Genomic DNA, 72,089 nt, shown 5'->3' with positions numbered 1-72,089 from the left:
ATTTGGTAAACCTGAGCGGCGGGGATGTGGTTATCTTATTCATTTTTGTATCTGTGTTTGAGATACCTTATAGTAGAAAAATAAAGTAAGAAAAAAAAAAAACCAAAGAAACGAAAAAGAACAAAATCCCCAAACCATTGCGCTGGCGTTGAAGATCTCATAGGTAGCTCTAAGACAGAAAGAAGTGGAAGGGGAGGTCATGGAAACTCCTCCCAGAGATGGCCTCCTCCCAGCCAACCAATCAGATGAGCAGCACCCCGGCTGGCCACGCCCTCCTGTGTGATGTCACAGCTGCCCAGGCTGTCTCCCTGCCCCGGTGGAGGACACCTGGAGGGCACCCAGAGAAGTGGCATTGGCCCTACACCGGTAGGGGGCCATTGCTCAGGGTCCCGCCTGATTGTATCCCAGACTCCTCTGGCTGCCCTGGGGACAGTCAGATTCCTTTACCCCTCCCCTGGGCCCCACGGCTTTCTTCAGGTAAGTTATAGGGGAAACCACACACATGCCAATTTGAAGTATTTAGAATCACCTTGTTCACGCCTTGGAGGGAGGGAGAGACCTTTTTTGTGTGTGCTTTCTAGTGGGCCTGTGCAGGTCTATGCTGGTGAGATGCAGAGACCCACAGGGACGAGAACAAATGACCATCCACGAGGCTTGGGTGGGAGGTGGAGGTGGCCCTAGGGATGTGAGGGTGAGGAGGATGTGGGGGAGTGGGGCCCAGATGGGAGCCGTGTCTCAGGTTCATTTGAATCAGCTCTGTGGGTGACAGAGTGTGACCGCGTTCCCTGAAATAAACCCCCTTGAGCTGATATGTGGAGCTGCTATGGTCTCAACATTTGTGTCCCCCAAAATCCATGTGTTGAAACCTAATCTCCAGTGCAATCGTATTAAGAGGTGGAGCCCTGGGGAGGTGATTAGGTCATGAGGGCCCTGGGGTTAGAGATGGGATTCTTTCCCTTATAAAGGAAGCCTGGGGGGCATGTTCACCCTCTGCCAGGAGGACACACGGATGGTGCCGTCCATGAGAGGTGAACCCTCAGCAGATGCCGAATCAGCTGACACTTTTATCTTGTACTTCCTGGACTCCAGAACTGTGAATACATAACTTCAAATCTTTATAAGTTACTCTTTTGAAGGTATTTTGTCACAGTGGCTGGGACTAAGATTGAAGCTCTCTCTGTGTCAGGTGCCGACCTAAACAGTCTGAGCGCTAGATCGTTCCCTCTTCCTGTCACCCCATAAGGCAACCTCTCTACCAGCTCCTCCTTTGTACGGATGAAGGTAGAAAGGTCCAGAGGTTGAGTCTGTTGCCTTGGAGACTCCAAAGGTCTATATTGTTTCCCAGTGACCTGGGGATGAATTTCTTGGTTTACTTTGGAGGAAAGCGTGTGCTCAGAGTGTATTGTTCCAGGTCACTTGGGTCACACTGGGGACTGCCAAGCCCTGGGACTCCCCACTCCTACTTCCCTGCCTCCAAGGGTGGGTGCAGGTGCTAACCTTGTCCAAACTCACACTCACCTCCTGTGAACATCCCTGCAGTGGGAGACCCAGCAGAATCCTCTGAACACCTCCAAACACTTGGTCTCCCAGCTCTTGTAGCAGCCCTCGGTTTACATTTAAATGACCTCTAGGTTGAAAGACAGGACTTCCTTCCTTGTCTTTCTTTGAAGACAGAAGTCCAAGCCTTCCTCCTCCACTGTGGACCCCACAGACTGCTCCCTGCAGGCATCAGGTGATTGTTCGGTGAACACACACAAGAGAACACAGAAGTCTGGGGAAGACCAGAAGTCCGCACATGGGGCAATGTCTTAAGGAACGAACAAGACCTGACTGTCATTGAAACGCCATTTATTTGCTTGACCCAGAGGTCTTTTTGAACACTCGTCTAAACCAGGCAGTGCATTAAGCACTGAACCTCAACGGCTTCACTCTCCCTGACCATTTGATCAGTGACCCCTATGTGAGAAAGACAGCTTGGGGAAGAAAAACAGACAAGCGAAACTAACAAATTCCTGAGTTTTATTGTCCAAACTTATTTCTGAAAAGACACTGCTGCCCCACGTGCCAAGGTGTTTTTCACCTGTAGAAACAGGACACACACATGTGGGGCTGTCACTCAGATCCAAGGCAGTGAGTGCTGAGGTACGACAGAGCCATTCTCATGCAGATGTTGCCGTAGGAGGGGTTTGCAGGAGTCCTGCCTTTCAGCCCCTCGGGCCCCCATGACAGCGCAGCCCAGAGCGTTCAGGACCGTTCCTTGGAGTCTGGGGCAATGGGCTCTGAGAGTCCCTCTCGCAAGAAGACCAGCCTTCTCTACTTCTTCAGGCAGAGCCAGTCACGGGGAGAGAAAACAGCATTTCTGATGACCAAGTCATGCCACCCTTGGGAGCTGGGGAAAGGTCATGACTGAGTGAGGTGAGAGACATGATCACCTCAGCCACAAAACCTAACGGGTGCCCCATTTCACTCTCACTGGGATGGTTCTGATTAAAAACAACAACCAACAAAAAACCAAACATAACAAGTGTTGGTGAGGACATGAGAAATGGAAACCCCTGTACATCGCTATGGGAATGTAAATTGATGGAGTTGCTTTGGAAAATGGTACGACCTTTCTCCTTCTCCTTCTCCCTCTCTTTCTTCTTCTTCTTCTTTTGAGACTGGGTCTCACTCTGTTGCTCAGGCTGGAGTGCAATGAAGCGATCACAGTTCACTGCTGTCTCAATCTCCTGGGCTTAAGGAGGAGGGGGGCTCCTTCCTCCTCAGCCTCCAAAGTAGCTGGAACCACTGGTACATGCCACCCTGCCCAGCTAATACTTAAAATTTTTTGTAGAGATGGGGTCTCGCTATGTCACCCTGGCTGGTCTCAAACTCCTGAGCTCAAGGGATCTGCCTGCCTTGGCCTCCCAAAGTGATGGGATTATAGGTGTGAACCACTGCACCCAGCTATTATAATCCTTCTTGGAAAAAATTAAACAATATTATATGACACAACAATTTCACGTCTGTATATGTACTCAAAAGAACTGAAAGCAGGGACTCCTGCAGGTATTTCTACACTAATGTTCACGGCAGCATTATTCACAACCGCCAAAAGATAGAAATAACCCAAATGTCCATCGATGGATAAATTGATGAACAAAATATGATATATCCATATAATGGAATATTATTCAGACTTGAAAAGAAGGAAACTTTCATCCATGAACCTTGAAAACATTATGCTAAGTAAGCCAGACCCAAAAAGACAAGTACCATGTGATTCTGCTTATATGAGGTCTCCAGAGCAGCCAGATTCATAGACAGAAAGAACGATGGTTCCCCTGAGAACGTGGGAAATAGGAGTTATTGTTTAATGGGTACAGAGTTTCAATTTGGGAAGATAAAGATGTTCTGGAGATGGATGGTGGTGGCGGCTACACAATAATGTGAGTACGTTAATGCTGCTGACCGTACACCTAAAATGGCTGAAATGGTGAATTTTATGTTATGTTTATTTTACAAAATAAAAAAAATTTTAAGGGGGTTCCAAAAATCTCAGTAATCAAGACAGATGATATTTTTATTTCATTTTTATTTCGATTTTGTAGAGACAGAGCTTCATTCTGTTGCCCAGGCTGGGGTGCGGTGGTGCAATCATGGCTCACTGCAGCCTTGAACTCCTGGGAACAAGCAATCCTCCCACTTCAGCCTCCTGAGTAGCTAGGACTACAGGCGCGGGCCACCGCCTGCCGTTGGCTAATTTCTAAATACTTTTTGTAGAGATGGGGTCTTGCTATGTTGCCCCTGTGTTGGTCTTGAATTCCTGGCTGCAAGTGATTCTCCTGCCTTGGCCTCCCAAAGTGTTGGGATTAAAGGCATGAGCCACCTTGTCTAGTAAATACTATTTTAATGCCATATATATATGTAAATGCCACATATATATAATTATATATATGTCTAGCCAATATAAATACTATTTTAATGCCATATATATAATTATATATATGGCATTAAAAGTCATTTGCATATATATATGTATATGTATATTCCATAATGGCAAAATAGCAAAATTTTAAATAAAGAAGATCTGTATTTCTGAACTTTCCTTTGGCCCCAGGCTGTAACATGGCTTAGCCTACCACTGACTGGCAGTTACCTCTCTTTGGGTATGTGTGTGCTGGTCACGACACAGGTCTGATTTCTCAATCATATGGCTGTATGGCCAGCCTGCAAGGCAGGAATTATTACAGATAAGTAAACTGAGGCCCCTGGAGATCAAGTCGTTTGCCCAAGGTCAAACCACTGCCCTTGGCCTCTGCAAAGCTGCCTTCCAGCTGTACACACAGCCGGGGAAGAGACAGCCCCAGGCTCAAGACTAGAGATTTGACTGGTCTCTTCCCGTGAAAAATGCCTGAGCGGATCAGAGGCTGAGGTGGAGATTTCAATCATGTAACTGCTATCTTGTGAGTCTGTAATAGCCGGCGAATGCATGGGTTTTTCTCCTGTGGTTTTTGCTTAACCTCTTCTTTAATTTCATTGTTCCTTTAACGACGTGATTCTTTTGGCTTTCTAATCTGTCCTAATAAACGCTGTAATTACAAGTTTCCCTGACCATGCTGTGCAGCAGGCGAGCTCCCTCCCCAGCTCCTGGGAAACTGAACTGGAGAGGGATCTTGGCAGGGAGCCGCTGCCTCCAGGAGGCCTCAGTCACCACCTGCCTCTCAGTCAAGTTCAGCTCTTTCAAGCCGGGACCTTGTCTGTCTTGTTCACAGTAGTATCCCCAAAATCTGCCTGGTGCCTGGCACGTAGAAGGCACTTAATAAATCTCTGTTGAATGAATAAATGAAAAAAATAAAAGTCTAACTAGCATGGAATTCTTGAAATAGTACATGCAACCTATGTAGCATCTTTTCTTGAACCTTGTACTTCATGTGGTGGTTGGAGTTCACTGAGAATATTTGTAGAATGAAATAAAAAAAGCAGATAGGGCCGGGCGCTGTGGCTTATGCCTGTAATCCCAGCACTTTGGGAGGCCGAGGCAGGTGGATCATGAGGTCAAGAGTTCAAGATCATCCTGGCCAACATGGTGAAACCCCGTCTCTACTAAAAATACAAAAATTAGCCAGGCATGGTGGCATGCACCTTTAATCCCAGCTACTCAGGAGGCTGAGCCAGAGAATTGCTTGAACCTGGGAGGTAGAGACTGTAGTGAGCTATCGTTCCACTGCACTCCAGCCTGGGCAACAGAGAGAGACTCCATCTCAAAAAAAAAAAAAAGCATACAGGTGTTGTGATGCATTGTTTAATGTGCTTATACGTACACACACATTGTGTGTGTGTGTGTGTGTGTGTGTACCTCTTCAGTAGAGGAGAATACAGCAGAATACACATTATTTTACCCCAAAGAGGATAAAAAATATACATTTGTCATCAAATCCTTGGAAATAAGGTGTATTTGCATTTGATGTGTCCACTAAGATTCACTGGGCCCTCAGACATCCTGTTCATGGGACAAATGAGCTTGTCCAGAGCTCGTGAGTTGGTTCATGGTTTGAAGCCTTTGACTTTGTCTTCAGGCTATTCCTTGCAAAAGCTGTTTCTGTGTTTAGGAAGAGTGCGTTCTCCATGGCTGCTTCCCCAGCATGACCTCCAGTCTGTGGTCCTTTGTACTCCTCTGAAAAATAAAGTGCTCCAGGGCTAAAGATCACTCATGGTAGATAGGGGCATTGGAGAGGATGACTGGGAAGAGCCCATCTGTGTGGGCTGTGAAGCTGTTCTGCTGCCTGGTCCTGCCCTCCCTCCTGAGTCCCTGGCTCCAAAGCGCAAACTCTCCTGCTCCCCTAGACCAAGCCGTGTGCACCCTTGTGTCTTTGCCTGTGCCTTGTCCTGGCCAGAAATGCCCCTGTCCCCTCATCTTTCCTTGACTCCTGCCCTATAATTATCTAAAGAGCCTCACTATTTTGTATCTCATCCCAGCATAGGCATCACCTGGAAGCAAAGTGGGCTCAGGCCCTGCCTGATGAATCAGAATCTGCTTAGTAACAAGCTCTCCAGGTGATTCATCTGCCCCTTCAAGTTTGAAAAGCATCGGAGATAGCTCCTACTCATCTTTTACTGTTCAGCTCAGGGACCGCCTCCTCCAGAGAGCCTGCCCCGATCTTCCCACCCATGACAGCCGGCTGCTGGGACAATTAAAGAGCCAGGCACAGCCCCAGTATGTACACCCACCACATTCATGAGCACTTATAGTGCATGAGTCTTTCTCATTTAATGGTGTGCATTCTGGTGGAATAAATTTAAAATTCCTCTTGGAATCTCCAAATGAGGGGCATCATATAGCCTCACTGCAGGCTGTAAATGCATCGTACCTGAGAATCCCCACGCTTCGCAGTCCTTGTCGTGGGAGTAGTGCAGGAACCATATGAAAGTTCCAGAGAGACATGCGGCACACCACACTCTATTCTAGGGAAAAGCAGGCTTTCCCTGGAGTAATTAATACATCTACAGCCTTTCTGACTTTTTGTCAGGGGTCTCCTGCAGATATTTTACTAAGGCTTTCTTAAAGAAGTGACAAACCTCATAGGGTTGTTCAAAAACACCCAAGGGTGTCTTTCATTCCTCCACTCTGACCCTCACCACCGTCCAAACACAGCCCAGTCTGTCCTGGACTCATCTTGTGATGACCACCCCAACATCAGACCCTTGTGAGGCCCCTCGCTGAAATCCTGCCTCTCTCCCCAACTCTTATTCCATTCTCTCCACAACCAAAAAGGTCAAGGTGGCATACACATTCCTCCATGTCCCCTTCCCTGCAACCCCCTCTCTCCAGGGGTAAGACCCTTCCTGGGTGATCACACTGCCCTGGAGGTCACATCTGTGCACAGGGCCCTGCACACTCCCCACAACCCACCTTGGCTTTGTTTCCCCTGGACCCAGAAGCAGAGTTCTCACGGTCTTATCCTACCTGTACTTCTACCTACAACATTCTGCCCCTGACCCTCCCAGCGTCCTCCTTCTTACCTTTAGATCTCAGGTTAAATGTCAACTCTTGGGTGCTCTCCCATCGCCCCTGTTCTCTCATCACTGGATTGGAAATGTCTGCAAAGAACATATTCCCCTCATTTGCTTGTATTTTATTACCTGATCTTGCCTATCACTAGAATGTAAGTTCCAGGGGTATGCAGGCCTCATCGGGTTGGTATTTTTCATCTCTGTATCCCAAGCCCCTAGAATAGTGCAGAAGACATGATAGAAGCTCCATGGATATTTATTAAATAAATAGATGTGAATGAATGCAATAAAACAGGCACTTTCATCCGAATAAACCCAGGGGTGCTGATCATTCTCTAAATTTGTTTTCTGCCTGCTCTGTGCCCTGGAGGGCAACTCCTCTGGCCTGCACTGCCCAGGCCCTCTTGCAGGCAGCTGATTGTGCACCTGCAGTCAGTGAGACGATGGGAGCAGAAAGTGGGGGCAGTTTTCCCTGGTCCCTTGACAGGGCCTCACTGGGCTCAGATGATATCGTTTCATCTCCCCAACCCTTGAAACCTGGGGTTGGGAAACCTTGGCTTCTGGGAGGCTTCCCATCACTTGTCCGAGCCCTCATCCCTGCTCACAGCTCAGGAAACTTCCTTTGCCAAAGTCTTTTCACCTGCACCATTTAGGATGAACTGTTCCTTGTGGGGGCAATGCTCCTCCTGTGTGCATACAATTTGGATGTCATTTCTGTACATACAGAATGTATGTGCATAACTTACAAGATTATTTACTTGATTTTGAAGGGTGTGTGGGGTGGTGGTTCTTTTTCTGCTTTCCTCCTTAGCTCTGCTTCCAAGTTCCCCTCATCACTGTGGTCTCTAGGGAAATCTTCCAACTGCATGGTGTCCGGCAGATTTTCAGCCATAGATTTTAATTGGCTCATGAGATTTTTTGTGACCTGTCTTATTTGTGCATTCAAAAGTTCTGGCCTTTCTTTCTCCTCCTTCCTTTCCTGTACTCTCTGCTTCCATCTCGCAGTCTCTTGGTGGAGCACTTCCGGACTTTCTGCAAAATGAGTGTTTTCATTCAAACCATCTCTTATTTTCTTCTGAAGTTTTTCTCCATCCTCCTTTGATCCTTTTAAGATGTGTCCTGAATCAGTCACCTGGGAACATTTAGGAGACTCACTTTTCCATGCTTTTTCCAGAAAGCGTCCTGTGTCCTGCAGACACCTGCTCAAATTTTTATTAAGGGTTAATAAGCAGAGGGATTGTAACATTCGAGGTCTGGCCTCCATCAGGGGTGACTTGAGGGCTTCCTCAGCCTGTCTCTTTATTCCCGTGGGTGTCCTACCTTTGCCACGGACCTGCTGGTGAGAACAACACTTTTGCGAAGCTCTTTTCCTCTTCATGAAGTGTCATCTCTTAGTGATTAAGACCACTGCAGCAGCATAAACCGGGACCTCTGAGGGATGCCCAGGGACCCCCAGGGCTTATCTCATGATCTCAGCCATCACCAGCACAGCAGGCCCCAGCAGCTCCAGAGTGGCTCAAGAGACATTCTGGAGACCAGCAGCCCCTCTGTGACTCTACCTCTGCTTTCCAGTGGCCTCTGGGCCACAACTGACCACTCGGAACCCTGTGGAGTATTCTGTATCTAATGCTCGCAAGTGCCTGGCAACCAGGATAGACAATCAGTTGGGCTGGGGAAAGGGAGTCAGACAGGTTCTAGAAACAGTGTCCCTGATGTTGGTGTGCTCACTGCACAGATAGAGGTGATAGTCCCCACCCAAGTCATGAGGGAACTGGAAATGGCTGATGGCACCCTGGAGCTCAGCCACACCAGGCCCAGCTGGCCCCACAGCAAACCCAGGGGGTCCAAGTGAGGCCATGCCCTGTCCCTTTCTGTCCACAAGGACCTGTCAGGGCACAGTGCTGGGGCCCGTCCCTGGGTGAGGCTCAGTCTCCTGATTTCAGGTTTCTTCTGCACAGGGAAGCTGGGTCCTGCCCACCAAGGTCCCAGGGACCCTCCTCTGAGGCGCCCTCTCTCCTTTGTATTTGGTTAGTGTCAGCAGATGGGGAGACGACTGAAGGGACGCCTCAAAGGTATAAACTGAGAGACCTGGATTTTCAATGTAACAACCCAGAAGAGATAAGTAGAACCAATGGAGTCTAAAATTTCATGGATTGTCGGTGAAGCCGGTTTGTCCCTGTTCAGCAAGTGTCCTGAGAGAGGGTGACTCTGCTTTGGGTATGACAGGTTGACCCAAGCTCCCGCCCTCATGTGGCTCTGCTGTTTTTAACACACGCTTCCCACGGTGGCCCTGGGGCAGTCTCCAATCCACTGAGCCATCTTCAGAAGTGCATGGCTACTACCTAGGGGTGGGCCCTTCTTCTGGCTCATATTTGCTACCTTTTGTGTATTAAGCCCCTTCTCCTAGAATCCCTCTGGCAGACCCAGACTCAGAGTCTCCTTGTTCATCCTCTGGGACTTTGCCATGAGTGACTCACTCACGGTCCCTTTACCCTGAATGAAATTAGAGAACTCTCAGCTAACGTCAGCCCTGGGGTCTTAAGGGGTTGCATAGCTCAGGCAGCAGGGACCCCATGGATGTAGAGGACCAAGGCCCTCACTGGCCAGGTGAGGGCTGGGGTGGAGGTCAGCCAATGCCTGGACTGATAGTTGTGAGAGTTTCCTTCCTTCCTTCCTTTTCTCTCTTTCTTGCTGTCTTTTTTTGAGACAGAGTCTTGCCAGAATGGAGTAGTATTATCATAGCTCACTGCAGCCTCAAACCTCTGGGCTCCAGCAGTCCTCCTACCTCAGTCTCCCCAGTAGCTGAACCACAGGCATGCACCACCATGCCCAGCTATTTTTTTTTTGTAGAGATGGGATCTCACCATGTTGCCAAGGCTGGTCTGAAACTCCTGGCCTCAAGCAATCCTCCTGCCTTGGCCTCCCAAAGTGCTGGGGTTACAGGCATGTGCCACGGCATGGCCTCTTTAAAAAAAAAAAACAACAAACTGGACTTTATTTTTTAGAGCCCTGATAGGTTTAAAGAAAAATTGTACGGAGATATTACATATACGCTTGACTCCTCCCGCAGTGTCCCCTACCATTATTAGCATTTCGCATTGTTGTGGTACATTTCCTAAAATGGGTGAAAATACTGGTTTGTTATTATACTTGAAAGTCCATAGTTTACATGAGGGTTCACTCCATGTGCTGTTCAGTTCTAAGAGTTTTGACAAATGCATAATGTTATGTATGCACCATCACAGTAAAGTACAGAGGAGTTCCCCTGCCCTGAAATTCCTCCTGGAATTTTATTCACTCTTCGCTCCCTTCGTGCCCCTTCGCCCTGATACTTTTTCTTCCTTCCATATTGTCTGATGTAAATACAGCTACTCCAGCCTTCATTTTGTAAGCATTGAATTTATAAACATGGTGGATCTTTCTCTATCTCTTTACTTTTATTCTAATTGTGTCTTCATAAAGTGGGTTTCATGTAGACAACATATAATTAGGTTTTGTTTTTTTGATCCACTCAGATAGCTCCTGTCTTATAATTCACATATTTAGAACATTAACATATAGACTAATAATCGATATATTTGATATAATATCAACCACATTTATTACTGTTTCTATTTGTTTCCCTTGTTCTGTTTCCTTTTTCTCTTACACTTTTTTCTCCTTTCTCTGATTTTTCTTGAGAATTTTATATGAGTCCATTTTATTTCCTCTTTTATTATATCAGTTATACTTCCTTACAAAAATTTTTTTACTAGTTGCCTATGATTTTGCAATATACATTTAAAATTGATCTGAGTCCACTTTCAAATAACACAATACTACTTTATGGGTAGTGAGAATATTTTATCACAGAGTATTCACGATTTTTTTCCTCATCTCTTACCACATTTTTGTCATTCATTTCACTAATCCATAAACTATAATTACCCAATACATGTTTACTATTATTATCTTGAAGAAAATGATAAACTGTTAGATTAGCTTAAGATATGAAAAAGAAAATACTCATTTTAGCCTTCGTTTCCTTCTTGAACGCTCTCTTGATTCCTTTTTGCAGACCTGAGTTTTCCCACCTATGTCATTTTCCCTTCTTGTCCAGTGAAGTCCTGCTGGCGGCAAACTCCCTCAGGTTCTGTTTCTCTGAAAAATTGTTTGCCATTCACTCTTAAAGAAGAATTTCAACGGATACAGAATCTATCTAGAGCTAGTGGTGTTTTCTTTCTTTTAGGTCTTTATAGATTTCACTCCACACTCTCTTTTTATTTGCATGGTTTTTGAGAAGTCTGATGCAATCTTACATCAGATTGCATCATATGTAAGGTAGGTGGTTTTATTTTATTTTATTTTTTGATCCTCCATATGTAAGGTAGGTTTTTTTTTCCCAACTCTGAATTCTTTCATCATTTTCTCTGCATTTTTGATTTTTTGCAATTTGAATATAATATACCTAGGTATACATTTTTAAATATCCATCCTGCCTGGTGTTCTCTTTAGTTTTCTGAATCTGTGGTTTGGTGCCTCATTAATTTTGGAAAAGTCTCAGTCATTATTTAAATATTTTTCTGTTCCTTTCTCCTTTTCTTGTTTTTTTTGGTACTCCCATTACATGTATGTTATACCTTTTGTAATTGTCTTGCTGTTTTTAAACACTGTGCTCCATTTTTATTGCCTTTCTTCCCTTTGTCTTTTAGTGTGAGAGGTTTCTATTCACATATCTTCAAGCTCAGTGACATACAACTTGTATTCCAGTTACTATACAGGAGCACGGCTGATGTGTTGGGCAGGAACGGGGGAGGGGAAGCATTCTATATATAGCCCAATGATTAGGTTTCAGGTTTTTAGTGAGCCTGTGTTCCTGGGCTGTGAACTACACATGGGAGTCTCAGTTATTATCCCATCTCATATTAGGTAAGACGGTAAAGCTAGCTGAGATGAAAGTGGGATGTTTTCTTTTCCCTGGGTGTTAGGATGAAGGAAGCTGAAGTATGGTATTTTCCTACACAAAGATGAGGCCATGGTTCTTCACCTGTCCACTAAGATAATGGAAGTAGTGGAGCTTGCTAGACGGCAAACAGGGTGATGCACAGATGTGAATTCCCCTGCCCAAGGTGGAATCAGAGATCCAGCCTGGGATCCCACCTCCACCACTTCCCAGCTTTGTGATCCTGAACAAATTAGTTACTGTCACTGCAGTTTCATTTCTTCATCTTAAAAGAAGGTAGTAGCAGTCATCCCATAGCACACTTGTGAGAGTTAAACCAAATGATGCAAGGGCAATGCCTGCAACACTGCTTGGCAGATAACAGAGTCTCAACAGATGGTAGAGGTCATTCTAAAGAGAATGTCATTGGACCTAACCGGGGTGACGAAGGCAGAGGCCAGAGGTGTGGTAGGGCTTGGGAAAAGCAGGTCAGGCAGCTGGTGGGATTTGCAGAGCTGAGGAGAGCCTTCTGGGTGCATTTAGTTGCTGACAGAGTCTGGCCCAAGCCCAGACCACAGGCACAGTCCCAGGAGACATGCTCATGAGCTGTCATCTCAGTCCAGCCGCTGACTCAACCCACAGGCAGGCACCCAGGGAGCAGGTGCTGCAGCTGTTGCGTCATTAGACCTCTAGGGCTGTAAGAGCTGATCATCTTCTGGCTGATGGAGCAGTTTGCCCACAGGTGGGGATGGGAGGGGTGAAGGCTCAGCCTCTTTTTCTTGTGTGACTAGGATGAGAGGGGCAGTATCCTCACCTTGGTCTAGACCTTGTTGTTTAAAAGGTAAGCTGAGGAGCAACAGGCTCAACATCACCTGGGCACATGTTACAGATGCAAACCTCTGGTCCAGTCCCAAACCTGCTGAGCAAGCTCTCCAGGTGATTGCTTTCTATGTAAAAGTCTAAGAAGCACTAGCTAGCATCTTTCTAATTCACATGCACATGGAAGCTTGAGATGTGTTGGCCTAGGAGTCTTTGTGGATTCCAAAGAGAAGTCAGAACACCAATAACCAGCATGAATTCTGATTGTAATATCAGCAGCTGAAGGATCAAGGTATTTGGAACCCAGGAATCACAATGCAAGTTTTTCAGGCCACAAATGGATTGTAAAAACAATGGAGGTCTCGCTGATAAGGTGACATTTTAGCTGAGCACGGAAGTGAGTGAAGACATGAACCATAAGTGTATCTGGAGGTCGAGCAGCAAGTGCAAAGGCCCTGGGGCTGGAGCACACTCAGTGTGTGTGAGAAATGGCAAGGAGTTCAGTGTGTCTGATGCAGATTAAGCGAGGAGGCCAGGAATAGAAGGTAGTATGGAAAGATTGTGCTGACCCTGCAGTTCATGCTAAGGCCTTAGGATATTATCAGGAGTGAAATGGGAAGCCATTGGAGGGTTTAGAGTGAAGGGGTCACATGATCTGACTTTTGTACTAAGAGGAATCTCTCCAACTGAGTCTAATGTGCTGAGAATAGACTGAAGAGGGGCACAGCAGGGCAGTCTGATCAGAGGTACCTGCAGGAATCCCAGACGGCTGGTAGTGAAGGAGGTGAAGAGCTGAACTTTGAGCCTGGTCCTGTTTAAAGCAGAGCTGGCAGGACTTTCTGGGGATGAGTGCATGATGAGGGAGAAAGAGAAGAAGCTCCTGGGTTGGCTCTGTGCACCTCTGTGAGTCAGCCTTCCTGGAAGTGCTTTGCTGTTTCCCTTCAGTGTCTATGGCAGGCATGGGCAGAAGAATCTTTGTTTTTTTTGGGGGGGGTTTTTTTGTTTATTTGGTGATGCAATTTCACTTTGTCGCCCAGGAGGGAGTGCAATAGCATGATCTTGGCTCACTGCAACCTCCACCTCCCAGGTTCGTGATTCTTATGCCTTAGCCTCCCAAGCAGCTGGGATTAAAGGTGCCCACCACCACCCCCAGCTAATTTTTGTATTTTTTAGTAGAGATGGGACTTTACCATGCTGGCCAGGCTGGTCTTGAACTCCTGACCTCAGGTGATTCACCCGCCATGGACTCCCAAAGTGCTGGGATTATAGGCATGAACAACCATGCCCAGCCCAGGTGGAAGAGTCTTAAACATGGCTGGTGGCACATGCACTTTCATCTCTTTTTCTGCCCAGCCCCCCTAAAATGTCAGTAAAAGCATGAAAACAGGGAACCTACAGGATGAGGAACCCAGGACTGGAGACCAAAGAGGACGAATGACAGTGTGAGTTATGCCTGGAGAGGAAAGCAGACACAGCTGTGGGTGGGAGCTGACTTAGCAGAGGGAAGGAAGCCCACTATTGAGTGTCTGCAGTCAGAGGTGCAAGCTGAAGACCTCGAGGATCCACCTGAGAGGCTCAGGAATCAGACTCCAGGCCCTCTGGAAGGTCAGGTTGAGGTGGGGCTGATAAAAGGTGGGTTGTTGAATGCTGTCCAAGCATTGTTAAATCTGCTGCTCAGACAGACACTAGCTCCCTGATTGCCTAAGAGACTCAAGGGTGATCCTCTGGGAAATCGAGGCAGCTGGCACTCCAGTGCAGGGTGAGGCTGGGGTATGAATTCTGCACACTGAATTGTGGATTTCCAGCCCCTTCCTCATCCCTGCTCCAGGGCAGCCATAGCCAAGCCTATAACCAGTAAACAGGAAAACAGATGACCTCTGAGGACGACATCATCCAGAGGACAGGCTCCAGATGCCAACAATATGGGCTCCTCTGAACACGCACTTTGCCTCTCACTTCGCAGGCAAATCCTGCCCCAGCACATAAGTTTCTGATCAATATTTTAGTGCCTCAATCTTAACTATGAATAGATAGCCAAGGATCACCAGACAGGAAGTCCTCTAACACACACAAACAGAAACTAAAGACAAGAGAGAAAGGATCTCAGAGAAAACAGGCAATTCAGGGAGCAGAGGGAAACTTTCTGGACAAACCCACAATTAAAATCTTCCAAGACATTTGAGGGGCTGTATACTTGTGATTCAAGATCAGGCTCCTAGCAGGAATATTCATAGCTCCAGGTTGGGGGCAGGAAAGAGGACAAAGCTGAAACAAAACTCTACAGAAGGATTAGAAGATAACAACAAGAAATTTTGCAAAAAATATACCACAAAAGACCAAAGAGTCAACAATAGGAGAGGACAGCTGAAAAGGTGAAAGAATAAGTCCTGAAGGTTGAACTCCTGACAAGCAGGAGTTCCAACAGAGAGAAGAGGAAAAAAATATACAGAATAAGTTATTTTTTAAAATGCAAGAACATTCCCTAGAGCTAAGTGATATGTCTCCTGATAGACACTCAGGCCAAGGCAAATCATCATGGAATATCACTGCACCAGATATAAAGAGACAGCCCGAGAAGCTTCCAGGGGAACACGGAGGCCACTTAGCACATGTCAGCAATCAGGAGGTCCTTGAAATTCTCAACAGCAACAAAGGAAGCTAGAAGACAAGGGAGCAGTGCCTTTGAAATTCTGGAAGGACATCTAATTTCTAATATGGAATTCCTGGTTTATGAAATTGTTGATCAATTAGGAAAATGAAATACAGGCATTTTCAGGCACTCAGGACCTCAAGAAAGGTTTCTTGAGATCCTGAATGCCTTTCTCAGGCAGTTACTGGGCATGTGCTCATCCAAGATAAGAGAGAAAACCAAGAAAGAGGAATCCCAGCAGGGAGACCAACACAGCAGAGCAGGACAGAAGGGACTGTCAGGCTGACAGCCATGCAGGAGACCCAGGGAGCTGTCTGTCCAGGTGGGAGCCGTGAGACCAGGGGTTCCCGGAAGGACTCCTCCAGGAAAAACATGGAACTGAATGTTTTTTTGATATATAGGCTACGTGGAAAATAGATTTGAGAAAGGGTTTTGTAAGTAAATTATGGCTGTTGAAAATTAGCCAGAGGTACATGGGGGAAAATCCAAAGTAATTATAAGCTTGAAAACATACACATATATGAGACAGAAATGCAATCTTATTTCTTAATGTGGCTCAGTGGAAAATATTTACATAATCATAGTATTGACTTCTCTGAAGACAATACTATGTCTTCATCTTCCCAAACAACACTGGGAAGATGAAGAAAGAGAAGCTACCGTTTGGTTGGGGCAACAGGGTGGTAATTTGGGGGGAGTATGAAAGAGCTGTATTTGCTTCCTGTTGCTTCTGTAGCTCATTACCAAACATGCAGTGGATTAAGACAACGTGTGACCTTGCACTGTCACACTTGCATTGTCTTAATCCACATTGGAGTTCGGAAGTTTGAGATGAGTCTTCCTTGCACGAAAATGAAGGCATCGGCAGGGCTGTGGTCCTTGCGGAGGTTCTGAGGAGAATCTTCCTTGCGGTTTTCAGCTTCTAGGGGCCGCCACATTCCTCAGCTTTGGCCCCTGCCTCTGTCTTCACAGTGAATTGCTTCAACCTCTGCTTCCATGGTGAACTCTCTTTTTTTCTGACTCACTCTTCCTTCCCTTTCATATGGACCCTTATGATTCTATTGGACCAGGTTGGATAATCCAGGAAAATCTCCCCATCTCAAGGTCCTTACTTGAATCACACCTACAAAGTCCCTTCTGCCATGGAAAGTGACATGTTCACAGGATCCCGTGTCCTGAAATCAGGACGTGGACTTCTTTAGGGGGGAGAAGACCCCAAAGGTCAATGTGCTCAATGGAAGATCAAGATCTAGCCCTACGTTATTAACAAGTGTAGAGGTAATTCCCAAAAGCATCACGAAGTGCATTGGTGGTCGTCGTCTCATGGCTATGAGCAGGGTGGTGTAGGCAGAGCCAGGGGCTAGTTGTTTCCATGAAAAGCCTTGTAATATTTTAAACCATTTGTATCTAATGCTGTGATAAAGAGTAAAATGTCCAGTCAGGTGCAGTGGCTCAAGCCTGTAATCCTACCACTTTGGGAGGCCAAGGTGGGAGAATCACTTGTGTACGGAAATTCCTGGCCAGCCTCAGCAACATAGTGAGACCCTGTCTCTACGAAAAATAAAAAATGAGCCACGCATGGTGGTGTACCCATAGTCCCACCTACTTGTGGGTGGGGCTGAGGTAGGAGAATTGCTTGAACCCAGGTGGTTGAGACTGCAGTGAACCGTGATTGTGCCACTGCACTCAGCCTGGGAGACAGTTAAGACCCTGTTCTCAAAAAAAAAAAAAAAAAAAAAGATAAAATGCTATCGTTACACCCAACTCATACCTAATCAATCAAAATGTAACATAAGTTCTGGAGATCTAGTGTCCTGCATGGTGACTGCAATGAGCAATACTATATTGTACACTTGAAATTTGCCAAGAGGTCAGATCTTGAGTGTTCTCATCACATATCATCACATGCCAAAAAGCTAACTGTGAGGTGATAGATATGTTAATTAGCATAATTGTGGTCACTATTTCACAGTTATTTCAAATCATCAAGTAGGACACTTTAAATACGTACCTTTTAATTTGTCAATTCTGCCTGAATAAAGCCAAAAACAAACTAGATAGGAGCTCTGGACTCCGTATTTTTAGTAGACTTAGCCTAGGCTCCCCTGCAGGCTGTTGGCTGCAGAGCCAGGCAGGAACCACCCCTTGTAACTTCTGGAGTTCATTGCTGACTTGTCTCCTAAGCAGGGTGGGAGTGCATAGGTTGCAGGGATGGTGCCAGGACTTCTGGCTACCCCTTGCCCACATCTGTTTCTTACATTTTCAAGGCACACAGAAGGATGTGTGAATGCACAGGAAATCTCAAAGGGGAGGATTTCAGAGGTTCCACCCTGTGTTCTTCACAGACACAAGGTTTCTAGGCGGCCAGAGCATTGGCTTCCCAACTGCCTGCTTTCTGACTGGGGTTGGTCCATATAAAAATCTTTTCACTAGTCTGCAAACAAAAGTAGAAAAATAAGGAATGTTTAGCAAGTTTTCATACTTGTAATATATTTAATTAAGAAACTGTCTTTTATTTCAAGATAATTTTCTTTACCCTTTTTCTCTGTTAAAAATATCCTTTTATAAAATGATAGCAAAAACTAGTGTAGCTATCTTTTCAATTTCCTTATCTGGCAAAGTGGAAGGTTGAAAGCCCAGTAGGCTTGATCCTTAAATGTTCATTGTTGTTGAAATTGTACAGAGCTTTGAAATTTACAGTCTGGAAACCTCTGAACAGAGTTGGTTTCTCTGCCCTGCCAAGGTCCTGCCTCGCATCACATGCGGCTATGTGTCCAGGACAGGTCACTGGTCAATTTCCCTTCTATGGTTTGGACGATGACTTTTTCTCATGGTCTTTGTGCAATATCTATGTGGTGAATAATGTAGTGAGTGACTGGGTGACTTCCAGGAGCTTGAGATGTGTGCTAGATGAGAAATCATCTTTGAATGACATTTGAGAATCCCATTTTCATTTATCTTGGCATATAAGTAAGCCTGGACCGGGAATCGATCTAAATTTGCATTTCAAAAAGGGTTCTTGCACTGCAGAGGTTCATAGAAGTTCAGTAATGAATTTCTGAACTAATGAACTACAAATGGTTGTAGTTCATCACGGTTTTGTAGACATCATGGTTGTCACTCTTAAACTTGGCTTGATTAAACTTGTCCTGTGAATGACATGCAGAGGGACCGCACCCCACAGTCAAGGCTGCACTGGGAAGGGACTCTGAACAGTCTCGCCAGACTGGAGAAAGTTCCCTCATTCTGAAAGGGGTTGAGGGGTCCGAGGCTATCCAAGATCAGGCTGGGGAGTAGGTAATGCTTTCCAATGCAATGCTTTAAAAGTCCCATTATTTTTCACAAAGTAGAGGGCAGAGATGATGGCACTGTGCTGAAGGAGGTGGCTTCACAGCCAGATGGATTTTATTTCATGTGAGACTGGCTGACCAGGACTAGGATGACCTTAGAACAATGGCACTTCCTAACAATTTAGAGGTAAATTATGTTCTTACAATTGTATACAATTTATAGTTTTAATATTTGCTATAGTCTGAATGTGTCCCCAGAATTCATGCCTGGGAGGCTTAATCCCAGTGTAACACTGTTGGGGGCGGTTGAGCCTTTTGGGAGGTGTTTTGGTTGTGAGGATGGAGCATGTGTGTCACTTGGTACAATCATATACAAAATTAAAAGAGAAGAATATTTTCTATAAATGTAATGTGCAACTAGTTACTCTCCACAATACATTAAACATAATTAAATACAAGTATTTAAAAATGAAAATAAAAAATTTGCAGAGTAGAAAAAACACTGTCTAATAAAATGTGAATAACGTAAAAATTAAAAGTGTCATCATATTTAACAAAGTTAAAAAAAATTACTAAATTTTGGCAAAGGTACTCTGAAGTGAACATTCTTGTCTTGCTGGTGAAAGAGTTAATTGATACAAGCACTCTGGAAATCTCTTGCTAAAATATATCAAGAATCTTAAAATGTTCATGCCCTTTGATGTACTTTGGCACAGCAATTCCAATTATAAAAACACATACCAGGAAGATATAAGTGTTTGGATCAAACATACCACAGAAAAATACTTATTACAAAATTACTTATGACAGCAGAAACCTAGAAATAGTACCACAATATCCATGAACAAGGAAACAATTCAATAAATTCAGAGATTGATTTAGGGTGATGATATTTGACTATGGAAACCAGGGGTTAGCCCTTGAATGGAGAAAACTAAGTGATTAGGTATAGATCACTGTCAGTTAAGGTTTTGTTTGGAAGGTGAAATAGAGGGTGCTTATTACATTGTTAACAATGCATACACATGTATGAAATGCACCTATCATGCATAGATCAATACTCAGATTGTCCCATGAACTGAGGAATAGAGTTTGCCCAAGTCTCAAAATAGAGACTCAAACAAAGATAGATATAGATATAGACACAGACATTAATATAAACATAGAGCCGTAGTGATTGATATGTGTATTTTATATATATATGTATTTTATATATACATATATTTTTATATAGCATTTAAAAATTAAAAATTTAAAATACTCTTTATAATAGCACCCCAAAATATGAAATACTTAGGGATAAATTTAACAAAAGGTATATAGTACTTCTATAATAAAAGTTATAAGATGTTGTTGAGAAATAAAAGAAAACCTAAATAAATGGAAATATATACAATGTTTATGGATTGGAAGACAATTTTCTTATAATGTCAGTTATCTCCAAATTTATGTATAGATGCAGTGCAATATCAATCCAAATCCCAGATGGTTTTTAAAAGTAGAAATCAATGAGCAGATTCTAAAATTTATATGAAAATTCAAACCATATAGAATGGCAAAAATAATTTTGAAAAAGAACAAATTTGGAGGACTTCTACTACCTGACTTCAAATTTTAACATAAAGCTGCAGTAATCAAAACAGTATTTGATATGGTTTGGCTGTGTCCACACCCAAATCTCACCTTGGATTGTAATAATCCCCATGTGTCAAGGGCAGGGCCAGGTGGGAATAAGTGAATCATGGGTGTGGTTTCCCCATATTGTTCTCATGGTAGTGAATAAGTCTCATGAGAGCTGATGGTTTTAAAAGGGGAAGTTCCCCTGCATACACTCTCTTACCTTCCACCATGATTGTGAGGCCTCCCCAGCCACGTGGAACTGTGAGTCAATTAAACTTCTTTTCTTTATAAATTACCCAGTCTCAGGTATGTCTTTTTTAGCAGCATAAGAACAGACTAATACAGTACTATACTGCTGAAAGAACAGACAAAAAAAGATCAAGGGAGCAAAACAGAAATTCCTGAATTAAGCCCCCAACTATATGGTCAAATGTTATTTTCAACAAAGATGCCAAAGAAATTCAATGAAAAAAAGGAAATTTTCAAAAACAGATGCAGAAATAACTGAATATCCATATGAAGAGAGTGAAGAACCTCAATCCCTATCTCATAGCATACACAAAAATTATTCCAAGGTGGACCATAGGCCTTATTATAATACTAAACCTGTAAAACTTCTAGAAGAAAACTTAAAAAATATCTTTATGAATTTGGGGGTGGACACATTTGTTAGCAGAGTCACAGAAAGCACTAATCACAAAAAGGTTTTTGGAATTAACCAAAATTCGGAGCTGGAATTCACCAAAATTGGAATTAGAATTTGTATTAGTCCATTTTCACACTGCTATAAAGATACTACCGGGACTAGGTAATTTATAAAGAAAAAGGGTTTAATTAACTCAAGTTCTACATGGTTGGAGAGGCCTCACAAAGCGAAGGGAAAGCAAGGCACATCTTACGTAGTGGCAGGAGAGAAAGAGAGATAAAGGGGTAGCACCAGGCCCTTATCAAACAACCAGATCTCATGAGAACTCACTGTCACAGGAACAGCATGGAAGAAACTGCCCCCATGATCCAATCATGTCCCACCAGGTTCTTCCCTCAACACGTGGGGATTACAATTCGGATTACAATTCAAAATGAGATTTGGATGAGAACCCAGAGCCAAACCATATGAGAATTCACCAAAATGTAAAACTTCGGCCCATCAAAAGACGTTATTAAGAAATCTAATAGGCAAGCCACAGGCTGGGAGAAAATGTCCACACTTGCAATTCTTTGACTTTATGGGGGGTTTATTGGAATGTTAAATGCATTTTCAACTTTCGATAGTTTTGACTTAACAGTGGGTTTATCAGGATGTATCTCCACTGCAAGTCAGGGAGCATCTGCATGCATTTTTCAAAACTGCTACAATTTAATAAAAAAAGACAAACAACCCTAGTTAAAATTAGAAAAAAGACTAAAAAGAGGCTTTACCAAAAAGATATGTGACCAGTAAGCACATGTACACCATTAGTCATCAGGGAAATGCACCGAGATAGGATTTCAGCCCTGTAGTATGGCTAAAATGAAAAAGATTGACCATTCCAAGTACTGCAGAGGAAGCCAAGCTACTGGAACTCTTATATGTTACTGGTGAGCTTGTAAAATGACCTAACTATTTTGAAAAATGGTTTGGGAGTTTCTTACAATTTTAAACATATATCTACCCTATGACTCACAGTTCAGTTCCTCGAGAAAACACATGCCCACAGAAATCTTTGCACAAAAATATTCATAGCAGCTTTATTCATACTAGCTCCAAACCAGAAATGTCCCAAATGTTCATGAACTGGTGAACCAATAATAAAATTGCAGTGTATCCATATATGACTCAGCAACAGACAGGACCAGAATACCGAAACACAGCCACATGCCTGAATCTCTAAAGCATTATTCTGAGTGGGAGAAGCAGACACAAAAGTACATAGTGTATGTTAACATTTGTGACCTTCTCAAGGAAAACTCATTCATGGGGATAGAAATGAGAATAGAAGTTGTTTCTGGAATGGTGGGAATTGATCAGGAAGGGGCACAGAAGGAATTTTCTAGAGTGATCGAAAACATCTGTATATTAATAGTGGTGTGAGTTACATAGCTGTATGCATTTGTCAGAACTGATTGGTATGGTCTGGATCTGTGTCTCTACCCAAGTGTTATGTCCAATCGTAAGGCCCAGTGTTGGAGTGGGTGCCTGGTGGGAGATGACTGGATCATGAGGGCAGTTTCTTTGTTTGATGCTCTTCTTGTGATACAGTTCTCATGAGATCTGGTTGTTCAAAAGTGTACAACACCTCTCTCCTTGCTCTATTCCTCTTGCTTCAGCCACATAAGATGCGTCTGCTACCTCTTTGCCTTCCAACATGATTGTAAGTTTCCTGAGGGCTCCCCAGAGGATGTCATGCTTCCTGTACAGCCTCTAGAACCATGAGCTAATGAAACCTCTTTTCTTTACAAATTACCCAGTCTCAGATATTTCGTTTTAGCAGTGCAAGAATAAACTAATACACTGATCAAATCGAACTCTTACAATCTGTTCTTTTTACTGCATGTAAATTAAACCTCACTTTTTTAAAAAAGGAAAGACCTTGCCATTATGGAGCTTGAAAAAGTATTATGTAGTCATTAAAAACATATTTTTGAAATATTTCTAGTAACATATTAATAGTAACAGTGTTACTTATTAAGAAGCTATACAGGCTGAGCACAGTGGCTCATGCCTGTAATCCCAGCACTTAGGGAGGCTGAGGCAGGCAGATCACAAGGTCAAGAGATGAAGACCATTCTGGCCAACATGGTGAAACCCTGTCTCTACTAAAAATACAAAAAAATTAGCTGGATGTGGTGGCATGTGCTTGTAGTCTCAGCTACTCAGGAGGCTGAGGCAGAAGAATCACTTTAATCCAGGAGGTGGAGGTTGCCGTGAGCCAAGATCACTCCAGTCTGATGACAGGGCAAGACTTCTGTCTTAAAAAAAAAAAAAGCTATACAATTATATGTGATGTGATCTTCTACTGAGAAAATTATTGTATGTGAGCTTTAAATATTGGAAAGAAATACAAAAAATGTGGTCAGTAATTGTATCAGTATGCTTGGGCTGCCATAATTAAATACTATAGACTGAGTGGCTTAAACAACTGACATTTATTTCTCACAGTTCTGGAGGCTGGAAGTCCAGGACCAAGGTGCCAGCCTATAGAGTTTCTGATGAGGGCATTCTTTCCAGCTTGTAGACAGTTGCTCTCCCCTTTTGTGTCCTCATATGGCAGAGAGAGACAGAGAGAGAGAGATAGAGCAAACAAGCCCCTCTGGTGTCTCTTCTTATGAGGACACCAATCTTACTGGGTCAGAGCCCTGCTCTCATGGCCTCAGTTACCTTAATTATCTCCATAATGACCCCACCTCCTAAGACAGTCCCATTGGTTATTGGGAATTTCAACTTACGAATTTTGAGGGAACACGATATAGTCCATTGCAATAATGATAATGATATCTGGTTAGTGAGATTATAAGTAATTTTAATTTTCTTCTTTATTTTTTTCCATGTTGTTCTGTTTTCCAAGAATGAGTATGTGTTACTTTTATCATCAGAAATATACAATGAAAATTTTATCTTTTAGAGAATACTATTTTATAGCATACCTCCTGCTGTCACTGAAATGGCTTGGTTTAGTTTTCTGTTGCTGCCATAACAAACAGTTACAAAGCTAGGGACTGAAACCATAACAGTTTATTGCCTGACTGTTCTGTAGGTGGGAGGTCTGGGTTGGCTCAACTGCTTTCTCTGCTTTGGGTTCTGTAAGCCTGCAACCAACATGTCAACCAGCTGGGTTCTTACTGAGAGGCTCTGGGAAAAATCGGCAGCCAGGTTCATCCATGTTACTAGAAGTTCCCATGGCTGTGGGCTGAGGTCCTTGTTTTCTTGCTGGCTGTCAGCTGGGAGGAACCATTAGAGCCCCTAGAGAGCTCCCTCTGGTCCTCACACGTGGCCCCTGCATCTCAGGGCCAGCAAGCGTGCCTGCCATCCTTCTCGGGATCGGACTCCCACTGACTTCTCTTACTGCTGCATCCCTCTTCTGCTCCCCGCCTAAGAGAGTTCTCTACTGTGAAGGACTCATGAAATTAGATTTGGCCTACCGAGAGAATCCATGACAATCTTGCTATTTTAAAGTCCTTAAATTTAATTACATCTGCAGAGTCTCTCTGAACACATACACAACATATCCACAGGCCTCAGAGATTAGGGCATAGAGATATTTGGGAGGCCCTTATTTTGCTGATCACACACATTGTGTGTGAAATTAGAAATAAGGCACATTGGTTGCACAACCAAGCACAAGGCCGTACCCCTTGGGAGGTTCTCAGTTCCTTGAGTGGAGTACAGCTCTTGAATGAACAAGACTGTTGTAGTCATCGCCTTGTTATAATGAGGGCAGCTTTGGGCCAACGCCTTGACAGAGTGATTCAAAAGTGGGTCATCTCTGTGGAGATACGATTTTCTTGTTATTGTGTGATCAGACAGCTTCACTTCATGGAAACCACCAACATTCTTATTTTTACTTTGATACTTCCATTGGGCATCTCTAAATTATCAGCAAAATGAGCTTTCTTGGAAAGCTGTTCCGTAAATCCTAAATGAGTCTATCTTTTCAATACGTTTTAGAGATAAGTGCTAGGGATGGTGCACAGAGTTAGGGAGAAAATGATCCTGGAAATAGGTGACTCTGAGGAGGGTTCATACACCAAGGGGCTGTTCACAAAGGTGTGGGTGTAGGAAACGGCAAAGCAGAAAGCGAGGTGTGGTACATGCAGTAATGGCCTCCAAGAGGGCAGACTCCTGCTCCTCAGAACCTGGAACATGCTGCCTTACACGAGAAAAGGGACTTTGCAGGGTGACGGAGGCTCTGAAGATGGGCAGACTGTCATGGATCACCCATGTAATCACAGGGGCCCTTGAAAGAGGGAAGCAGGAGTCTCACAGTCAGAGAGGCAAGGATGAAGGTGGAGGGTGGGCAGAGAGAGAGTTGGAGATGCCACATTGCTGGCTTTCAGGATGGTGGAAGGGGCTCTAAGCCTGGGAAGGCAGGCTGACTCTAAGAGCTCCAGAGGGCCCTAGCCTTTGACATTAGCCCAGTGGTACTTATTTCTGGACTATTGTCCTTAAGAAAAGTAAGATGTGTTGTTTTAAGTGAATGAATGTGTGGACATTTCTTACGGAAATTACACCTGTAATTTTATTATAGGTAATGAATACAGGCAGTAACCTGGGGCTCCCTGCAGTCCAGCTTCAGCACCTTCTAAGCCTCAAGGGACAAAGAGAGGGACTAGTTAGAGGAACCACAAGAAGTGCCATGGAGAGTCAGCCTTTTTTTCTTTTCTTTTTTTTTTTTTTTTGAGATGGAGTCTTGCACTGTCACTTGGGCTGGAGTGCAATGGCGCGATCTGGGCTCACTGCAACCTCCGCCTCCCGGGTTCACATGATACTTCTGCCTCAGCCTCCCAAGAAGTTGGGATTACAGGTGCACACCACCAAACGCAACTAATTTGTTTTTTGTATTTTTAGTAGAGACGGGGTTTCGCTATGTTGGCCAGACTAGTCTTGAACTCCTGACCTCATGATCCACCCACCTCGGACTCCCAAAGTGCTGGGATTACAAGCATTAGCCACCTGAGAAGAGCATGGCTTCAGGCCCACAGACAGAGCCAGCTCAAGACCAGTTTGTCAAAAGGGAGGTAGGAGAGCACAGTGGCTCACACCTGTAATCTTAGCACTTTGGGAGACCAAGGTGGGCAGATCACTTTAGGTCAGGAGTTCAAGACCAGCCTGGCCAACATGGTATAAAATCCTGTCTGTACTAAAAATATGCTAAAATAACAAAAATTAGTCAGATGTGGTGGCACATGTCTGTAGTCTCAGCAACTCAGGAGACTGAGGCAGGAGAATAACTTGAACCCAAGAGGTGGAGGTTGCAGGTCATGCCATACTCCAGCCTGGGTGATAGAGTGAGACCCTCTCTAAAAAAAAAAAAAGGGGGGGTGAAGTGAGGCAGGAGAGTGAACCTCCAGTCTCCTTCTGGAAAACCCCATGGGCTAAACCCAAAAGAAGCAAGGCATAGGAACCAGGAACCTGTTTGAACCCCACAGGTCAGCAACACCCCGCAGGGTGGAGGACAGAGAGCAGACACGAAAGGCCAAACTGACCACACTGTACACCATGCAGTCACGAGACGTGAGAAGCGGGAGCCCCTTGTGCTGAGTCAGAGGCAGACACATGTTTCTCTCTGGGCCACAACTCTCAAGATCATGCCTTATTGTAGTGGCTCCCCAGCTTTGCCAAACATTAGACTCATGAATGGAACTTGGAGAAAACACAGACGTCCAGGGCCCACCCAAGAGTAATGGAATCAGAGGCTCCCAGGGAGGTGTGTTGACTACACCATTGTCTTCCTAGCTGCTCTTCCTATAGTTCGTTTCCTGGCATAGCAACTCCATATCTTTCCATTATATCTTGAGACTCAGTGTCTTACTTCACCACAAAAATGTCCTTGGATATGAGTCAAACAGATGAATCATTTGTCTATAATTCACAAGAACGTTGCATCATACGAACCTTAGAATGGACTCTTGTGAAACGATTTTCAAGCCTTATATCTTCAGGTCCACAATAAATTAGGGAGGCCTTCACTTTATACCCACACCTCATTCAGCTTTTATTAAGACCTTCACAAGACTGAGGTGGCTTACATTTGGCCTTTAAGAATGTAGAATTGTCTCAACCAAAAGTGTGATGTTCCCACATAGGTTAACTTGGCAAAGCAGTGGCATTTCTTTGTCTGTCCACGGCTGTATTTAGAGTTTGATTTGACTCATGTCTATTTTCTCGTGAGCTTCTATATTTTAAGAGTGATGCCGTTCTCTTTGAAAAGTTTGAACTCAAGTGACCCATTCATTGTGTGATCATATAATTTATTGTCGTAACTGAAGCAATTTTAAGAGTGAAAGGGAGCTATGAATAATACGTTGGCCCCAGCCAGTCCCGTCCAGGGAACTCGGGGATGTGTGCTCACCTTTGCTGTTCGTGACCCGAGGTAGGAGACAGGGACCAAGGCCAAGGGCTGCTGCAGACTCACCGTGTGCAGGCCAGCCTGGCTTCACACAAAGCATGCTCAGGTCTTTGGCAAAAGGTCCACTCTGGCCATGTGCAGTCATGAATTGGAGGAAGTAATAGTGAAGTGGGGGCCTACTAAGGGAGGTGATTACCTAAGGAACAGAGCGCCTGGGAAGAGGTGATGGTGGCTTGCAGGATGGTGGTAGTTGAGATGGACAGAAGAGAGGAGAGGGGCTTTGCAGGGTGGAATTTATGAGAGTACCTGATGGCTGGATGTAGAGGAGTCAGGAGGGATTTCCAGGCACCTGGGCTGAGCAACCGGGGGAGCAGGGAGTTGCTGACCCACACAGGGGATTCTGGAGGCCGAGCATACCCTCCATGGTGGCTTCTCCAAGGGGGACCTTCAGCCTACGCTTCCTCATGCTCCTCTGAGATGGGTGGCATCCTGAGGACAAAACTCACCCGCGGCAGATGTGAGTGTTTCCGAGGATAATTGGGAAGACACCCTGCACAAGCTACACGCTGGTTCTCAGGGTCCTGTCTTCCCTGCCTGATGCTGGGCTGCAGAACCCCAGTCGCATGGCGCAGCTCGCGCAGACCAGGCTGTTTGTGCCCTCGTGTCTTTGCCTGGGCTGTACTGTCTGCTGGAAATGCTCCTGTCCCTCCATCTTTCACGGATATTACCATATAATTATCTAAGGATGCTTGGTGTTCCACATCTCATCCTTCCATAGGCATCACCTGGGAGCAACCCAGGGTCTCAGCTCTTGCTTCAAGACCTGATGAATCCAAACCTGCTTCGTGAAAGGTCTCCAAGTGATTCATCTACCGCTTTATGTGTTGAAAGCATTGGAGATAGGTCCTACTCATCTGTCAGTGTTCAGCTCAGAGACCACCTTCTATCCTCCAGAGAGCCTGCCCTGATGTTCCCACCCTCCTCAGCCGCTGCAGAGACAGTTGGAGAGTGGGGCGCAGCTCCAGCAATGAGCCCTGGCCACCTTAGTAAGCACGTCTAGCTCTAGTTTCTCCAGATCCCATGACAATTCATCACTGGGCTCAGGCAACAACACATCCTCCTCCCTTCGTGCCCAGAGGTGAGACTACCTTCCCTCGAGTGCTAGCCCCTGGGAGCCTCATTATTTCTTATCCAAGCCTTTATCTCTGCCCAGGAAACTGTGACAGCCCACAAAACTGTCCTTCATCAGAGGCTCTTCATCTGCACCCTTGGGATGAACTGTTTCTTGTTGGAACCTTGTCTGATAATCAGGCAACTCTCCTTTAGTGTGCAGATAATTTAAGTGTCTTTCCTGTGTGTACAAATTGTGTACTACACATTTTTTCCTTTATTTATATAAATATTTAAAAAACACTTTATGTCTCTCTTAATTCTGTTTTCTTCAGGTACTGACATAACAACCGAAAGCCCCTTCTATCAACATTGGGTGTGTATGTGTGTTTGTGTGTGTAACAGAGAATAGGTTTGCCATCAGTGGAAATCTTTTTGTTGATTATATGGTTTAGAAATGTTTGAACAACATTGTCTTAAAACAGCAATGGTTACAAAAATACAAAACAAGACACAAATAGTTGTAAAATATCGACTCCTCCAAATTAGCCGATAAATGTAGGACTAAGCTAATACAAATGTTAGGTGGTTTGAATGGCATATTGTTTTTAATTTTTTTGTGTTGGTTTTTCAAAACAATTAAAATTATTCAGGTAAATATTGTTACTTGTACCGATGTAGGAAAACAGCTTACGGCACACAGAAGTGAACTTTATTGTTTCAAACGTCTCCACCCATCTCAAACTTAAAAGGAGATATTGAATAAAAATGTGATACTCATGCCATGTAATCTAAAGGGTCCAGTGACGAGGAATTGTATTTATGAGAATTATATTGATAGATCTGTATTTAAAAATACGAACATAAAATTATAATGCTATACCAAACTTCAATAAATGAAAATGGTGGCATCGTCAAGTAACAGTAGCTAAATTAAGAGGAGCTAAATCAAGATGATTTTAAAGAGACAGCCCAGGCTGCTGTGTCCCGCTGTGGTCCTGTGCATTTAGGGTCCTGCCGCTGGGAGAGCTGAGTGACACCTGCTGGCCTGGGTCCCTGAGCCTCTCAGCACCTCCCTTCTCCTTGCTGGAGACCCCTGGTGCTTTTGGGCCCCTGTGGGCTGTGCCTGGAGAAGCAGACGCAAAGGAACTCCCAGGGAAAGACTGGAACTTGAACTCCACATCAGCCAGCATCTGCCTACTGAAACCATCTTCTTTTCTTAGCTCCTGGGGCTTTCTCTCAGTGGACAGAACTGCCCTCCAGCTTTCCTGAGCTTTTCCCTCGCAGGCTAGAATCTCCTTCTAATAGAAGGAAGTGGTTATCTCCAATTCTTTGCCAATGTGTTTGGCCATCTCCTTGTAGAAGCTTCAAATCTGCTGTGCATGTTCATGTTTCTAAACATGCTCGGAAGTTTCTTCATCTTAAGCTGTGTGTTTCCTCCTTGGGTGATCTTCTCTGAGGTTGCATTATGTGTTCTCTTGATGTGATTCAAGCAGGATTTGAAGCTTCAGCTACAGGTTCTGGATCCCACAATTTTTTTTTGTTGTTGTTGTTAAGATGGAGTCTTGCTCTGTTGCCCAGGCTGGAGTGTAGTGGCATGATCTCTGCTCACTGCAGCCTCTTCTTCCTGGATTCAGCTATTCTCCTGCCTCAGCTTTCTAAGTAGCTGGAATTACAGGTGCATGCCACCATGCCGGGCTAATTTTTTGTATTTTTAGTAGAGACAGGGCTTCACCACATTGCTCAGGCTGGTCTCGAACTCCCAACCTCAGGTAATCAGCCCGCCTCGGCCTTCCAAAATGCTAGGATTACAGGTGTTAGCCACTGCACCTGGCCCAAGCTGGGAATTTTCAAACTGCAAAGATGCTTTCTCAGTTTGGAGGCATTTGATTTCTCCTGTGAGCTCTTCATTCATGGCATTTTCTTCCCACAATTGTCTGGCTATTTCTTGATTTTTCTTGACTTTCACAGAACACATTTAAGTCACCATCACCCAGCACACTCTTTAGATCACCTTCTGACTGATAGATGGGTGGGCGAGGGCTGGGGGAGACGGTCTTCATTTTCTGCTTTCCTCTTTAGCTCTGCTTTCTAGTTCTCGTCACTGTGGTCCCTAGGGAAATCTCCCAGGCACGTGGTGTCCAGCAAGTTTTCAGCCATAGATTTTAATTGGCTCATGGTATATTTCATGACCTGTTTTATTTGTGCATTCAAAAGTTCCAGCCTTTCTTTCTCCTCCTTCCTTTCCTGTACTCTCTGCTTCCATCTCCCAATTTCTTGGTGGTGCACTTCTGGACTTTCTGCAAAATGAGTGTTTTCATTCAAACCACCTCTTATTTTCTTCTGAAGTTTTTCTCCATCTTTCTTTGATCCTTTTAAGATGTGTCCTACATCAGTGACTTGGGAACATTTAGGGGGTTTGTTTTTCCATGCTTTTTCCAGAAAGCCTCCTGTGTCCCGCAGGGAAGACCTGCTCAGATTTGTATTAATGGTTGGCAAGCAGAGGGATTACAACGTTCAAGATCTGGCCTCCATCCAGGTGACTTGAGGGCTTCCTTGGCCTGGGTCTTGACTGCCATCCTTCTACATGTTCTGGCTGCATTCTACATGGACATCCTGATGGAAACAAAGTGTTTTGCTCAGTTGTTTTCCTCTGTCATGAAACGTGTCATCTCTTGATGATTAAGATCACTACAGCAGCACAACTCGGGACCTCGCAGGGATGCCCGGGGACCCCGAGGGCTTCTCTCAAGCCATTACCAGTTGGGCAGCCCCCAGCAGCTTTAGAGTGACTAGAGACACATTTTGGGGAGCAGCAGCCCCTCCGTGGCTCTGCCTCTGCTCTCCAGTGGCCTAAGTGCCACAATTGGCCACTCAGAACCCTGCAGTGTTCTGTCTCTAATGCAAACAAGTGCTTGGTAACCAGGAAAATCAGCTGGACTGGGAGAGGGGAGCCAGCTAGGTTCCTGACTTTGCTCTGCTTACTGTACAAATAATAATATACTAATGAAAAAAGTGGAAGAGAACACAAACAAATGGAAAGACATCCCATGCTCATGGATTGAAAGAATTAGTATTATCAAAATGATCATACTGTTCAAAGCAATCTACAGATTCAATGAAATCCCTATCAAAATACCAACATCTTTTTTTTCCTCAGAAATAGAAAAAAAAAGTGTAAAATTTGAATGAAACAAAATGAGATCTGAATGGCAAAAGCAATTCTGAGAAAAAAGCAAAAAGCTGGAGGCATCACACTATCTGACTTTAAAATACATTACAAGGCTATGGTAACCCAAACAGCATGGTATTGGTATAAAAATAGATATATAGTCCAATGGAATAGACAACCAAGAAATAAATCCATATACTTGCAGCCAGTTGATTTTCCACAAAAGCATGAAAAGCATACAATGGAAAAAGGACACCCTCTTTAATAAATGGTCCTGGGAAAATTAGATATTCACATATAGATGCATGAAACTGAACTCTTATCTCTCACTATGTACAAAAATCAACCCAAGGTGAATTAAAAACTTGAGCATAAGACCTGAAACCATAAATTGGTAGAAGAAAACATAGCAAAAACACTTCAGGACATCGGGCTAGGCAAAAAAGTTATGGCTAAGACCTAAAAAACGCAGGCAATGAAAACAAAAATAGACAAATGAGACTATGTTAAACTAAAAAGCTTCTGCACAGCAAAGAAAACAGTCTAAAAAGGAAAGAGATGCCCTTTTGAATGGGAGAAAATATCTGCAAACTATTCATTTGGACAAGGAACTAATATCCAGAATATGCAAAAACCTCAAGCAAGTCAACAGTAAAAACAACAACAACGACAACAAAATAATCCCATTAAAAAGTGGGCAAAAGACAGGAATAGACATTTCTCAAAAGAAGACATACAAATGGCCAACAGGTATGTGAAAAAAGAAGCTCAGCATCACTAATCATGAGAGAAATGCAAATTGAAATGCAGGGAAAAGGGGACATACTATTGATGGGAGTGAAAATTAGTGTGGCCACTACAAAAAACAGGATGAAGATTTCAAAGAAGTAAAAATAGAACTACCATATAACTTATTTAGTGTTGAGGTGTATATGGGCTGTATCGTGTGGCCTCTAATATGTTGAGGTCCTAACTCCCAGAACCTCAGAATGCCATTGTCTTTGGAGGTAGGTTATTTACAGAGGCAATTGAGTTAAAATGAGATAATTAGAGCTGGCCCTAATGCAATATGCCTGGTGTCCTTATGGAAAGGGGAAATTTGGACACAGAGACGGGCATGGAGGGAAAGTGACATGAAGAGACACAGGGAGAAGATGATCCTCTACCAGCCAAGGGGAGAGAGGGTTGGAGCCAACTCTCTCCTCACTGCACTCGAAAGAAGCCAATCTTATAGACACCAAGATCCTGGATTTCTAGCTTCCAGAACTGTGAGAGGACACATTTCTGCTGCTTTAAACCACCCAGTTTGCGGCACTTTGTTATAGTAGGTAGTCCTGGGGAATTGATACAGGAGACAGGGCATGGGAAATGGTGACTACCAGGAAGAGCATAGACAGACAAGGTAAAGCAAGCAAAAGGAGTGGTTTATGTGGGCACACATGCACATGTGAGTTAGTGTAAGAGTGTGCATGTGTGTGCATATAAATGCATGTGTGCACACACACGTGTGTCCATGTATGTCTATGCATGTATCTGGATGTGTGACCCACACACATATACATGCAAGTGGGTTGTGTGTGTGCATGTGTGTTCTTGGGATCCTGAACTGTCTCAATCCCAATTGCAGGGCTGATTTACAGAGACACTTAAGCACGAGTGACCCTGGCCCCTATCACAGTGTTGGGTAGGGTGATTTCCTATGGCCTCTTGTTGTGATGCAATTGCTGACATGCAGCAATCAGGAGCAACTGGTCATTTTGGCTCTAGCCACAGACATAGTTGAAGTGCTGGGCTCCAAGATTCTCTTCTAGGGAGCCTCCTAGGCTGTTGCCTCTCCTCCTGGGCTCCTTCCCTAGAAAGTGGCTTCCAGAAAGTGTGAGCAGCCTGGCTTCCAGTTATCTTCAGATTCCCAGAGGCTGACATTGAAACATGATTGGGATTTGCTTTGGGGCCCATACATAACTTGAGAAGACAGAAGTCCCAAGGTATGCAAATTTGACCCAGAATACAAGTCTGATTGCTGAGGACCTGATAATTAGAAATGAGGTGCTAATTCTTTAGGATGAGCTTCATCCAGAGGGTGGGAAGGCAAGGAGCTCCAGCCCTCTGAGTCCTCCCCTATTCCCAAGCTACAGTCTGCATCTCAGGCACAAGGAATCAGGGACTACTGATGCATCGGGATAGGGGTTTCACCTCTCTGAGCCTCAGTTTCCACATCTGTAAAATGGGCATAATAAAACCAGTCTTCCAGGGTCACAGGGTGTAAATGAGATGACAGATGAAAGTGAGCTTTGAAAATGGTGCCATATTTCCCAATTAACTAATTACGTGTTTTGACTACAATGAAAAATAACCTCTTCCAGCACCGAATTGGGTGGAGTTTACCAGCGAATCATAAATGTGTTTCTCATCATGAGCTTCACAAGGAGATGGGCTATAGCAGATAAGCAATCTTTTTTGCTTAAGAGCTCATTTTTTTGCTTACTGTTCTTCATTCGCTCCCACTTCCACTTTCTGTCCTTCAACCAAACCTCCTTCCTCCAGACCACAGGCTTTCCTGGATCTGCGTTTCTGACTTTGTGCCACTCAGACACACATATGCGTGCTGAGTCCCAGGTCTATGTCTGGAGAGTATGAAGCCATAGACACAGAAACAGCTAGAGAGAGTCAGATGTGGTAATCCTGGGCAGTTTTGCCATCTGAACATGACTTTGAGAAGGGGGGAGGAGGCAGTTACTCATAGCACATGGAACAAAGGCCATGTCAGTTCCAGTTGCCAAGATGTCATCACCTCAGCTATGACCAAAAATGGTCCTTCCCCTAATGTTAGATTTCAAGCAGAAATCACATGTCCAAACTCCACCCAGGAGTTACAAAAGAGTTGCATAATAAGGGGTTTCCCCCTGCACTGCTTCAAGACTCACCCTTCTGTTTTGCTCTTACAGAAAAGACAGATTAACATCTGGCCCAGATTATGAGATTCTTGCATCTGTTCAAATTCAACTAGCTGCCACCAGCTGCTGTACATGAGAGCTGTGTGTTCTTTGAGTAGGAGGTTCCTGGATAATTTAAAATTCAAATCAAGGGCTGTGGCCTCTGGTGTGTGGAAGGAGGAACTGGAAACTTGGAGGAGCCCCTAGGTAGCATCTAGGGCAGCGTTTATAACGACTTCAACCAACATGACAGGGTTATTGTGGCCAGAGAATAGCACCGGAAAACAAAAGACCAGGGTTTGAGTCTTGGTTCAGTTTAGTACTTGTTTCATCACTGATCTCTGCACTTGGGTTTCTTCTCATGAAAATGGAGACATAATTGTCCAGGAACCATATTTTCTTTGCAGACCCTCTGGCTCAAACATATTTTCCTTGGAGTGCTCTGCTCAAAGAGCACACCCACCCCAGGTTACTGACTTCACACAATCCCACACTTCCAATAGATCAATCCCACCCACAGCCACCAATGACCTGGATTTACGGAGGGGAAATTGAGGCAGAAAGTGATTAAATTGCATGCCCAAGGTCACAAACAGCACCTGACAGATCTGGTGACAGTCTCTCAAAAAAAAATGTGGCAAAATATACATTTTTTGTTTCCTAAAACAGGTTTGGAATTGGATTGGAGCATGGAAAAGAACAAAGAAGGATGGCAGGAAAAGAGTTTTGAGAGTATCCCCTTCACTCTGTGTGAAGGAACTTTTCTTTATCATGCAGACTAGACAATTCTTTTTGCAAAAGAAATGCTTCCTCCTTACCTGGCTATGAAAAAGTCAGAAGATTGGAAGCAAGGACACTGGACTCGAGAAGCCAGAGGCTAATTTTCCTTACCTTTGCTCCATCCTCCTGAGGTCCACCACTTTTGCTGAGTGAGCCTCTCTTCTTTCTAGAACAATTCTCAAAATGTGGCCCACAGACTCTGAGGTCTCTGAGACCCTTTCAGAAGGATCCTCACGGTTAAGACTATTTTTACAAGGATACAAATCCATGCTTGACTTTTTGACATTTGCTGTGACGGTACAAAAACACAGGTCATTTTGTGCTATGGTGCTGAACCAGAACCACATGAACCAGAACAGTTGCACTAAACTGTACTGACAGTCACTGCACTCTCCACCACCACCATGCACTTGCAGAAAAAAAGAAAAGAAAAAATATCAGTTTCACTCAAGAATGTTTTTGTTTTTGTTTTTTTTTGGACAGAGTCAGTCTCGCTCTGTCACCTAGGCTGGAGTGCAATGATGTGATCTCGGCTCACTGCAACCTCCACCTCCCAGGTTCAAGCAATTCTTCTGCCTCAGCCTCCTCAGTAGCTGGGACTACATGCACATGCCACTGCATCTCGATAATTTTTGTATTTTTAGTAGAGATGGTTTTGCCACGTTGGCCAGGGTGGTATCAAACTCCTGACCTCAGGTGACCTGCCCACCTCAGCCTCCCAAAGTGTTGGGATTACAGGGGTAGCCACCACACCCAGCCTCAAGAATGTTCTTGATGAAGCAGTAAAAACTAATTTTTACTAATGGAACACACATCTTTTTAATTCCTGTGTAATAAAATGCAAAGTACCCATGAAGAACTTGTCTGCATGATACTGAAATATGGTGATTGTTCTAAAGAAATGCAGTTGTGTATTTGAGTTACAAGCTAAACTATCTATTCATGAACACCATTTTTATCTAAGAGAATAACTGGCAAATTGTTCTGACTTGGGCATTTGGCTAGTATTTCCTTAAAAACAAATAAAGTGAGCCTGTTGCTTCCAAAAAACAATGTAGGGATATTTGTTGCTGATTATAAAATTTGAGGTTTCAAGTGAAAATTTGAATTTAAAAAAATCTGTATCCACCACTATGAGTTTGATAGATTTGATTCCCAGTACTTTTCTGATGTGATTTGTGGTGTTCTTAAGTAATGTAATTGTTTAATATTGTATTTTGAAATGTGTTAACATTCTGAAGCAACATTTTCCAAAGGACCAATGCAAGATGTTACAAAAATCACACACGGGTAAAAGATCCATTCATAGTGCAAGGTAGACCAATGAAATTTAATGTAACCTTAGGACAGTTTATTGATATGGTTTCACATCTAAACTGCAACTAAGGAATTATACTTTGTTAAGTTTTGGCATAGTAAAGAAAGAATATCCACAATTATCTGAAACAGCCTTAAATGCTCCTCCCTGTTTCAATTACATATCTGTTAGGCCAGATTTTCTTCATATACTCTATCAAAATATATGTGAGCAGACTGAATGCAGAAACAGAAGAATCCAACTCTAATACTAAACCTGACATTAAAGAGATTTGCAAACGTGAAACAAAGCCATGCTAACTTTTTAAAAAGGAATTACTTTTTGCAAGAAAAAAAATGCTGTTAATACCAATAAGTGAAATTATTTTTAGATGAATTCTTTTAAAATTTACCTTTATTTCTAATATGGAAATCACTGACAGACATAACCAGTAGAGTGCTGGGAAATGTTTAACAATCAGCCTCTGGTGGAGAAAAAGCCCTGATTTGTAGTATGTGCCAATTCCCATGGTGTAAATACTCTCATCATGCCCCATCTCAAGCTACCGTTACTGATGCAGCACCAGGGTGAGAAGAGACAAGTGCTGTTAGCTCTCAGGAGCATGCAGTGAGCTGGCTCTAGTACACCAATGAATATAACCCACATAAGCTTTTTAGCTTACTCACTAATTTTGAAGCATGTAAAGGAGCCTTGAGAACAAATATACAGGTGTTCTAAGACCACCATCACCTTACCAGTATCAGACTCCACTGAGGGGACAGAGAGTTGTGGCCTCACTTCCAAAAGTACTTAAACCTCAAATTCTAACATACTTTACATAAACATCCTAGAATCTCTCCTCAGTTATCTCCGCCAAGCTTCTGGCAAAGACATTTGAATCTTTCTATTATAACACTTTCTTAAAATAATTTTTTGCTTTGAAGGGACACTTTTTGGGAATTCCTTCAGGAAGGACTCAGAGTTGATTCCAATTTGGGTTGTGGTTTCTAAGTCACTTGCGTATAAACTAGTTAAACAGAGACTTGCCGCTTGATGATGGAATGTTTTGGGTAGAGAATGGGTCTGGGGTTAACATCCTTACTCCACCTCCTGCGTGCTGGATGTGGAGAAGAACAAGGAATATCACAAGGAGTTTATATAAACAAAATACTTTATTACTGAGAGAGTAAAGGCCCAGTCACAAACTTTTATACTTAAGATCTGTTCATTACCATGCCAATGGTTTATAAGGACTTTAGTTTCCGTAACTATTAGGTTGAACCCCATGAAACTCCTTCTTTGTAGATAAAAACCAGTCTAATATTGGCAATTTCACGTGGCTCAACCTCACATCCAATGAGCCAATGGCTAGCATTCTTTTGGCAGCAAGATGTTCCCAGTCACATGTCTGTTTATATCATAAACAGATATACCATCTGTTTATATCATAAACAGATGTCCGAGTGATAAATATGTCCCTCTTGAGAAAAACATCCTGTGTTTAAGTATACTGGGAACGTTCTTTTGTGGGTATTTAGGCGTCGCAGCTCTGGCTTCGCTCTTCCCAGCTTGCCAGGCCACCCGATTCCTCAGTTTCATCACGGAAGGATTCTTTACAGATGTCAGCCACCGATCCAAGGCCACACAGCTAGTAAACAATCAAGCCCGTCGGACTTTGAAATCAACTTGACCGGGTCATTTATAAAGGCCAGGAATACATGTGACTCAGGTGTTCTTTTGAAATGACTACAAAAGTCTCCATCTCCATCAAAACAATTTCCCCAAACGAATGGCTCCAACGCGTTCTCTTTCCCATCTTAAGTACCTGCTCTGTGCCTCAGAACATTCTGTGTCCAAGAAAATAAGAATAACACCATCTTGCTGTGGGTACTGAGCAGAAAGGGGCAGCATGCTATTCAGATGGTTTGAGACGCACAAGTGAACAGAGATGGGACAAACCATGCTTCCTTGAAGAGGTTTCATTGAGACCCCCACTGCCCACCGTCCTTCAGCTCTGTACAGTAAGTTTAACTTTACATGGAGCTGAGATAAAAATAAAGCTTTCTTACAAATTACATTTTTTTTCCAGTGAATTACTTTTGCAGTAAAAATAGCTGCTACATAAATCCCTCCTGATCTCTGAAAAGGAGTTGCATATTTCCAAAAATAGTATTCTTATTTTAATCATACAGAACGTGGAGCGCAGGAAGGAAATGGCTGGTTGGTCAGGGAGAGGTGAGCTGTTGGAGAAATGCAGTTAAACTAAAAAATAAAATCTATTTTGTGTATAAACTGACTGAAAGGCATGCACAAGTGGAAAACATATGCCATTTGTCAAGAAAAATACCGCTTTATAGCTTGGACTTTACAATTAAAGGAAAAAGCAGAGGCCAGATATAACCCCAGATAATAACATTTAGGTTTCTCATAAAAATCCCTAAATGTACAAAGTCCTTGCCAGACAACCGAGGCAAGAAAACCCCCAAAAACAAAAAACACAAAAAGCAGGGATTACCCTCCATAGGCCTTATCCCTGTGAGTCTATTAAATGTAAATAACACATACTTTACAAGTTCTCTTAGTCGGCCCTTGGCAGATTAAATCTTTGAAAAATTCCATATGTGCTATTGAAGAATGAAATAAAACCTTGGATGCCTGAATTCTTATTTCAAATACAGTTATATAATTATTTTAAATTACAATATACAATTTCTGATAAATAGAACTGTTAGGGAATTTTGAGAACAATTATAAGATTACAATAATATATACATACTAACTTCTGAAATGACATGGTTGTTTCCTTCCCACCCTCCTACCCCTCTCAAAGAGTTTTTGCATTTGTTGTTCCTGGTTGCAGAAGGCAAAAGAAAATCTAAAAATTGTGTGTGTGTGTGTGTCCACGACATGCTCGCTCCTTTGAGAGTCTCAAACAGCCAGAACCATCCCGTCCACAGCCTGCCAGGCGCCAGGATGGCTTCCCGGTGCCTCTTTCTCGACCATTTTCACTTAAAAGCACTGTGAGAAGACATAGCTGTGCCGCCGCTGTCACTAGGGAGACAGCCTGGTCAAGAGGCGTGGTTTGGCAGGCAATAAGGCCGCTGCTTCTTGGCGACATTCCCGGGCGTTTTCATTCCTGCCTTTCCTGGGTCCTCGGAGCAGTCGGTCAGGATGGACTTCCCACTCAGTCCACGAGCCTGGGGCCGGCTCAGGGAGGTCCCGGTGACCTCAGTCCTCTGTGTCAGGCTGGACGCCCAGGATGGCGTGCAGCTCCTCGGGCGTGAACCCCAGCAAGTTCTGGAGGTCGCACACGAAGCGGTACACGTAGCGCTTCCCCGACGTCTTGTGGATGATGTTCTTGTCATAGTAGTAGCGTAAGCCCCGGCTCAGCTTCTCATAGTTCATCTTGGGCTTATTTTTCCTCTTTCCCCACCGGCGGGCCACCTTTGGTGAACAGGGATGGAAAAGAGTTAAACTCAATTTATCAGTGAAGAAAAAGTGAATGACATTCCTCCCTGATTATGATTCTGAGGCACATTCACCCTAGACAACTTGACACCTACATAAGGTCCGCAGGAGGGTCTATCTCTTTGAGTACATATGCCAGGGACACTGTGTCCCCGCAGGACAGAACCACTGGGAGTGAAGTCCCCGCTCCTTGGCCCCAGCTCAGCGAAACCTCCTGGGAGCCAAGGGTTCAGAGCCAGGTCAGCCACCCTCCAGGCTTTTATTCCAACTACTGAAATTAACAGGTGCTGAGTGGGATTCTGAGCTACGTGACACACTCATTCCTCAATGCTTGTCTCCCAAGGGACTGGGGGCCGGGTGGGAGCGGTGACAGATTATGCTCTCTGGTGCCAGAGACCAAGGGTTTCTCTCTAATGCTTTTCCGGAGGGGTTGGTATCCCACCTGCCCTTGGCCTTTTCCTTTAGACAGGGTTCTAACCCTGCAGGGCTGGTGCCAATGCTGCTGGGCTCAGCTACGGAGCAGACTGAAGGCCGGCTTGGGGCTACATGAGGCTCATTCCCCCAGTGGACGAGGGCAGCCTTCCTAACGCATTTTCAGATGGTCCGTAGAGAACCTCAGTTTGCAGCTTGGGCCTCTTGATCAGACAACTAGTGAGACAGTGAAATCTGTGCAACACCCTTGTATGTAGCATACCCAGGAAACTGTACACATTTATCAACAAAGCAATGACTCCGCTTCCATTTTCCCAACAGTCAAGGATGCCTCGTGTAGAAAGATTCTCATCAGTACCGGTGAACCCTTTTGTGTGCCCAGAGAACTGAGTTTTTGAACCCAAGCAGGAAATCAGGTTTTCAAGCCCAGAGACTTCCCAGGGCTCTGGCCGTACCTCATCAGGGTCGGCGAGCTTGAACTCCCACCCGTCTCCAGTCCAGCTGATGAATGACTGGCAGGATTTGTCTGATAGCAACTCCAGGAGAAACTGCCACAGCTGAATAGGTCCACTTCCTGCGGGGAGAGTGGGGGAGATGGATCACACCTTTTCATAGATGTAAAATACAGTAAGGCTTTAACCATCCTAATTGTGCATGCTGATTCAGGAATGCAGACCCAACTCTCTGAATGGGGTGTTCCAATGTGACACTCAAGGGTGGCACTCAAGGTGTTGGTGACAGAACTAAGTGCTTTAATGGGATAGGGCTGGGCATCAAATGTGACTTCCTCCTCCACACTGCCTACTCCTAGAAAATAAGGTCACTAGATGCGACGCTCTTCCCCTTGATTGCCGGGTTTGTTCTTTCTGGAAGAAAGTTGAGGGCCACCAGCTCTTGGCATTAAAATTCCTCATCTGGTTTAACTGTTCCTTATGTAAAAACCTTCAAGGTTTATTTCTAGAAACACCCAGAGGGGCAGAGATGGGGGTGGCTGAAGGGGTATTTCATCACAGAATGAGGCATGTCATCATACGTGGGATCTCATCCTACTTCCTGCCAAATGACCATGTGTACACTGCTTAATGTGAGCACGAATACTCACTAGCCATGCAGGGTCACACCTACTGCCTCACAGCCTCTGCCTGGCGAGGCATGCTTCGCCAAGAGCTTCTCACGCACCTGTTCTCCGTTGAAATTTAGAACTACCACCTTGCAGGCCAGGCGCGGTGGCTCACGCCTGTAATCCCAGCACTTTGGGAGGCCGAGGTGGGCAGATCACAAGGTCAGGAGTTCGAGACCAGCCTGACCAACATGGTGAAACTCCGTCTCTACTGAAAATACAAAAATCAGCCAGGCATGGTGACATGCACCTGTAAACCCAGCTATTCAGGAGGCTGAGGCAGGAGAATCGCTTGAACCCAGGAGGTAGAGGTTGTAGTGAGTTGACATCGCACCATTGCACTGCAGTCTGGGTGACAGAGAGAGACTCTGTCTTAAAAAAAAAAAAAAGGAACTCCACCTTGCAAAGCAAGTGCCAGTGTGGTCCTGTTCTAAAGAGAAGGGATAAGATGCGGCTCAGAGACCAGGTGCCTCAGAGACCTGGATCACACGCTTATCACAGCAGAGGGGAGAAAAGCCTAGCTCTTGCTACGCTAAGCCCAACCTCTTTCTACCAATTAGCTCTTCCTCAGAAACGCAATGGCTATTTCAATAAAGCTTTGCTGGAAAGCACGGGACAGACATTCTAGAACCAGAGCTCTGTGACCACTGAGAAGGGTCTACTTGTGAGCCAATTTCCCCATCTGTAAAATGGCCTCATACCACCCCCATGCCAGGCTGTCCTACCGACTACAGACTGTATGACACTTAGTCAGAGTCGACAGTCAATAAACAGAAACTTACAGTACTATTAACATGAAACACACTGACGTTATGGCTGTTTATTATTCTCAGGCCCTGAACTCCCAATAATGAAAACAATAATAGCTTTCACACGCTCTTTCAGTGTATTTTAATACATTTACGTGTCTGGTTGTTTTTAGATGACAGAAAAAGAATGAATGTCTCAGTATCCTTATTTTAACTTATCAGATTTTTATAAGTTAGGTGATTTCAGTCCACAGTGGCTCCATATGGTCAACAACAACAACAGCAAAACACATGTAAGGACACACGAAGCAGTGAAAACAAAAGCCCAGTATTTTCGCGAAAGTACTGGAAATATCTGGTCCTAAAAGCAGCTTTAATATTTGTCCTCCACCTAGAATAGCTCTCACTCAAACCTCAAAAATAAGAGTAGACAGATTTTAGAAGCAAGAAAAGGTAAACAGTGCCCATATTATTAGAGGCCGGCTCTGCTGCCCCTCCCTAAGCCAGTTTACATTCTTTGAGATTCTTGGAGTGAGTGAGTCAGGGCTAAAGACTGCCCAGGCCATGTCCCCTGCTCCTACTACGCCTCAGAACGTTCCAGGTGGAGGGAGTGGCCTGTCGATTTTCATTCACTCCACTGAGCTCTGTGTACATGAAGATTCCTGCAAGTGTGGCTTTTCTGGAATTCAGAGACGCAGCAAGCCATGCAGAAATAATGGAGTGTAGAGCCGGTGCACCCTGCTTAGAAACACCCTTGGTGAACGTGGTACTATGGCTCGAAAGAAAACAAGGGACGGGACCCAGGAGACTGGGCGGCCAGGCTCTGGGAGTTGCACACGCACCTGTGAAGCCAGCCAGCACGGCCGCAGGTATAACTGGTTTGCCTTGCTCCACCGGGTCACTCCTCTCTTGGATGTAATCCTTGAAGGACATGGTTGGCTTACTGAGGCAAAGAGACTGGCTGCAGTCATCTTCGAAGCTCTCAAAGGAAGGCACCCGCTGCACATCCAGCAAGGACGACTGGCTGTTCCAGGACTGGAGGAGGGAGTCTGAACTCTCGAAGCTGTCTGCACCGTTCTCGGTGGAGACGTGGTCTTTCGGCGTCCCTGGCAAAGAAAACCAAGCACATACTTTGATTCCTCCAGGACACGGTTGGTCTTGGGCACAACCACAGCATCACCAACCACTCCCAGTACAACCATACACCTCCAGTGTAGAGCCACACAGACTACTCAAAATGCTCTCCACCCAGGTGCCAATTCCTTAGGGCAACTGCACTACACAAATCCTACCTTCCATCAACAGTAGAATGAATAACATTCTTACAATGGAATACTATACAGTGATGAAAAAGAACACATGGCTGCTATATCCAACAACCTGGATGAATCCCAGACATCATGAGTAAAAGACAAACCCAAAAGAAAACATTCTGCATGATTCCATCTATGTAAAGTTCAAGAAAAATCAAAACCTGGATTCATGATGATAAAAGTCAGAATGGTTTCCTTTTGGGCAGAGGGGATGTTATTGACAGGAAAGCGTACAAAGGCATCTTCTGGGCTACTGGAAACTTGTCTATCTCCATCCGGACGGTTATTACGTAGGTATACATACATACACAAATTCAACCAGCTGTATGACCTGAGATTGTGCACTGCTTTTATGTTATATCTCCATAAAAAGAAATGCCACTTTCCTGCATCGCCTCCATAAATATCCCAAAGCATGGAGAAATCTGGCTGTAAGAGCAGGGATTGTGTTTTGTTTACTCAATCCCCGCAATAACTGAAACATATTAGGGGTATGCTTGTTTGAAAGTCACTTAGAACATGGCCCAGTGCTGTGACCTCCTCCTCTAACGGTTGAACCCAGGAAGTATTGATTAAGAGGTCCATTACGGTTCTGGGGTTCTCAGAATCCAGCCAACAGCCTTGCTGAAAGATGCTTCCAATCTTACCAGAACTGTTGGGGAGCAAACTCAAGTTGCTGCCTGGGAAGTCCTGACTGATGGAGCAGTAGGCGACGCTGACGGAGCTGAGCCGAGACTTGGGGAACATCTGAAACTCCTGCTCAGAGCTGAGTACACTGGGTGTGGAAGATGGACACATGCTGTCCAGGAGGCCGCCTTTCGGGTAATTCTGTGTCTGCATTCCATAGGGCGCCTGCTCTGTGCCAAAACCTGGAACAGAACAATCGGACGGCAGAGCTCTTAAAGTCAGTATTACTATAGCAACCAACCCCTAAGAGCAAATCACAGGTGACCGCGCCGCACACTCCAGCCCTCTGCAGAACCTCAGCGGAGACCTGGGTTTTGGGGGGCAGTCTTCACCAGGTCTTCTTCTCAAACCATTGATCTTTTCAGCCAGCAGCCCTTTCCCAAAATGACCGCAGCCTCTGCAGGCAGAATCAATGTTCCTATTTCCACGACACTAGTGTTTTCACGGCACCCTCGGGAAGACAGGGCTCACTGGCTCTTTTAGTTTCCGAGGAGAGTAAGGCTCAGAGAACCAAGTGATGTGTCATGCACTGTGTGATTCATAAGGAGCAGAACCAGGCCGTGAACCCTGTGTGCTGAGACACCGCCCACCCTGCTTTCTGCTCCTTCATCACGCTCCTCCTGTCTCTGTTCATTGCAGAATAATTCATTTTCTGGAGAGGGAAGGAAGCTCTCTGACTCTGATTCAGGCTCAGGCAGGCAGAGGGTGTCCCGCTGTGCCACATTCAGAAAGACCTCCTGAGCAGGGAGCCCCAAATGGGGCAGAGAGGTGGGCCTCACCAGGTCTGAAAGGTGGAGGCGGGGCCAGAGGAAACACTAGGCTGGACCAACACCACCCAAGCCTGCTGTTCCGAGGAGCCCTCCCACGCCGGCCTGGCCAGACCATGTGCCCTCCCCAGTACCAGCAACCAGAAGAAAGGACCCAGCTCCCATGACAGCTCTTTAAACTCCCAAGTTCAGAGTCAGTTTACAAACTGCTTTTCACACACTCTCTGTGCCTGCCGCCTCTTGTCTGTTACACTAGATCAACAGGTGGTGACCGTGGTAATCAGCTCACTTCATTCTATCCCTTGCTCTAAGAATCAGCTGGACTGGCACTAACAGCGCTGAGCTATGCAAAGATCGTGCAAGCCACTTAAGGAACTTTGAATGTTCTAGTGGCCGTATTAAAAAAGCAAGAAGAAAATAATTTTATTTTACTTGACTTCATACAGCAATTATCATTTCAATATGCAATTGATGTGTTAAAAATTATCACAGAGACATCTTGTATTCTTTGTTTCACACTAAGTCATCCAAATCTGGTGTACATGACTATATTCTTCCTACACATCTCAATGTGGACCAGTCACATTTCAACAGCTCAGCTCAACACCCACGTGTGGCACCATAAGAGACACGCAGGTCTAGATGGCCCCTTAGGAGCCTATGATAGAGAGAGCCCAAGTCTACTGGGGAGACTGAAGACCAAATTCTTAAGAGCAGAATCAATCGGACTGACCTAATGTATTGCTGTTAATCCAATGAGGAACCGAGGTGAGGTGTGAATTTTCTTCATATGGATCTTCTGTCTTTTCCTGGTTTTCTGAAAAAGACACAGGAGACATAAGATGGCAGAGGTAGGTGAAAACTACACAAGAACAGACTTACTTTCTGAATTCCTATTAGGTGATAATTTTAGAATGATGAAATGCATTGAGTGCTTCACATTTAATCTCATGGTGCTCCATGTCACTGCAAGTCTTTTTCACAACACGAGAGAAAGCAACTCATCTTTCTAATTACTAAAATAAATTTTCCAAAATGAATGATGTCATTGGCAATGTTAAATTTTCTATCGCAAAAGGTCCAGATGGTGTATTGAATTCATTCATGCATTCAAGAAACAGTGAAGTATTTATGAAATGCCATCTGTGCCAGAGGCTGCATAGAGGAAATTAATAAAATGGATGGTGTCTGCCCCCGGGAAGCTTACAGTTCCACTGCTTCCAAACTTGCAAGCTTCCCCAGCGTGTGGGAGGTCTCCGGGGCTGTGGGAGTCTAGAACGGGGAACACACGTGTCCAAGAACTTTGAAAGAAAAAGGGTTTGTGCACTGTGTATGCTGCTTACTATGAATATGTTATGAAGCACACATGCACCCAGAACCCAGACACACACAAACTTACAGGCCCTAGGAATGGCAAAACAGGCCCAATTTGCCAATAAACAGATCACCAGAAACTTGTTAGAAAAGCCCTGTCCAAGTTCAGAAAAAATGAGGGTCTTTAAAAATGAGTTTCCCTGGCCCTCAGAAGCCGTAACTAAAAAAACATAGCTGTTGAATCCTAGGTGTTTTTGAGATTCTGAGTCTACAGTTGATGTTGAAATTCAGTGTGTTTAAAATCAGTAGGGTGAAGACTATTTCCTTGAATTCTATAAACACGCTTATTTTCTTATTTTTTTTTTAACTTAAATAATCTCTACTGTATTTTTTTTTCTTTTGAGACAGAGTCTAACTCTCTTACACAGGCTGGAGTGCAGTGGTGTGATCTCGACTCACTGTAACCCTCTGCCTCCCAGGTTCAACGGATTCTCTATTGCCTCCTCCTGAGTATCTGGGATTACAGGTGTGTGCTACCATGCCCAGCTAATATTATTATTTTTCTGTATTTTTAGCAGAGACAGAATTTCACCATGTTGACCATGCTTAAGTGATTCACCCACCTTGGCCTTCCAAAGTGCTAGGATTAAAGGTGTGAGCCACCACGCCTGGCCTTTTTAATTTTTTAACTCAATGTGTTTTAAACATTGGTCTCCCTGGTATTTTAAGTTTTGAATCAAGACTTTCTCTGTATTTGATGAGATTTCTACTGATCAATGGCCAGTTTCTGTACAATACGATAGCATGTAAATAAATATCCATTTCTTACTTGTTTAAAAACATACCTCCTCCCCCATCCTCAACATCCAAAATACGTTCCATTTGGACGTAGGAAAATTTACAATAGAATTCACAGGGTTTATGCAAGTAAAGGCTTCCTTTCATTAAGGCTGCCATATCTTTCAGCTCTGTAAGGTGAGCTCACAAGACGTGAGAATTCTTGCTGTCCTACATATGACTCAACATGGACTCCTGTGACGAATACAGCCTGGCAATAGCGAACGATTCAGTGACTAAGGCTACTGCCTTGGGGCTATACTTGATGCTATATACACACACACACTCACATAAAGTGGGGTAAAAATCTATAATCACTGTCACATATCTGACTCACTTGAGTGGCATTTTGAGGCAATGTACTCTATGTCATTTCAAGTGCCAACCCTAAGGTTGAAGAACACCCACGTGACTTTCCCAATCAGCCTTCCCGGCCACAGCTCATCCTGGACAAGGAGAAGCGAGACATTCAGCTGGTACCTTTGATCATTTGCTCCAGATGTTCCCAGAGAATGTCACCCACAAAGTCAGGTGCCAGCTCCAGAAAGCGTTCCTTGCCAAGGTTACACAACATCTGGCCATTCATGCCAAACCGCTGCAGATTCACGTTCACCAGACTGAACTCGTTGGTGGCCCAGAGAAGCCACTGGCATACCTGCTGCTCACTCCACAGCCAGGGGTCTGCCAAGAGAGAAGAAAAGATGGCACACACGAGGTGAGAACAACGGAAAGGGAGTGAGACCACTGTCATCCTGAATTCATTCCCCAGGTCCAGACACATACCAGAACCCACGAATGAGCAAGACACCATTATGACACCTGTCACCATTCTGACGCAACCCAGGCAAACTCCAAGACACCAGTAATGGTTCCTTCTACTATAAATTTAGTGAGTTATGGATCAAGACTTCGGTTGACTGGGGTGAAACAGAAACAGGCTCAGGTTAACGACATCTATGCTACTTTTTGCAGAATACCCCAGGGAAAAGCTTACAAAACAAGTCAAGATCATCAGCTACACCCAGGTCTGTTCTTCTCCCCCAGTGCAGGCTCACGAAAGCCATACTTACTCTTTGGAATGCCGAGGCGCCGCTGCTCCTTTTTGAAGCCACTGAAGGTAGCTTTTAAGGCTTGACTCATCACAGCCTTGCTGCACGGGGTTAACAAAGGCAATTCACAGTTGGCTGAGTCTGGAAGAAAACCCCCCAAGGGGACATTAGTATTTCAAGTGGGTGATATCAGGTGGAGATTTAGGAGAGACATCTTAGTTTTTGGAAAAGAACAATTTTGATCTCAAACTTCGGCATGATTCCGTAAAACAGTGTAACTATTAAAAAACTTTTCTGACTACAATTGAGAAAATATATGTCTCAGAACTACGCTTATGAAAAAAATCTAAAATAAAACTCAAATTTTATTCTGTTTTGCAAAGTGTCACAAAGCAGCTGTGCATAGGGAAAATGGCTATCTAAGTCTATTTTTAAATTGTAGGCAAGGAAAGGAATTGCGTGCTTTCTGGTCAAAAGGCTGAAAGGACTGTATCATTTGGAAGTTGCTTCCATTAAACTATGCACATAGCTGAGAAGTGCACGTGATAGAAACGTGCTGCACTTAGCAAGGTAATGAAACCACACCTTCCATTTTTACTGGAAAACAATCTTCTCCAGACACCCTCAGCAATTTCAAGAATGATAAATGGCTGCCATGCAATGTTATGCTTATGCCAGTGTATGCGTTTTAATTAATTTTCTAGCCTGTATTCTCAGCACCTACTTCATAGGACACAGTTATTTCTGGCATGTTTCCAACTAATAACTCTGTCACAGTCATTGCACAGACATTATCTGACGTGCTATTCCTTTAAAAAGAATAAACAGTGACACGAAGAACTACAGAAATCAATACAGATGGAAAAAGATGACAAAGAACAATTTGTTGCCCCAAAACTCAGGGCAGGGGAGATGACTTAACTCATGATGCAAACCCCAAATTACAAGGTTGGGTGTGTTTTAATGTCCGCTCTTCTGCTTGTTTTCAGAGCAGAGCAGGGAGAGGAGGACCTGCTTGCTAACGTTGAAATCATCCACAAGGGACAGATCAGGGGTTCTCCCCCCTCCCCGCCCCCCGCAGTTTCCAAACAGTGGCTCACTGGGGGGCGTCTGGCAGTCAAGATATCAGAATCCACATCAGAATCACCAAGTTTATACGAATGAAAGCCTGCTTTCTCCCAGGTCCAGAACTTCTGGCTATTCATACCAAAGATTCCAGGCACCAACATTCCTCACTTAGGAACTGCCACCTCTATTAACTGAACTACTTAGGAAAATCATGCAGTTTGTCAAGTTTGAGGAACAAATTACCATGAGAAATTGAATCCAAGCCTGTTGGCACTTCTTGTAGTGTTTGCTCTTCATTGAGAGAAGGGAAAACAGCAAACAGGGACCCATCAAAGGTGTCAAAGGCTGGCTGGCGCTGCAGAAACAGATGGAAAAGAAAATGGAAATAGAATACTAAAACTGATTTTATTACCTACTGTAAAAGTGGTTCCTGGGCAATCCTACCAATATTCCCAGATTAAACTGGCAATTCTGAAGCAAACATAGAATCAACCAGTCAGTCCTCAAGGCAGATTTATAAAATGATCAAAGTGACTGAAATCATTTTATTTTACTGTGTATTATAATTATTATTGAGATGGAGTCTCATTCTGTCACCCAGGCCAGAGTGCAGTGTTGCAATCTTGGCTCACTGCAACCTCTACCTCCTGGGTTCAAGTGATTCTCCTGCCTCAGCCTCCCAAGTAGCAGGACTACAGGTGCCCGCCACCACGAATGGCTAATTTTTCTATTTTCAGTAGAGATAGGGTTTCACTGTGTTGGCCAGACTGGTCTCGAACTCCTGACCTTGTGTAATCCACCTGCCTTGGCATCCCAAACTGCTGGGATTACAGGCATGAGCCACGGTGCCCGGCTACTGTGGATTTACTTAAGTAACCTCAGAGTCAGAGTGACTGGGAATTTATTTTAGTGGCCTAATCCACTTAAGTTAATATATTAAATACACAAATCTAAAAATAACAGAATCTTACAACGGTGCGAGAGGAGCCTCAGAGACCTCTTTACCCAGCACCTGACCCTCCTGTTACATTGAGAAAAATTCAATTAGGCTATGTGTATAAGAAAAATGACCCTTGACAAGGCTGTCTGAGCACAGTGCAGTTAAAACAAAAGGCAAATGACTGGATAAAAACAGAAAATCAAACAATGAAACAAACTGCTTTATCTTGGGAAGCATTTATTTTGAAATGTTTGCCATGAAACTATTTAACTGAAACTAGAGATGCTTTTCCACATCGATTCCAGTGGTTTGGAAAACAGTAATACACGACAAAATTCCTTAATGTTTCTTTTCATAAAAAGTAAATTGTCTTAAAAAAAAAAAACCCTCTCCGCCCCCGAGGCCGTGTGGGGTGGCTTATGCCTGTAACTCCAATACTTTAGGAGGTTGAGGCCAGAGGATCACTTGAGCCCAGGAGTTCAAGGCTGCAGTAAGCTATGATCAAGTCACTGCACTCCAGCCTGGGCAACAGAGAGGGACTCTGTTGCTTAAAACCAAAAAGCCAAAAAACAAAAAGCAAACAAACAAAACTCAAATCACCTACTAAGGGGAAAGATTTCCAAAGGAAATAGGTTTAAGTTGAACTAAACTATCTGCAGAACAGGAGAGACAAACACAGAAAGATAAAACCTTACACTACATCCATTTCTGATCATCTTACATAATATTTATGAAAGAAACAGCTTTTAATGTAAGACTTGTTTGTAAGTAACAGATAATGCCTTGATTCATAATTGCCTAAGTTGTTGAGGAAAATGTGAAGAAAGACTATATTTTTTCCAACATAAGCTGGAAATCCCATGCAGTGTGTAATACAATGACCCATCTGTTGAGTCATCAATAAGAAAATATGTAACACATTTACAAATAAAATCGGTTACACGGTTTCTTTTTAGAAATGCAACAATGAATGACGCATTACAAAAGAGGCCAGGCAGAGGCTGGAGCCAGCACAAAAAAATCCAAGTCAGTGATGACCAACTGCCTGAGATCTATAAGGAAAACCAATCAATCAGCCATGTGCAAATTACTCGTCTGGATTTATAAACTACAGAACAGGGCTAACTTTGGTGAAACCTCCAATAAACTTTTAAAGTTCCCACAAGCATTGCCCAGGCGACTAAGAAATGCCTTTCCTGACTGTAAATTCTTTTTTTTTTTTAAAGCCAGGAAGCCAAAAGACAATACAAATCTGTGCTTCCTATTTCAACACATCAATTTCAGCAATGACCGCTTCTTTTCCATATCCAGAAACCGCCTGAGCATCATCAAATTATTTGAATTCATAGAAGGATTTTTCTTAGGGGTATAGGTGTGGTTTCAACTTAATATCATGACTTCTTGTACCACTTCTGCCATGCTTAAAATGTCTGGCCAAATCGAACAAGCAAACTCACTAGGCAGAAGTCTGATGACCTTTAGAATACTCCAGAAAGGACTGTGCTGAGTTTTGGCTCTTTGGGTCACATCAGACAAATTACCTCAATAATGATATACAAAGGAAAATGTAATATGCCACAGACGTACATCATTACTATGCAAGACGCTAAGCTTTGAGGAGGCCAATTTTAAAATCATGCTTCTGAAACATGTTTACTACGTTATGCTGAAAACAATCAAATCTTGCTGTCATATTTGGAGAAGGCAAGTGGGAAATTACCAGTTTGTGTTACTAAAGAATGTTCCCAAAAGGAATGACGATAGAAACTACATAAAATGTTTATGCAGCAGAGAGGGCGCTTTCATTTCTCATCTGGTTTTTGGTTTAACATAAGCAGGCCTGCTTGTTCTCTGCGCCAGTAACAGGCTACCTACAACCCCAGGGATGCTGCTCTTTCTGATAGGAGCTGCAGCACTTGGGTCTGTCTGCCTCTTCTCTCTCATTTCAGTTCTTAAACAGCTTCCCGTCATCCAAGGAAACTCCTCGGTAGACAGAAAAGGCATTAGAGCCAGCCTCTCCAGCTGTTTTATTGGGAGTCATAGGATTTTCACCTGGAAGGAGCCTCAGAAAATAAACCATAAAGGCATTTGGTTTCATATCGTGGAGAACAAGTACAACATGATCAAGATACCCATTCTGCAGACCAGAAAACCAAGGCCCAGAGCAAGTAAGCAAATAGTCTACAGTCATATGGCCAATAAATTAAAAAGCTAGGACTACAACCAGTTTTCTGGGACCCAGGCCATTTTTTTCTTTCCTCTTAGTGATCAAGGTTTCCATTTAAAAAAAAAAAAATTAAGACTTGCTCACTCACCTTGAGTGTCCCTCTGTAACTGTTAGCCACAGGGGCTACCTGGTCCATATTCTTGATTCCGAAATCATTCATCTTAAAGAAGAAGAAAAAGAAAGTGTCAAAGAGGCAAGGAAGTACACTAAGAACTCATCACTGGTGGCATCAAGACTAGGTTATGGCTGAGTTCTACAGCGAACAGGTAATTCAAAAGTGAGTGCAGGGAATTCTTATTTAAACAGCTGTCCTCCCAGGGGTCTCAAGAGGAAAGCCTTTCTTCAGTATAACAAGGGGATATGCTATTTAGGTGATTCAATAATAATAATGCTGATTCTCCACTGAATTCCACTCAGATGTGCACAAAAAAAAGTCACTGGCTGGCTGGCCGGTCAGAGCCTCCTGGCTGGGTTAGCAGGGCAAGAGGGCCTGAGTCAGGCTTTTCCTTGACATTTCCATGGTCAGCTTAGGTGAGCAGTTGGGTGGGTACAGCGTGGCAGTGGGCCGCCTCCTGTCTGCTCTGGACACAATCAGCTCAACCTGAGAGTTTCGGGGCAGCTGCAGGGGGTCATCTTCCAGAGGCAGGAAAGCACGCTGAAAGGAAGCCCTCTCTCTTCCCTTCCCCTCTCCAGGCTGCGAAAAAACACACATCCAGGGAAGGGATCAAAGGGAGAACTGAAGACCAAACCCCCTTACAGGGTCCCAGATCTTCCTGCTTTGAATACAGAGCTCAAAATATATTTGCTTTTTGTGTTGCTTGGCTGTGCACTTCTTCAGGAGGAAGTAATTCCAAGCACAGACCTGCCTTACTTCCTCTGACTGAGTCTTAATCTTCTACTAGGCCTGGGCTAAGCGATGTGGTAGCCACTTGCCGTGTGCGGCTACAGAGCTCTCAACCAGTGGCTAGTGGGAATGCACACATACACACTAGCTCTCAAAGTCTTAGTGGAAAAAAGTGAAAAGCTCAATCATTTTTATACTTACATAATATTTTGAATATATTAAGTTAATTTGAAATACATTGAAATCAATTTCAATTTTTACTATTTTTAACATGGCTATTATAATGAGGCTTGTAATTGGATAATGCCATAATAGACTGAAAACTTATTTGGGGCTCTAAAACGTAATTGTTCAGCCAGGTAGTTACAGATCAATAAGAAATCTATTGATATGTATCTTACCCGATTGAACAATTACTCAGCATCTCCACTTGGTGGATTATGTCACTCACATTCACTCAACAATCATTATAATAGAGTATTATCTAAGTATCTTTCTTATTGATACTTATCAATAAGAAAGGTAAGTTACATATCAATAAGATACTTAGATAATAGAGTAACTAAAACTCATTTTCAAAGACCTTGGGTTAACACTGATGAGTGGCCTTCATCTCTAGGGCAATTGCTTGCCCTACCAGGTTCAGGGCTATGGAACTGAAGGCTGGTAGCAAAGCTCTAAGCCCAGCTCCATGGCTTCCACTGAGTGCTCTCACCTGTTTGTAACCGAGAACTTAAAAGTAATTAAGACAACACTCAACTGATAGAACTTACTGGAGGTGGTGAAATAACATATTCTCACAGAACTGTTTAATTTGCATTTGTTTTCTTGTTTTCTCTTTATGATCAACATTATGGCTAAACCAGACCTTCCAAGAACCTTACCACCCAACACACACCCAACACACATCCACACACCACCCAGCACACATCCAATACACACACACACACATACACACACCACCCAGCACACATCCAATACACACACACACACATATACACACACCACCCAGCACACATCCAATACACACACACACACCCCTCTTGAGTAAAAGGCAGCAGGTGAGGTCAGAGGCATCAGAAAACTCTGTTAAAACCCTCCTAGTGCAGGTAATGATGACGGTAGCCGACAAAGGCTGGCCAGTACTGGCAATAAACAATACACCTACGGGAGGACTCAAAGGGGCAGCAGTCCTGGATCCGAAGTGGCCGAATTTACTCAGAATCTCCACTTGGTGGATTATGTCACTCACATTCACTCAACAATCAATATTCACTCCTACTGATGGCTGCCACTGCCAGAATGCCTAGTCACTAAGGGCTAAGCCCCGTGCTGGGGGACCACCCACTCCAACCTAATTGAATCTTCCTGCATCCCTGAGAGGCAGACGTCATACAGTGAAGCAACAGAGACCCAGCGACATGGACAACCTGCCCAGGAACCACACAGCCACCATGGGGCCACCACAGGGCAAAGTGGAGATCAAGCCCCATTTGAGTGTGGTCCTCAATCCTGAGTCCTCCACACAGTTCTCCATGCCCAGAGAACACGAATGATGAGGAGTGGACCCTTCCCACCCCACCCTGATATTATCAGACCAGGCTCTTCTCACTACTCCTTCCAATGTGAAATGCTCCTTCCTCTAGAGCTTTATGTCACCTATCCGCATGAAATACACCCTGGCACCTGTTGATTAAAGAAATAAACAAGCCTCAAACAGAAGGCCAAAATCATAGACATCTTGAGTGCTGCCAATTATCCATCCAGAGCGGGATGGGTCAGCTCTTTTTCTTCCTTAGGCTTGCAGACTGCTTGCTGACTTGATTCTGTTTTTCAGTTTCTCTGAGATGGACACAGAATGAATGTGGAAGGCAGTGGAAAAGCTCTGCCCCGCTTTTGTGTACAAATACCAGCCTACCACTCCCACATAAAGAGCTGTAATTACTAGCTACAGAATAGAATTCTTTTGTTGTCCAGCTTTTAATAAGTTTTGTAAAAACCATGCAGAATTAAAGTGCTCTACTAAATGGTTTCAGGCAGACACACAACTAATCAAATTTAAGCTTATTTGACTCAACAGTGATTGTTAGGTGGCAGACGAGCCAAGTTTTTCCACATAAATCAATTTCAAGTTTGGTGTTGCTGATGGATCACTGCTTTTGAACCAAAAACAAAAAAAGAAGGAAAAAGGGCAGAAGCGTAACAGCTGAGAATGGTTAAATTTTAAAACAAGGAGGATTTGCCTGACAACAGTACCCTTATTGGAACAAGTAATCACATCTCTAAGATCATTTAGATAAATTTGAAAACAAAAAAAGAAACACCACAACCTTGTAACACACATTTCAAGGTAGTTTGCTTTTTTCGCTTTGAAAGCGATCAGTTTAGAGAGATGAATGACTAATCCCAGAAATGAATATCTGAACTCATCCCTGGGGATGGTCGGTGCTAACATTTACTGTACTGCGTTATTACTCAGAATTTTAATAAAGCTTAACGTGGAGATTTATCTCCCTGATTGGAGGTGGTGTGGGCAGACAGATAACGCATAGGCGCTTCCATTGTATAGAACAAACATAATCTCTTACTGGCGAATTAAAATAAATTACTCTTATCTCCAAAGGGGACTGCTCATTTCTTTACTTTCTAAATAACTGGCGCGTCAACTACTACTTTAGGCTACCCTGAAATTGGGTACAGGTTAATATAAAAGGTCTCCTGCGCTAAAAAACCAGGCTAACACACGCGCAACCCAAACACACACAAGCAAGCAGTTACCCCTTCATTGAAACACTGTACGAACGAGAAAATAAAGGCAGCCCAACGTAACCAGATCTCACTTCTGACAGGCTCCCCACGCTCTCCTCGCAGGACCGAGGGGCCCCCAGCCCGGGTCCTGGACGCGGCCGAGCAGGTGACCATGGCACCCTGCGCCCCGGAGGTTCCCGCGGTGCCGCAGCCTCCAGGTATCTTAGGCGCCCCAGATCCTCCGGGCCCGGCGCCGCTCCAGGAAGTCACCCTCAAAGCCGGAGCGCTGGGCCACCTCGGACACCCTCTCCTGTGCCCCCACCCCCGTTCGCGAAACCAGATTCACCGGGACGTCCACTGCGCAGGACCCCCCACCAGGTCCGCGTTTCCTTTTAAAAACAAAAGCGAGCGAAACAAGCCGGCGAGCCCCGACCGCGTCCGTGGCTCGGCTACCATGAGGACAGCGGCCCCAGCGCGCGGGCACCTCGGCCGACCCCGCCAGCCCCGGAGGCCACTCCGCAACCGGAAAACGAGCCGGCGCGGAACTCAAACACGCGCCCCTAGAGTCCTCGGAGCAGCCGACACCCCCACCTGGACCCCCGAAGGCGTCCCGCGATCTGTACGTCGGTTGCTCCCGCACCCCCCGCCCGGGCCCCGGGTGACCCTCCCTGGGATTGGAGCGGCGCGCCGGGTTTTGCTCTCCGCAGCCCCCGCTCTTACCGCGCCGCTGCGGGCAGGGCTGGCGCGCGGTTGGGGCGGTGGCTGCTCGGCGCCCGCGGCTGCTGGGTGTGCGCCGGGCGAGGGCGAGGGCGCGGGCCGGAGACGATCGGGGAGGCCGGACGCGGGCCGGGTGGCTCCGGGAGCTCGGGGCTGGAGGAGCGATACCGCGCTCGTCAGTCGCTGGAGGAAGTAACCGGCCCGTCTCCGACGCGGCGCGCTCTTCAGGAGCGGGGGGAGGAGGAAGGAGGGACAGCCGAGGGGAGGGGAGGAGGGAGGGGAGAAGAGCGTGGGGAGGGGAGGGGGGGGGAGAAGAGCGTGGGGAGGGGAGGAGGGAGGGGAGAAGAGCGTGGGGAGGGAAGGGGAGGAGAGAGAGGAGGAGGAGAAGGGAGGTAGGCAGCGTGGGGAGAAGCGGGAGGAGAGGGAAGGGGCAGCGGGAGGGGTGGGGAGCGGAGGGGGAGGAGAGCGAGCGCACGAGGGCAGAGGCGGCGAGGGAGCGCGGGGCGGCGCTGGCTCCTTCCGGTCCAGCCCTCCCTTCGTCGCCTGCTGTCACTCGGCTGGGTCCCTCGCCTGCTGGCCCTGGGTCCTGGGGACCCGGGCCTCGGCCCCACGTGCGCGCGAGTGTTCGCCCTGGGAGCCGGGCGGAGACTTTCCGTGGAGCGCTCGGGTCCTCCCCGGGGCCGAGGCCCTCAAGGCAAACCTGCCTTTGGAATTCCACAGCGACGGAGCAGTGGTGCTGGTGGCGCCGAGGGGCAGCCAGGCTTGGGTAATGAGGCCCTGAAGTTGAGCCGACCCCTTCTTGAACCTCCAAATGGACTTATGGCAAAGGATCATTTTATCGCAAAAAGGCTCTCAATAATGAGGCGCTGCCTGTAGAAACCGGCCCCTGGCTGTGTCCCCGAGCCGTGGTGTTGTTCCGCGCCGCTCCCGGGAAGCCCGGATCCCGCAGGCTCCGCGGGAGTGGCGCCCTCTGGAGCTGAGCGGTGCTCACATAGTGACCAGCCTTGGCCGCACTTCCCACTGGGCTGGGCACTTCACGCACACCATCATTTCATCATTGTCACTCTCGGAGGCCTTATGGCTCCTACTTTATACAGGTGGGAACTGTACCTTAGGATGAATAACCTGCCGGGTCAGATCAGCGAGAAATTCGCGGTGGAAACCAGAGTTCATCTGACTCCCAAATCCGCAGTCGAAAGCTCCCTCTGCACTGTGGTTTCCGTTTTTATCAGAAGGTGCTTGAGTCCATGGCTGTTTAGACTCAGGTCACATGCTCAGTATTTTGCAGGAAAGTTTAGATTCCTAAAGTTGTGGATGAAATAGGAAAGCCCAGTTTAGGCAAAGCCACGGGGCTGAAAACTGCTCATCTCAAGGACTGCGGCACTGCTAAGGGAGAGGAAGGGCTCAGCTTCTCTGTGACTCAGGGTTCCCGGTTTCCATGGCGACTCTGGAACTGGAGTTATCCGGTAATTGAGATATTCGTGCACCTTAATGTTTCTGGGTACCCGAAGGTCTCCAGGTATCACCATGGCATGAGTCACAGCCAGAATCTATACCGCTGAAATAGTCAGGTATAGGGGAAGTGATATTTCTTGGAGACTGAATGGATTCTGATGGCTTCTCAGTGTCTATTCAGGCCCAGATTAGAGAGCACAGATAGGTCAAGAAAGAGTTCCAGAAATAGAATACAGATTCATAGTAAGTTACCATGGAGACATGAAGAGTATGTTACTATTTTTTTAAAAACCATAGCAGAAAATACTGATTCATCTGGGCTGCAGTTTCAGCTAATATAGGGTCTTTTTCCCTCAGGCTACTTGCATAGCCCTGAGAAGCTGGGTGTAGATAACTGCTCCCCAAAGCTCAGCTACTTCCCAAAGCTCTCTTGCCCCAAACAGACTGCCTTGTCCCACTGCACCCGCCCTCGGGTTCATGCGTGCTCTGTGCCAGGTGCTCCAGGGCTCCCTGAGCAGAGACATCTTTCCTTTTTGCAGGGCTGGCCCAGGCTGGGGGCTGGAAGGTGGTGTTTTGCTCATACTGGGCTCTTTCCAATCTATATGAACAGAAAGATATCCAAAGAGGAGGACGGGAGTTTGAAGACCACCGGTTCTTGACAGCAGAGCCCTCCTCTGCTCACTAACTGTGGGCCTTCTCTACAGATTTAGGGATGATTATGGAACCTATGTTGTTAAGACTGTGGTGAATGACGTAGAACCAAATCTGCAGAATTTATTCGAGTGTTGAGTACGTGGTAGAGAAAGGCTCAAAATGATCTAGCTATTAAGAATCGTTTCCCCAGCTCCCCTCAGGCAGGATTTTATAAAAACTTTCGAAAAAAACTATCATATACACACACACAAAATCATCCCTCCCCTTGAGAGTTTAAATGTGTGAAAGCCTTGGGAAGATGATCCTGGCCGGAAGACCAAACGGCAGAGCTGAGAGGGTGGGGAGGCCGCTGGAAGAGGAAGGTGGGTCTGTGTGCTGGAGTCATCTTAAGCCTAAACTCCTGCCTCCCACCCTGGTCCCTCTTCCTCCCTGTTTCCCCTTCGGAAGAGCCTGGGGCTTCCCCAAGCAGCCCCCTTGCCCCGGGGGCTGCTCCACCTCTGCAGGTGGGCAGTCACATGTTCATAATAAAATGGCGTATCCTGGTGCTGCGGCAATATCGGGGTTCCTTATATTTTTGTCCTTAATACTAGTTGGCTTCCCAGTTACTCAGCAGAATTAAAACACAGTCTGGCTGCAGCCTGTGATTATTCATTGACTATTATGGTGCGATTGACAGGGAACAATGAGCTTTACAGTAAATTAAACCTAATAAAAGTACAGTCCTTGTGCTTGGCGATCAAAAGTCGAAGGTGTTGGAAGGAAATGAAAAGTCAGAGGGTGCACGGGGTGGAGTGATCAGAGGCGCTAACCAAGGCGGACTGAGTTTAAGAGCAGTTCTAATTAACACTTTCTCCTGAAGAAAGAGGGACGCTCACAGAAGTGAGGAGGAAAAGGGATATTACAGTAGAATATATGTGTTACAAACATGACATATTTAGAGAGTAAAATGCAGAAAAAAGAATTCTTTAGGATCCAGACATAATTATGAGAAATGATTAGCTAGCTTACGAAGTCATCCTCTTAAAAAACACACCCACAAAAACATCTCCTTAGAAACACGTCTGCATTTACCTTAAAATCCAAATCAATAGTTGACATACAGTTTGTGGTGGTTTCCAGTTGCAAGTTAAACAGACGTCATTTGGTCTGAGGTGCATCATTTATTCACTTAGCACACACACAGTCAGATGCTGAGAAGACAAATATGAATAAGGCTTAGTAAGTCCCTGCCCTCAAGAAGTAAAAGTGAGGTGCATAGTTCAGTAAAAATCACATGCACAGTGAGACTTTGGTGAGGAGTGGAAGAAGAGACGAATGAACCTAGAGATAGAAATCGTCTACTCATGTGTGAGCTGGTGCCTGCATCTGCCCTGCTGACTGTTCAGGGGGGTTGTCTGGCAGTGGTGGCTATTTCACTGATATATGTTGGGGTCAAGGATTTGATAAGCTTAGCCCCCACTTCCAAATCTGACCAACCTTGCCTATTTGCAGGCTGGCCCAGGTACCAAGAATCCTGGGCAGATGTGGGGCCGTGGAGCTGCCTCCTGTTCCATCAGGGTGGACCCAGTTTATGCAAGAGTTGGCCACTGTCTAGTCTCTTCTCTGAGATCCCTTGGAATGGCAGATAGGGTGCTCTGCTGGTGGTTAAAAACTTTTGTTAACGCTCCTTTCTAGTTCCTTCTGCTTGTTGTCAGCCTCCTTTTCCCTTGCACTCCCTGTGGGCATGAAAACATGGTATCCAGGTAGTGGCCGCTGTCTTCACCTCTGAAGGGCAGCCTGTGGACCCAGACTGCCTGGGGTCAAATCCCAGCCCAGCCTTTCCCTAGCAGGCCATCTGTGGGTCCCTCTGGGCCTCCCTCTGTTAACGTTTCCCAGGCACTTAGAACAATGCCTGGCACGTCATTCAGTGTGTGATAACTAAGCAGCAGGTCCCCTGGCTCTGGAAGGCTTGGTCTTCTGCGGGCATCCCTGATCACTGCTGCCCTACACTGATGCTTCTGGTTGACAACAAGGAATAAAATCAATCCCAGTGCTGTCAATGGGAGCCATGATGTCTTTGACTACGATTTTCTTGCCTTTGGTGGTCAGAAACCAGAACGGGAAACGATTTTAAAACTGGAAAAAACTTCAGAGTTGGTGTCTGAGACCAAGTCTGGTTTTTAAGATGCAGAAACTGAGACTCAGGGTGGATCAGTTCCTCGCTCAGGATCAAATGGCTATTTCCTGGCGAGTCTGGGGCCACACTCCGGGCCTCCTGCCCCCTCATGCACCACACTGCCACCCCAACACAGTCATTTTCCCTTATAAGGCAGTACTCTGGGAGGGTATAAACCGCTTGAAAATCCACCATTATATCAAACTGCACAGTGACGTGCTTTAGGCAAGTCTGAACAACCAAAATAGTAATAGCCACCCGTTGTATTCTGTAAAACTGATAATCCCTAAATAAATGTGTCTGAACTGAGTCAGACCTGTACAGATATATGATTTTATAGTTGTGTGTTTTTGTCTGAATCACAAAATGATTCCAACAGTATGCATGGAACTGAGTAATCCTCAGTGCCTCGGCTTATGTATTTTGCTAACTAGAAAACCGAACCACCAGTCTTCACACAAACTCAGAGTTAGTCATTACTGTGCCAGTCAGTCTAGCAAATGATTAAGTTAGCTTCACTCACATTTTGGTGACAAAATAAAACTTGGATTAAATTGTTAAGGCTGAATAATGTCACCGACTTAGGCAGGTGTATAAGGAAATCATTCAGAAATTGGAATATTTTTAAGTTATAGCATGTCTTTGGAGGAATGGCTTTACAATTGCTGCAAGACTTTCCACCCACGTCTTCCCATTTGTGACTTATAGTGTGTCTATTTCAGACCGACTGAGCTGTTAGTACCTCTCGTCTATGGCTGTAGAGTCATCTCGCCTTGCCTCATGTGCTCCGCTCCAAGTGAATGCTGCCTTTACCTCTACATGCCAGTCACCACACCCAGGACGTGCCCCTTTGGTGCAGGTTGAGGAGCCAGAGGAGGGCCAGCACCTCCACCCTTAGCTCTCAAGGCAGAGGGCGCCAGCCCTCATCTTCTGAAGATTCTCACTGAATGCTGCAGGACTTACCCCAGTTCTCCTAGCAGGGAAATACCCCTTAGAGCATAAACACTTGACTTAATTCTCTGTGGTCACCATCTTGAAATTGATAATAATTTTTGCCTAAGGGGCCCATTTTCATTTTGCACTGGGCCTTGCAAATTCTGCAGATGGTCCTGGGCAGGTCTTTGCCCTGTGTGCAGGGAGCCAACAGCACTGTGGGTACACAGGGCACATCCTGGTGAGGGGTTGTCAGCCCCTGCTCCCAAGGTGCGGTTGGGTTTCCATGTCACACTCACTCCGTCTCCACACCTTAAAACCACTCTTTCTTGTTTGACAATGGGAGTTGAAAGGGCATGTTTACAAATTCTCCTGGCTGAGTGTAAATACTTCTATTTGTGATGATTAACCTTTTTAAGAAGTCACAAAAGAGCATTGTGTTTGTGTGTGTGTGCGCATCTATGTGTGCATATGTGTATGAGACACATGTATAGAAACACCTTTACTGACATATAATTCACCATAAAATTGGTTCATGTCTTAGTCCATTCCTCCCGCTAGGACAAAACACCTCTGACTAGGTAATCTGTAAACAACAGAAATTTGTTTCTCACGGTTTGGGAGGCTGGGAAATCCAAGATCAAGGCACCAGCAGATTCAGTGTCTGGTGAGGGCTTTCTGTTTCATGCTGGGTCCTCACATGGCAGAAGGGATAAAGGGCTCCCCAGGCCTATTTCATAAGGGCACTAAGCCCATTGATGAGGGCCCCACCCTCATGATCTTGTTATCTCCTAAAGGCCCCACCTCAACACCATCACCTTGAGGGTTAGGTTTCAACATAGGAATTTGAGGGGACACATGCATTCAGAGCATAGCAATCCGTTTAGACTGTAAAATCCAATGGTTTTTAGAATATTCATAGGTGAGGGCCAGGTGCAGTGGCTCACACTATGATCCCAGCACTTTGGGAGGCCGAGGCGGGCAGATCACTTGAGGTCAGGAATTCAAGACCAGCCTGGCCAACATGGTGAAATCCTGTCTCTACTAAAAATACAAAAATTAGCTGGGCGTGGTGGTGCATGCCTGTAATCCCAGCAGCTCAAGAGGCTGAGGCAGGAGAATCACTTTAGCCCGGGAAGCAGATGTTGCAGTGAGCCAAAATGGTGCCACTGTGCTCCAGCCGTGGTGGTGGTGACAGAGTGAATGAGACTCTGTCTCAAAAAAAATAAATAAAAAAATTAAAAAAAAGAATATTCATAGGTTAAGTACAACCATTATCCAAGTCCATTTTAGAACATTTTCATCACCTCAAAAACAAGCCTGTTTTTATTAGCTATCACCCCATTATCCCGGTGACCCCCAGCCCTCAGCAACCACGGATCTACCTTCTGACACTATGGATTTGCCTGTTCTGGACACGTCATAAGAATGGAATCACACACTGTGTCGTCTTTTGTGACTGCCTTCTTTCACCGAGCATAGTATTTCCAAGGTTCTTCTGTGCTGTAGCACGTACTGCATGGATGAACTTCATTCCTTTTTATGGCCAATGTATTTTTTTTTAAACTAAACCCAATTATCCCATTTCTGTTTGTAGGCACATGTGAAGCTGCTGGTCAGCAGCGATGGAGGAATCTCAGGGTGTCTTTGACACCAGAATTGGGTAACAACCCTTGATGATCTTTTTCTGGAGCAACCTGGGTGGGGCTGGAAGATGATGTGCTGCAGGGGCCTGGGTGGCACTGGGCAGCCCATCACAGGCCTCTCTCAGGTGCCCTTGTCCCCTCAGCTCCTACCCTCCCAGCAGAGGCAGATGAAGGAAGACATAGCTGGGCTCACCCTTCTCCACTCTGAGCTCAACATTCTTGGTAGCAAGAAGCATGTTTGACTAAACTTAGTGAGTTGTGCCTTCTCGTTTCTTTCTTTTCATCCTACTCTTTGGTGTTGGTATAGAAAAATGAGTGGCCTATTTCACTACAAGAATGACCTGCTCTAGTTTAGGGGAAAAAGCAAGCATGTGACATTTAAAAAATGACTTTCAGTCTGACTTGTGAATTCAAATACTTATACTCATTTCTAAAGGCTTCTAAATGCGATGCCTGTTCTCAACGCAGCAGCCAGAGGGATCCTGTTAAACAGCAGTCCTGTCTGTCCTCAGCTCCCGTGTGACTCAGAGGAAAGACCTGAGCCCAAGCGCCGGGCCCCTGGGGGCCCTGAGACCCAGCCTCTGGCAGCTCCATACCTCTCTTCCTCATGCTCAGTTTCCCCTCTGGCCCCCTGGCGGGCTCCCTCGCCTGAGCTGTTCCCTCTTCCTAAAAGGTTGCTCCCAAGAGTCCCTGTGACTGATCTTTACTCAATAGTCACCTTTGGTGAGGCCTTCCTTGGCCCTCCAACCTAAAATTTCAACAACTCCTTTCTGACCCAGAATGAATCTTTTTCTTATGCCCTTATCATTATCATTACATTATTTATCTTTTGCTTTTTGGTCTTAATAACTCTGTCTCCGCAGCACAAATTCCACCCCATTAGGGAAGGAATTGTATCTGCTTTTTTCATTTCTCTCCTGCAATGCTTAGAATAATTCCTGACCCACGGCACTCAATAAATATCTGTTGGAAAAATTACACTGTCTGATTCTGAGGAATTCGCCCTTTCAAAGGAAAATGTAAAATGCTGGTTAGTAAGTACTAATGCTTATAGTAAACGCTTTATCAGTAAAAAGATGTAAATGCATTGCATAATGTGTTTTACAAACTTTACTGAAATGGTAAACATGATAACAGTGACAGAACCTCACACTGACACAGTACTTTATACCTTTCCTAGGTGGACACCTCGTGATACTACTGATTTAGAGTAGCATTACTATCTTCAGTTTAAATAAGTTGCCCAAAGTCGCAGAGCACACTTCTAGAGGGTGCAGGACTAAAATCCTCCTGAGTTTTTCCTAGAGGGATTCCCCACTAAAACAAGCAGAATGGCACTTTGCCTGTGGAGCCCTTCACAGTTTTCAAATTGTTTCCCAGATATCAGCTCCATCGCCCCTTGCCCTATGATAAGCGGAGTGGGCACTGCCACCCTGCACTAAGCAGTAAGAGTGACTCAGCCTGGCCCGGAGCCCTGGCTGGCTAAGCTGAGTGCCAGGCCCAGACCTCTGCTCTTTGTCCCAACCTGATGGCAGACAATGAACAATGACATATCACTTGGCATACCACTTCCTTACGCTTGGCAGAAGAGGGCACAGCTTGACCCTTGGCATTTGAGGCTGTAGAGCCTACTGGTTTCATCATTTAAGAGCGGCCCTGGCTGGGTGCATCAGCTCACACCTGTAATCCCAGCACTTTGGGAGGCCGAGGCAGGTGGATTACCTGAGGTCATGAGTTCAAGACCAGCCTGGCCAACATGGTGAAAACCCGACTCTACTAAAAATACAAAACTTAGCTGGGCGTGGTGGTACGCACCTGTAATTCCAGCTACTCAGGATACTGAGGGAAGAGAATCCATTGAACTCGGGAGGCGGAGGTTGCAGTGAGCCAAGATCACACCATTGCACTCCAGCCCGGGCGACAAGAACGAAACTCCGTCTCAAAAAAAAAAAAAAAAAAAAGAGGGGGGCAGCCCTGAAGACTCACAGTGCATCGTTCTGAAATTTGGCCGAGGCATAATGCCTTAATAGTTGTGGCTAAGGAACCTTACCAACTGCCCAGCTTGTATTTTACTTTGACTTGACTGGATTTCTTTTCTCTTCCTGTGCATTAACCCTCTACAAGGCGTAACAGTGACTCCCTGATGTGGGTCGAATGGCGGTCCCCAAAAAGACATATCTACGTCCTAACCCCTAGAACCTACGAATGTAACTTCATTTGGAAAAAAGGACTTTGCAGTTGAGTAAGTGAGGGATCTCAAGATGAGATGATCCTGGGTTATCCTGGTGGGCCCTGAGTCAAATGACAAGTGTCCTTCTAAGACACACACGGGGAGATGAGGAGATGGCCGGGTGAGGATGGAGACAGAGTGGGGAGAGGAGCAGGCACAAGCCGGGAGTGTCAGGGACCCAGGAGCTGGAAGAGGCCATGAAGGATCCCTGCTGACATCTTGATTTCAGACTTCCAGTCTCCAGAACTGTGAAAAAGTAGATTTCTCTATTCTGAGCTAACTTGTCACTGGAGGCCCAGGAAACAAGTCCAATCTCATCATGAGAAGTGACCTGTAAGGGAGGGAGAGGGAGGAGGCTGGCGGCAGGGATGAGGGCCAGGAAAGGAACGCATTCAAGGAAAGTGGGGACACTTGGCAGGGCAAGCAAGCGTGGAGCACACTGAAAAACTCGCGTAAAGGGCAAACGGCTGAATTAGCCAGTAGCTTGGTCTTAGGCATTCTCTCTGTAAAAATGAGAAAAAGGGATTTATCGAAGGGCTTCAGCCAGTGGAGGCCACATGCATCGCATGGTGGCAAGTTCGTGTGGAAAGGCTGAGCCCGGTCTGTGGGGATGAGTCACCCTCTGCCATTCATGCAGGAAAATAGTGGCTAAAAAAAAAAGAATAAGAATTTACAAATTCAGATCAGTTACATATTCATAATGGTGCGAGGAGTCGGAGGCTGGAGAAATGAGAAGAAGCCAGCAGGCTTTGGCCCTCCTGCTCCGGTTCATTGCTAGTTTCTCATAGCTGGGTCCTCTGGGGCCTCTCAAATTTGAGTCTAATCCAGTCCCTCCTCCTGAGTCAGCAAGAAAAAGCTGGCCTTAGCCTGAACGACATGGCAAGACCCCACCTCTACAAAAAATGCAAGAATTAACCAGGCATGGTGGTACGTGCCTGTAGTCCTAGCTACTCGGGAGGCTGAGGTGAGAGGATTGCTTGAGCCTGGGAGGTGGAGGTTGCAGTGAGCCACTGCACTCCAGCCTGGACAACAGAGCAAGACCCTGTCTTCGAAAAAAAAAAAAGCTGGCTTTGTGGACGTCAGGCTGGAGACCTGAAGTACCCCAAGTATCCCCACAACCATAACTAACTCCATGATCTGGTAGGGATTGGACTGTCCCCTGGCTGTCCCAGGATCACTTCTGGGTTCTGAAAGCCCCCTGGTTCCTGCCTCACTGTGCATGAGAACCTCCTGTTTCCCTCAGCCCTCATCTTCTGGGTGGGCTTCTGCCTTGGTCTCATCCCTTCAACTCAGGTGTCTTGCTTGCCTGGTGCCCTTATTCCCCTCCTTGACCAGAGATATGCCCGAATCCTGCCAATCCAAGGACAGTCCCACACATCGACCACCCACCTGTCTGTTACCTGTGTGTGAACCACACAGAGGCTTCCTTCTAGCTCAGCTGTCGGCATGTGAGAGTGTTAACGTGGACCCCAGGTGCTGCCCTGCACACGGTCAATCCCAGACCGTGGGGAAGAGGCATGGTGGCAGTGGGGCAGCCAGTCATGTGACCATAGGGGCATCGAAAGCAAGTGACGAGGCTGGCTCAGACCAGCGAGTTATTGGCAGAGATGGAGAAAAGGGCTCCTCGTCCCAGGAACTGATCTCACCACCCACCAGTTGCTCAGCAAAAGACCTGGAGTTGCCTTGATTTCTCTTCTTCCTTCACCCCCATCAACCATCAGCAGATCCTGTGGACTCTGCTTCCAGAAGGTGTCTCAAGCCCAATCTCTTCTCTAGTGCTCTGGTCATCACTGCCATGCAAGAGCTTCCTGGCTGTCCATCTCTCCTCTGTTCTACCTCCCTGAATCCACCCTCCACACGGCAGCCAATGTAACCTTTGGAGGAGTCAATCTGTGATGCCACCTCTCTCCTCAAAATCCCCAGAAGGTTTCTAACCCTGCAGAGAACAGAATCCAAACTCCTCGCCATGCCCTCTGTGACCTGGTCCCCACCTCCTTCCTCCTTCTCCTCTTTGCTGGTCACACTCCAGTGCACCTGCATGGGTCTGTTCCTGGAAAACTGTGGCTGCTGCCCCCTGAGGCCTTTGCACGTGCTGCTGCCTGGAGCTCTTCCCACCTGACTCTCAAGCCTGGCTCTTTTTCATCATCTGAGGCAAATGACACTGGCTCAGGGCAGCCCTTGCTGATCCCGAGCGGAAGGAGCCCAACTATCATGTCACTATCACATCCTGCCAATAATGCTCTCCCCGTATTATCTCCTTAAAAGTTATTTTGTTGCTTTATCTGTCCATTGTATTTTTTGTTTTTCTTTTTTGAGACAGTGTCTCTCTCTGTTGTCCAGGCTGTAGTGCAGTGGCACAATCTCGGCTCACTGCAACTTCTGCCTCCCAGTTCAAGCGATTCTCCTGCCTCAGCCTCCTAAGAGGCTGGGATTACAGGTGCACATCACCACACCCAGCCAATTTTTGCATTCTTAGTAGAGACGGGGTTTCACCATGTTGGCCAGGCTGGTCTCGAACTCCTGACCTCAGGTGATCCACCTGCCTCTGTGTATTGTATTTCATTGTCTTTCTCCACATATGAAAGTGCAGGGTCAGTGAGAACAGAATGCTTGTCACCTGTGGTGCCCCAGCACCTTCTTGAGCGCTGGCACCCTCTGGGTGCCAATGAATATGCTTTCACTGAATGACTGGGTGAGGGCGGAATGAATGAATCTGTCTATTCAGTGCATCATTGCAGTCTCTACAGATCTTCATGACCCTCGAGCTTCTTATCCAAGGTCTCTTCCATTAGTAATTGCTTTGGCCTACCTGTAACCCTGATAAGCAAGTCATTGAACAAATAGTGACTAAGGCCAAGCCTGTAGTATGTCACTAGGACTCTCCCTCTGCGGTAATATCACCTAAGGGTGATAAGCTCCTTTTGTATGACTACCCATGAAGATGTAAGACACTGCACAAAATGTCCCACTGAAGAATAAATAACAGCTGCCACAGTCACCTGTCTGCTTTGCCAGCAAACCTGATACAACTTGTTTTCACGAAGTCTGAATGACCCTGAGGCCTTCATTCGGTGGAGCCTCAGGGTCATTCGTTGCTGGAGCAGCTGTGTCCACTAATGCCAGCTGCAGTCTCAGGCCCACGTGGCCTCTGTCCCTGGGATGGTGTTCACTGTGGATACCTCAGAGATGTTCTTCGTGCCACAAGTCAACACAGAGACTGTGGGCAGAGGAAGTGCGGCTTTGAGAGTGGCTGGTTCCATGATACAGTCACTTGAAATATAACAAAAGCAAGTTGTTCTGCCCCTCAAATAGAATGACACTTGAAAATAATGTCAGTGACAGGAGGCCACATGTACAGGGGCTTAAATGAAGTGGAGGTCTGGCCGGGCGCAGTGGCTCACTTCTGTAATCCTAGCACTTTAGGCAGCCAAGACGGATGGATCACTTGAGGTCAGGAGTTGGAGACCAGCCTGAGCAATGTGGTGAAACCCTGGCTCTACTATAAATACAAAAATTAGCAAGGCGTGGTGGCGGGCACCTATAATCCCAGCTACTTGGGAGGCTGAGGCATGAGAATTGCTTGAACCTGGTCGGTGGATGTTACAGTGAGCCAAGATTGCACCACTACACTCCAGCTTGGGTGACAGAGCATGACCCTTTCTCGAAGGAAAAAAAAAAAAAAAGAAATAGAGGTTTGTTAATCACTCCCATAACACTTGAGGAACGTGATCCTCGGCGGGTTTGGTGGCTTGGTGATGATCTGGTAGTGTTGGGACTTAGGATCCTCCCACCTTGCTCTGTCCTCATCCTCCTGGCTGAAGATGTCTCCCTACCACATTCACATTCCTCCCTAGGAAAGGAGGAAAGAGAAGCAGAGGCTCATCTTCTTAAGGGCACTAATCAGAACTGTATATGGCAGGCCCATTGGTCTGGATTTTGTCAGGTGACATCATCTAGTTGAAAGGGAGGCTGGGAAATGTAGTCTTCGACTGGATGAGCCTGTGCTGAGAATGGACACCGGCAGGACAAGGAGAAGGCCTGTCTCTGTCCATTTCTGAAGTATACCCCCTCCTCTGAGTGACCTTCCAGTCAACCAGGGACAATCCTCAGGCTCCCCTATCTCTTGTCCACTTTTAATGAATCTGGAATGGGGGTCTGTGGATTCTAATGTCTGAATTTCTTTAATAATCAGTCTCTTCTTTCTGCTCTTCATGGTTGCAAAGGAGCAGGTACCATAGCATCTGGCAGTTACTTTTCAGATACCCTCTCTCCGTTATCTTTCTTTCTGTCAATACTATGCCAGACAGCCAGATGCGCTTCCCAACGCAGGCACACCTCATTTTACTGTGCCTCACCTTATTGTACTTTACAGACACGTGTTCTTAATAAACTGAAGGTTGTGGTATACAGCAGGTCCACTGGTGCTATGCCTCCGAAAGCATGGGCTCACTTCCTGTCTCTGTGTCCCATTTTGGTAATTCTCACAATATATATTTTTTATTATTTATTCTCACAAATTTATTATCATCATTCTATCTGTAAAGGTGGTCTGTGGTCAGTGGTCCTTGATATTATTATTATAATTGTTTTGGGGGACTGCAAACTGTGCCCACAGGAAACGGAGAATGGAATCAGTAAATATGTGTATGTTCTGACTGCTCCACTGGGTGGGCGTTTCCAGGTCTCTCTCCCTCTCCTTGGACATCCTTATTCCTTCAGACACAACAATACTGAAATTAGGCCAGTTAATAAGCGTACAGTGGCCTCCAAGTGTTCAAGTGAAAGAAAGAGTCACATGTATCCGACTTTAAATAAAAAACTAGAAATGATTAAGCTGAGTGAGGAAGACAGGTCAAAAGCCAAGGTAGGCCAAAAGCCAGACCTCTTGTGCCAAACGGTTAGCCAAGCTGTGGATGCAAAGGGAAAGTGCTTTAAATAAATTAAAAGTGCTACTCCAGAGAACACGTGAATGGTAAGAAAGTGAAATAGCCTCAGGCTGATGCAAAAAGACTTTGAGTGGTCTGGATAGACGATCAAACCAGCCACAACATTCTCTTAACCCAGAGCCTTATCCAGAGTAAGGCCCTAACTTCAATTCTGTGAAGGCTGAGAGATAGGAGGAAGCTGCATAAGAAGCATATGAAGCTAGCAGAGGTCGGTTCATGACATTTAAAAAAAAGAAGTCATCTCCAGAATGAGTGCAACGTGAAGCAGCAAATGCTGATGAAGAAGCTGCTGCAAATTATCCTGAAGATCTAGCTAAGGTCATTGATGAAGGCGGCTGCACTAAACAACAGTTTCACTGTAGATGAAACAGCCTTGTATTAGAATATACTACCCAAGACTTTCGTAGCTACAGAGGAGAAGTCAATTTCTGACTTCTAAAATTTAAAGGACAAGCTGAGTCTCTTAGTAGGAGCTGACACAGCTGGTAACTGAGTTGAAGCCAGTGCTCACCGACCATTTTGAAAATCCTAGGGCCCTTAAGAATTATGCTGCCTGTCCTCTGGAAATGGAACAAGGCCTGGCTGACAGCACATCTGTTTATAATATGGTTTACTAAATATTTTAAGCCCACTGTTAAAAACTACTGCTTAGAAAAAACTATTTCTTTGAAAATATTACTGCTCATTGACAATGCACCTAGTTACCTAAGAGCTCTGATGGAGATTTACAAGGAGATGAATGCTGTTTTCATGTCTGCTAATATAACATCCACTCTGCAGTTCACAGATCAAGGGGGTAATTTTGACTTTCAAGTCTTAATATTTAGGAAATACATTTTATAAGGCTAGAGTGGCCATAGAGAGTGGTTCCACTGATGGAACTGGGCCAAGTAAATAAAAAACTTGCTGGAAAAGATTCCCATTCTAGATGTCATTAAGAAAATTCATGATTCATGGTAGGAGGTCAAAATATCAACATTAACAGGAGTTTGGAAGAAATGGATTCCAACTCCCAGGGATGTCTTCGAGAGGCTCAAGACTTTGGTGGAGGAAGTAACTGCAGATGTGGTAGAAACAGCAAGAAAACTGGAATTAGAAGTGGAGCCTGAAGACATGACTGAATTGCTGCAATCTCATGATAAAACTTTCACACACAAGG

The 72,089-nt window shown here is 45.2% G+C and overlaps 1 protein-coding gene across 1 annotated transcript; it reads right to left on the bottom strand.

The window, feature by feature from the left end:
- Window positions 1-36,645: 36,645 nt before the first annotated feature.
- ETS2 (ETS proto-oncogene 2, transcription factor) lies at window positions 36,646-56,933 on the bottom strand. The gene is made up of 10 exons (XM_021669415.2): window positions 56,915-56,933; window positions 52,691-52,762; window positions 49,679-49,790; window positions 48,389-48,508; window positions 47,799-47,999; window positions 45,901-45,984; window positions 44,361-44,582; window positions 43,243-43,506; window positions 40,987-41,105; window positions 36,646-40,075 (listed from the first exon to the last, which is right to left on the bottom strand). Exons 2-10 carry the CDS (start codon window positions 52,760-52,762, stop codon window positions 39,860-39,862), a joined length of 1,410 nt encoding a protein of 469 aa, XP_021525090.2. The 5' UTR covers window positions 56,915-56,933; the 3' UTR covers window positions 36,646-39,859.
- Between the last annotated feature and the right edge of the window lie 15,156 nt (window positions 56,934-72,089).

Source organism: Aotus nancymaae, unplaced genomic scaffold (genome assembly GCF_030222135.1).
Source record: "Aotus nancymaae isolate 86718 unplaced genomic scaffold, 86718_ANA_hifiasm-v0.15.2.pri h1tg000022l_1, whole genome shotgun sequence".
Classification (NCBI taxonomy): domain Eukaryota; kingdom Metazoa; phylum Chordata; class Mammalia; order Primates; family Aotidae; genus Aotus; species Aotus nancymaae.
Note: the sequence above shows the minus strand (reverse complement) of the source record. Positions and strands in the feature narration are given on the sequence as shown.

Coding starts and splice junctions, on each gene's coding strand:
- ETS2 (XM_021669415.2), bottom strand. CDS start 52,762: ATGAATGATTTCGGAATCAAGAATATGGACCAGGTAGCCCCTGTGGCT. Junction 48,509..49,678: donor CTTGGATTCAATTTCTCATG/GTAATTTGTTCC, acceptor GTTTTCTTCCAG/ACTCAGCCAACTGTGAATTG. Junction 45,985..47,798: donor TCTGGAGCAAATGATCAAAG/GTACCAGCTGAA, acceptor TGTCTTTTTCAG/AAAACCAGGAAAAGACAGAA.